Source organism: Primulina eburnea, chromosome 1, assembly GCF_022965805.1.
Source record: "Primulina eburnea isolate SZY01 chromosome 1, ASM2296580v1, whole genome shotgun sequence".
Classification (NCBI taxonomy): Eukaryota; Viridiplantae; Streptophyta; class Magnoliopsida; order Lamiales; family Gesneriaceae; genus Primulina; species Primulina eburnea.
Window position 1 is genome coordinate 15,225,028 of NC_133101.1, and position 60,948 is coordinate 15,285,975.

General features: G+C 37.4%; 4 protein-coding genes and 1 long non-coding RNA gene across 8 annotated transcripts; all 5 read right to left on the minus strand.

Annotated features, from left to right (window-relative positions):
- Positions 1–17,911: 17,911 nt before the first annotated feature.
- LOC140811621 (cyclin-D3-3-like) lies at positions 17,912–19,540 on the minus strand. Of its 2 annotated transcripts, none has more exons than XM_073169627.1 (4): positions 18,856–19,540; positions 18,543–18,750; positions 18,330–18,466; positions 17,912–18,228 (listed from the first exon to the last, which is right to left on the minus strand). In XM_073169627.1, the coding sequence occupies exons 1-4, from the start codon at positions 19,351–19,353 to the stop codon at positions 17,977–17,979; spliced, it is 1,095 nt and encodes a 364-aa protein (XP_073025728.1). In that variant the 5' UTR covers positions 19,354–19,540; the 3' UTR covers positions 17,912–17,976. The 2 variants fall into 2 exon arrangements, with proteins under 2 accessions (XP_073025728.1, XP_073025734.1); XM_073169633.1 differs by having other exon boundaries at positions 18,330–18,463; positions 18,856–19,532.
- A 1,962-nt stretch (positions 19,541–21,502) lies between these two features.
- LOC140828200 (uncharacterized) lies at positions 21,503–24,296 on the minus strand. The gene is made up of 7 exons (XM_073191184.1): positions 24,059–24,296; positions 23,868–23,972; positions 23,608–23,734; positions 23,455–23,526; positions 22,461–22,506; positions 21,943–22,375; positions 21,503–21,842 (listed from the first exon to the last, which is right to left on the minus strand). Exons 1-7 carry the CDS (start codon positions 24,099–24,101, stop codon positions 21,802–21,804), a joined length of 867 nt encoding a protein of 288 aa, XP_073047285.1. The 5' UTR covers positions 24,102–24,296; the 3' UTR covers positions 21,503–21,801.
- Positions 24,297–27,259: 2,963 nt separating this feature from the next.
- On the minus strand, positions 27,260–32,959 carry LOC140828211 (phosphatidylinositol 3,4,5-trisphosphate 3-phosphatase and protein-tyrosine-phosphatase PTEN2A-like). Of its 3 annotated transcripts, none has more exons than XM_073191197.1 (13): positions 32,768–32,959; positions 31,236–31,780; positions 30,834–30,935; positions 30,696–30,752; positions 30,440–30,505; positions 29,720–29,896; positions 29,516–29,602; positions 29,371–29,435; positions 29,123–29,199; positions 28,888–28,934; positions 28,456–28,586; positions 28,241–28,310; positions 27,260–27,990 (listed from the first exon to the last, which is right to left on the minus strand). In XM_073191197.1, exons 2-13 carry the CDS (start codon positions 31,752–31,754, stop codon positions 27,457–27,459), a joined length of 1,932 nt encoding a protein of 643 aa, XP_073047298.1. In that variant the 5' UTR covers positions 31,755–31,780; positions 32,768–32,959; the 3' UTR covers positions 27,260–27,456. The 3 variants fall into 3 exon arrangements, with proteins under 3 accessions (XP_073047298.1, XP_073047313.1, XP_073047306.1); XM_073191212.1 differs by having other exon boundaries at positions 31,236–31,705; positions 32,768–32,954; XM_073191205.1 differs by lacking the exon at positions 32,768–32,959 and adding an exon at positions 32,664–32,682 and having other exon boundaries at positions 31,236–31,705.
- A 777-nt stretch (positions 32,960–33,736) lies between these two features.
- Positions 33,737–40,809, minus strand: LOC140828243 (uncharacterized). The gene is made up of 3 exons (XR_012117147.1): positions 40,087–40,809; positions 34,721–34,846; positions 33,737–34,500 (listed from the first exon to the last, which is right to left on the minus strand). It is a non-coding gene; the product is annotated as an uncharacterized lncRNA (long non-coding RNA).
- Positions 40,810–41,714: 905 nt separating this feature from the next.
- Positions 41,715–54,557, minus strand: LOC140828232 (DNA repair protein REV1). Its single transcript, XM_073191222.1, is given in 26 exon segments — positions 41,715–41,828; positions 42,202–42,298; positions 42,499–42,559; positions 43,153–43,661; positions 43,740–43,814; positions 44,268–44,341; positions 44,415–44,615; positions 45,732–45,824; positions 45,967–46,035; positions 46,489–46,561; positions 46,656–46,739; positions 46,929–47,015; positions 47,109–47,168; positions 47,817–47,909; positions 48,681–48,800; positions 50,133–50,336; positions 50,406–50,456; positions 50,585–50,673; positions 50,787–50,919; positions 51,153–51,296; positions 52,285–52,400; positions 52,403–52,705; positions 53,356–53,432; positions 53,521–53,636; positions 53,842–53,986; positions 54,175–54,557. Coding segments are annotated over 25 exon segments (3,234 nt in total). The 5' UTR covers positions 54,375–54,557; the 3' UTR covers positions 41,715–41,828; positions 42,202–42,241.
- Positions 54,558–60,948: the final 6,391 nt, after the last annotated feature.

Genomic DNA, 60,948 nt, shown 5'->3' on the forward strand with positions numbered 1-60,948 from the left:
TATCCTCTTAAGGCATAGTTTGGTACACTGGATAATGGAGTGATAGATAAATAATCCTCATTATCCTACGTTTGGTACCTTTTTAGAAAGCCTGTGATATTATCATGGGCCCGTGATAAATAATTTTATACAATGATAAAATATCCTTTGTAAGAGGTGTGATAATTTTAATTTAATGATAAAATAAACTAAAAATGACTTAATTTTCCCCAATATAAAAATCCAAAACCCTATCTTCTCTCATTTACTTGTAAGCTTGCATCGATCATATAAAACGGATCATATTTGTTTAATAATATATAAATATATATATATATATATATATATATATATATATATATATATATATATATATATATATATATATGTAATAATACTTGGTGAACTAATTATCATCGACTTACACGAAGGTAAATTAACATATTCAATGTGTACCCAAATAATAAAATTTATTATGATAAGGCTAATTTTGTCATTATAATCTAATATATAAATTTAATCACTCTTATTAAAATCATACCAAACATTAAATAAATTATCCTACATTTTATTTATTCTTAACTTATCCTTATATTATATATCACATGTATATCTTATCATGTAGGGATGTAAATGAGCCGAGCCGAGCCGAGCCGAACAGTAGCTGGCTCGGGCTCGGGCTCGGCTCGTTTAACTATTTTTTCGGCTCGGGCTCGTTACGAGCCTTTGGTTTGAAGCTCGGGCTCGGCTCATTCGGAAGTTATGACGCTCGGGCTCGGCTCGAGCTCGGCTCGTTAATGGCGGTTCGCTAATAGCGACGGGTTTTGAGTAAAAGCGTCGCTAATAGCGACAGGTATTGACAAAAACTGTCGCCGATCTGGATTGTCGACGTTTTTCATAAACCGTCGCCAACAGCGACGGTTACGCATAACGTCGCCGATCTAGATCGGCGACATTATTGTACAACTGTCGCAAATAGCAACGGTTACAGACATCGTCGCCAAAAAGAGACGGTTATCGTACACCGTCGCTATTTTCGCAACGGTAATTGTTTTTTTTAAATGTTATAATTATTTAAATCTGAAATAAAAATATATTGTACTGTATAATCGAAAAAAAATTAACAAAATTTGAGAAATGTAATCATATTATTAATCTGCAAATAATAATACAAGTGTTTCATACAAAATGAATCAGCCATGTAGCGATCCATCTCCTCCTGTGAGGTTGATTTAAAATGAATCAAATTGAATTTTCGTAATGTAACGTTGATGAGAATAACGAAATTTAATAAACTTACGTGGAGCAGGCGGGATCGCGTGTCAACGAAAGATCCATCTGCATGTCGATTTGTGTGAACGTATAGCTCCCATGGCGTTGGATCTCTGCCATGTCGTGCTCGCTAAAATAAATTCAATAATTGTAAAACATTAACATTTATAATTAATGAAATATATATTTTTTCCAAAGTACAATTCAATTAATGTCACGAACATCGTATCTCGAATATTGAACCTCTTCTGTTTCACTTTCAGTTCAAATCAATTTCGTTGTCGTACATAACATTAACATCGACTAGATTTTGAGACGATAAAAGAAATTGAGTTGAGATGTCATGAGGTCCACTTTCGTTGTTTTGAAATGCATCATTCGCATCAATTTGATTATGCTCAGTATTTGGCTCAACATCAGTGACATAAGCTCGCCTACGTAGAGTACTCACATGCATCCAATCTGATTCTGCTCTCTTCGTTGTTGGATAAGTCAAAAACACAATGATCGAGCAAAACTTGCACAGTGAAATCCCCAATAAAATATTATTTTGTATGCTCAAAAATTAATCGCAAGTGCACGATGTCAAGTAATAATATAGTGTACGTGAGTACGAGTATCGTTCCACTGAAGACTGTGTTTTACAATTGTTATTTTCAGTTATTTAACATTTAGCAACGAAAATTGAGTTGGTTGTTTTATTACTACTAAAATCAAATAAGAATGCAAATAAAAAGATTCAAAATCAAGTAATGAGATATAATGTCTAGAATGGTTGAGTAAAATTCAATGAAAAATGGATTTGTTGGGAATCTCGGTTCACCTACCCCTCGTTAATTTATTAATTCGTTCGATTGTGATCTACGCTTCCGACAGGATTTCCTAATCTATTGAACACACTCTCTCGAGCTATGCCAAACTAATTCCACTCAATGAAGTAATTAAATATCTTTAATTATTTATCACGAGCGAATCGCATTTCGATCTATAAAATCCCCTAGTTTTCGACCCTTAGGACTATGACTATCGGCACGTATCCAATTTCATATATCTATGTAAATTGTAGATCCGCGAATTCTACTACTCGATCCTATCACTCGTTATTCTCTCGAACTCACTCGTGAATGAAAACGTCGTTAAAGTTAGCTACGCCTTAATGACACGATAAAACAGTAGTAAAATCAAGAATAACGCACAATCGAAATACAAATTAATTCAAATCACGTTCGGGGTAGGATCCCCTTTAATCCCAACAAATAATAAGTTTAGCTACTAGAATTCATAGTAAAAATAAATGCAACAATGTTTAAAATGAAAGAAACTAGATTAGAAATACTAGGCGAGACGAAATCTGCGAAGAACGGTGCCCGGAAAGCTTCAAATCTTCAATCCAAGCGCAAAGTTCTCTCCAAAAGCTTGTGACGGCTGCCAAATCAAGTCTGAATAATCATGAATTCGTGCCTCTCCCCTACCATATCTTCCCTCTTCAGAATTAAGGAATGGAATCGAGATTGATCTTTTTCCAAAAATAGGTGGCGCTCGGGCGGTAGAAAAGTACCGCTCGAGCGCCACACCTTCTGTAAATCTCCTTGAGGCGTTCGGCATTCGCGCTCGGGCGGTAGAAAACTACCGCTCGAGCGCGGACTCTTCTGTAATTGGGCATTGTATGACATCTCTCGCGCTCAGGCGGTAGAAAACTACCGCCCGAGCGCCGAACTTTCTGTCGAGATGTTTCGGCATTTCTCTCCTCGCGCTCGGGCGGTACAATTTCACCGCCCGAGCGCCAACTCCTCTGCCCTTTTTGTCTTGACTTGGCACTTGGCTCCGATTTTGGTTCTTCCGGTCGTGTTTCCTGCAAATTCATCATGCCCGAGTGAGATAGGATAAAATGCAAATATTTATTCTAAAATGAACAGAATGTGATTGAAACAAACGATGCGCAATGCAAAACACACACAGATTAATGCAATAAAACACGTAAAAACGACACATATCACACAACTTGCGAGGCTTGCGTAGGAAACACAAATGGTTCGTAGTATCCAAACTCTTTTTTCGATTGACATCAACAATTTTGTACTTTTTATTAGGAAACACAAATGGTTTGTAATTTCGTCTAAATATGGTTTGTTCTGACATTTTTTTCGATTGTAAGGACAAATAATATATCCATTTAATAAACACTCAGGATGACTAAGTGCAAATGTTACAAACGACTCTAAACGCGACAATTTATAGACAGTTTGCTAAAACCCTGAACCCTGAACCCTAAACCCTAACCAAAACCGCTGCTATCAGCGACAGTTTGCTTAAACCGTCGCTTATATTAATCGGCGACGGTTTATTCATAACAGTCGCTATAATAGCGACGGTTTGATTTAAACCGTCGCTTAATTTAATATGCGACGGTTTTAACACAGACCGTCGCTGATATTTCCGTTTTTTTTGTAGTGGAAGCAGCCGCGCCCGTGAACCACTTAAACGAGCCGAGCTCGAGCTCGAGCTCACGAGACAGCTAAACGAGCCGAGCTCAATTTTGAGCTCACGAACCTATTATCGAACATGTTCACGAGCTAACGAGCCGAACATCATTAATCTCAAGCTCGGCTCAACAAAATTGTCGAGCCCAAAATAAGGCTCGGGCTCGGCTCGATAAGCTTAACGAACGAGCCCGAACGAGCTTTTTAACGAGCCGAGATCCGAAAAGCTCACGAACAGTTCGGTTCATTTACCTCTCTATTATCATGTGTACCAAACTATGCCTTATTGTATATGGTGTTATATGGTTTGATGGTTGAGATATTGTGGAATGGTTATTTGTTATGGTTATGTTTATTGAAATGGTAATAGTATGTTTATTATTTTTGGTATTATGTTTCATAGTTGGTGATGGTTATGGTGGAGGATGGGTTCTTGTTGTGATGTTTTGATGGATGATGGGATGATGTATTTGGATGTTTAGTTCATTGGTATTGCATATGATTGGAAAAGGATGGATTTTAAGTGTGTTGGTGATGATCTTGTGGCGCAGAAGCAGCACCGCATCGTCGGGGAGCAGTGCTGCTAGGTGTGCAGAGGCAGCGCCGCCAGAGCCGAAGCCCTAGCGCCGCAGCGCCAACAAGGTGGAGCCGTGGCGCTAGGCTTGCGAGAATTGCTACTCTAAAATGCGATTTTGGGTGTGAGAAGGTAGTATAAATATTATTCTAGAGGCTTCTACTTATTTCTAAACTCTTCCTTCTTCTTTTGATCGGTTCATGCCATTTCTTCTCAAATTTTCTCTCCTACATTTCTCAACTTCAAGTTTAATGAATTCAGTAAATTTCTTATATTCTCCTTCTAAGTTTCCAAGCTTCAAGGTAAGAACGCTATCTTTTGAGTTTAGTAGAAATTGAGAAATTGAAGGTAATTGATGGCTTGGTTGAGTTCTTTGATTATTGGGGATGATTAATGGTTGAATTCATGTATTTTTTTTTGTAGAATTCCCTTCAAGATCATCTAAGAAATCATTTGCTTGTTGGGTTGTAAGTAGTGGCTATCCTTTGTGCTCACATGATTTATATATGTACAAAAGCCATGTTATTTGATGTCTAGCTCCTTCTATTGTTATCTTCTTGACATATTTGTTGATATATATTCATTGATCAAAGGATTACCATTAATTTTATTGACAAAGGAGCTAGAAGTTATTGTTGCCTACCAAGTCTTTGTTCAATTGCCTCAATGAAACACCTATGATTCAAGCCAATGATTGATAGTAATTACATGCATATCATTGGCCAATTTCATGATTACGAGTATCTCTCATAGTTTTGATATTTATATCAAAGAGATACTTACCAAGGTCACAGGTCATAGAACTATCAATTCCATGCTGTAATTAATGCCACGAGATGCCATTTATATTGCTTTGATATCTGTTGTTTATTGAAGATGGTATCATTAAGTTTTCATTGTGTGGGGACCCGGACGCTAATCAAGTTCTTAATCATCATTGGGACAATTTAATCAATTTAAAGTAAAAAGGGTCTAAACTTTTTTTTAAAATACAGTATTACACGCGGAACGTAATGGAATACATTTTAACATACTTACCAGTATTAAAGTACAAGTCTTGTACTATAAACAATCATTCAAGACTAAGGTTTAATAACTACATATCAAGTGTTTAAACCCTATCTCAAATCAAAGTCCGTAGTCTCCACTCTAATCACGATCTCTCTTCATCTCCTCGACCCTGAACCTGTCCCACATGTTGTCATGCACACATACAAACACGAAAACAGCCGGATAACTCCGGTGAGAATAAAATCCCAGTATAAATCAATGAAACATGCAATCATATAAACAATGTAAAGGCATGTAGCAAATATCTGTAATATGTATCAAATCTGAAAACATAATCCATATAAAACTGTCAATCAGACTCGTGACTCCACATCTCAGGCTAGACTTAATCCTAGTCTAGGGATCCCAGTTTCCAGACGTTGGTATTCCTATATCGAATTCAACAATAGAAGAAACTCCAATTCTATTCAATCGATATAACCAAGCATCCGGTGTCTTGACCTATCCGTCACAGACTGTGGCACTATCGCCAATTCACTATCTTGTGACAATGTGCAATGTGCCAATGACGATTCCATCACTATCGGCACTTATGTCACAAGATCACTCGTCTAATTCTCATCTAATACATGCTTCCTATAATCAATAGAACAAGCATATCAAATCAAATCAATGAACACAATAATAATAAGTATGTGATTTAGGGAAACTCAAGTATATCCTACTCGAGTCGATCTCCCAATACCACATTGACTTATACCTTTCTTTTATTGCAGTTCTGAAGACGTTCCTGTCTGGAATTCAAAGTCTATCAATCCCTCAATCTGGCAATGACAATATCAATAATATCATATCAATATACTGCTCAAATCAATACCAATCTGATCAATCTGGATTCAACTCAAAATCAACGGCATAACGGAACGATCTCAACATCCCCGTTAATACCACATCAACATATATCAATTACAATCTATAACTCATATCCAATGCAATCTGTAATCAATCCATACTCCAAATCTGTCCAATATCAATCTATATATTCTGAAAAATCATAACAATTCCATAATCAATCTGATTCTCAATCTGACTTCGATTCTACGATGTCTAACATGCCAAGAACATCATATATGAAGTGTATTCGATTCCAACAATATCATAATTTCAAAACATATCAAAACGTAACAAAACTTACGTCCAGTTGTAGCCTGCGTCGATAGGAACACAGTACTGAAGTCGGATTGAAAATCGAACAAGCGGATCGAAATCTAAAGACGTAAGAATTTTCTGAAACTTTCTCGATTCTTTTCTTCGTTTCTTGCTTCTGATTTCTGAAGGATGACAATATATATGTATACATCCATTGCATGCTGAAGAAACGTGTCACTTTTTCATGAAAATCGATTGGCGCTCGGGCGGACATAAATTTTCGTCCGGGCGCGAAACGTTCGGCCCTCTCATAATAAACAATCGTGTTCGGGCGGATATAACTTACCGCCTGGGCGCGAGGTGTTCAGGTTTCTTCCCTTATTCAATGGCGCTCGGGCGGTCACAACTTCCGCCCGGGCGCCAACCCTTCGGCCCAAAATCTTAGCTTTTCATATTCTTTTCCCAAATCTGATCTCGGAATGGCCCGACAATAATCACATCAATTAATAAACAATCACATCAGATTACAATAATCAAAATCTCGGGCATTACATTTCTCCCCCCTAAGATATGATTTCGTCCCCGAAATCCCAGACAATCAAATCATATCGAAAGGAAGTGCATATCAGATAATACTGAATAGAAAACTTACATCATCGAAATAAGTCTGGGAATTCATGTCTCATGTATGATTAAGTCTCCCAAGTAGCTTCCTCAATGCCATGACGAGTCCATTGAACCTTTACAAGAAGAATCGTCTTCATTCTGAGTTGCTTTTCCTTGTGATCGATAATCTGGATCGGTTTTTCAACATAACTTAGACTTTCATCAAGTTCTGCCTCGTCTGGCTAAATAATGTGAGAATCATCAGGAAGATATTTCCGCAGCATAGATACATGCAAGACGTCATGTATCCCCAATAATTAAGACGGTAATGCTAGTCGATATGCATGGTCTCCTATCTTCTCGAGAATCTCATATGAACCAACGTATCGTGGAGACAACTTTCCTTTCTTGACAAATCTGACAACTCTTTGGAAAGGTGAAATATTAAAAAATACTCTATCTCCAGTCTCAAATACCAACGCTCGTCGTCTGATGTTGGCATATTTGGCCTGTCGATCCTGAGCTGCCTTTTTCTTCTGAATCAGCTTCACTTTTTCCGTCATATCTCTGATCATATCAGGTCCAATTTCGGGAACTTCCGAGATATCATCCCAATACAAAGGGGATCGACATTTATTTCCGTACAACGCCTCAAATGGAGCCATCTCAATGCTCGTCTGATAGCTATTATTGTACGAAAACTCGCAAGGAGGCAAGGCATCCTGCCAATTAGTGCTAAAGTCAAGCACTATAGCTCTCAGCATATCCTCTAATGTCTGAATCGTACGTTCTGACTTTCCGTCAGTATGGGGATGATATGCGGTACTCAGATGTAACTTCGTACCGAGAGCCTGCTGCAAACTCTGCCAGAAGTGCGAAGTAAATCGAGGATCACGGTCTGAAACAATCGACTTCGGCACTCCGTGCAATCTGACCACCTCTCTGACATAAATATCGGCCATCTGGTCATATATATACGTCATTTTGTATGGAATAAAACATGCAGATTTTGTCAATCTGTCAATCACAACCCAAATCGCATCACAACCTCTGGAGGAACGTGGTAAGTGCGTCACAAAATCCATGGAAATGTGATCCCATTTCCATTCATGAATGGACAAATTATGTAACAATCCTTCTGGTTTCTTTCTTTCTGCTTTCACCTGTTGGCAATTCAGACACTTAACTACAAATTCAATAACATCAGATTTCATCTGTTTCCACCAGTACTGTGTCTTCAAATCATTATACATTTTTCTGCCACCAATATGAATGCTAAAACGACTGTTGTGTGCTTGTGCTAGTATCTGTTTTCTCAAATCTGAAACATTCGGCACAACAATACGATTATTCACGTAAAAAACACTGTCACAAACCTTATATTCCAATTGATGTCCAGCTCTGACCATGGTAATCTAATTCTGTACATTTTGATCAACTTTATGTGCCTCTTTGATTCGCAATAACAGTTCTGGTTCAACCTGAATAGCACATAATCTCAGAGGCTGACAATCTGTTTCAAAGGCTAATCCAGACAAACATCAATCTTCTATCAAATTTGAAACACCAATCGTCGATAAGGATAAGGAACATACCTTTCGACTCAGTGCATCAGTTGCTGTATTGGATTTCTCCGGATAGTACTTGATTTCACAATCGAAATCCTTTAGTAAATCAAGCCATCTTCGTTGCCTCATATTCATCTCGGATTGCGAAAACAGATACCTCAGGCTTTTATGATCAGAATAGATCTCAAACTTTTCACCGTACAGATAATGTCGTCATATCTTTAAAGCAAAGACAATGGCCGCCAATTCAAAATCATGAATTGGATAACGAGATTCATGGGGCTTCAGCTGTCTCGAAGCATACGAAATAACATGCCCTCGCTGCATCAGTACACAACCCAATCCTCGGTGAGATGCATCACAGTAAACCACAAAATCACCAGTACCTGATGGAATCGTCAAGATCGGGGCACTGGTCAGTCTTCTCTTTAATTCCAGAAAGCTGGTCTCACATTCTTCAGACCATACAAACGGAGCATTTTTCTGAGTCAACTGCGTAATCGGTTTGGCAATGCTCGAGAAATATTTAAAAAATCGATATTAATATCCTGCCAAACCCATAAAGCTGCGTATCTCTGGCACTGATGTCAGTCTCGGCCAACTGATCACGGCCTCGACTTTGCTAGGATCAACAGAAATCCCATCACCAGATATGATGTGACCCAGAAATACAACCTGTCTCAACCAAAACTCACATTTGGACAGTTTGGCATACAATTTCTCAGCCCTCAGAGTTCTCAAAACAATTCTCAGATGTTCAGCATGATCAATCATACTCTTCGAATATATCAAAATTTCATCAATGAATATGATAACGAAATCATCAAGATATCTCTGAAAGACACGGTACATAATCATAATACAGCTGGTGCATTCGTCAAACCAAATGGCATGACAATAAACTCATAATGTCCATACCTGTTCTAAATGTTGTCTTCGAGATATCAGAATCCCTGACTCTCAGCTGATGGTATCCAGATCTCAGATCGATCTTGGAATATACAGATGAACCCTGCAACTGATCAAACAAATCATCAATACGAGGCAAAGGATATTTGTTCTTTACCGTTGCTTTGTTCAGTTGCCGGTAGTCGATACAAAGTCTCATCGAACCGTCTTTCTTCCTCACAAACAGTACTGGAGCACCCCAAGGAGACACACTCGGTCTGATATACCCCTTGGCCAGTAAATCCTCCAACTGTTCTTTTAATTCTTTCAACTCAATCGGTACCATTCTGTATGGAGCCCTTGAAATCGGAACTGTACTAGCATCAACTCAATGCTGAAGTCTATCTCTCGAACCGGAGGCAAACCAGGAATCTCATCTGGAGAGACATCAGCAAACTCACACACCACTGGCAAGTCCGCCAATGATGGACTCGATTTCAGTAAATCAACTGAATAGACAAGGAATCCCTCCGCTCCTTTCTGTAACAATCGAGTCATAGACAATACAGATATAAAAGGAATTCTAGATTGAGAATCCTTACCGTAGAATTTTCACTCATCAGCCATCTCAGGTCTGAATCTCACAATCTTGTGGAAACAATCGACAGTAACTCTGTACTTGGTCAACATATTGATACCGATAATACAGTCAAAATCAGACAACCCAAGCACAATACAATCTAACTCAATTTCATGTCCATCATACTGCAGTATACAAGATTTAACAGACTTCACAGATATTTAACATGTCCCCAACGGAGAAGCGACAAACACTACAACAGATAATGACTCAATAGGCAACGCATGACTCAATGCAAATCGCTCAGATATAAATATATGCGATGCACCAGTGTCTATCAATACATAAGCAGGGTAACCAGAAATAAAAGAGTTACCTGCAACAACATCGTCTGGTGCATCCTGAGCCTGCTCCTCAGTCAGAGCGAACACTCTGTCCTGCTGTCTAGGAGGCTAGCTGACTATCTAGCTTCATCTTGGCCTCGGCTGTGATTTAGATGGTGCTGGCTGGAAAGAGTGAACTGCAGCTGGTGGTCGTCTACCAGTCGGAGCTACTGATCTAGATGATGCAGCACCCTGTGATCTCTGAGTATCTCTCTGGGGACAAACTCGAGCAAAATGTCCCTGCTGTCTGCATATACGGCAACTGCCAAACACTCCTCGGCACTGCTCAGTCGAATGCTTCCCTCCACAAGTGCTACAGTATGGTCCTGTATAACTCTGGTCCTGACCGGTCTGTCTCGAGCCGCCAGAACTGGATGAACTGCTTCCAGATCTCTTGAACTGCTTTCCTCTCGCTTTCAGGAATTCTTTCTTTCAACTCCCATTACTGCTGTCACCCTCAAATCTGGGAGAAGGTGGAGGAATCTGGGGTCTCAGTGCTGGTGGTACAAACGAAGCTCATCTCTGTCTCATCAGACCGACTTCGGCTCCCTTCGCTCTGTTCAAGGCATCAGTAAAATTATTCGGTCTTCCGGTATTCACTAAGGTAAAGATTTTCGGATTCAGGCCATTAATGAACTGATCAGCAACGGCTTCGTCATTCTCGGCCACATGTGGAGCAAATCGTAGTAATGTAGAGAACTTGGCCACATATTCTTCGATGTTCAGTTGACCCTGTCTCAAGTTTGCAAACTCGGCTCCCTTATCCTTCCTGTACGACACTGGAAAGAACCTCTGATAAAATTCAGTTCTAAACAAATTCCAGGTAATAACTATACCTCGATGCTCCAATGCCCGATTTGTTGTAATCCACCAGTTCTTTGCAACGTCATGCAACTGGTGTCCTATCAATTTCACTCTCCGCTCATCAGTGTAATCCAAGGACTCGAACAACATCTCAATATCGTCCAGCCAACTCTCACAATCCACTGCTATCTCAGTACCTTTCAGTGTAGGTGGATGAAATGACTGAAATCTCTTCAACAATGTCTCCATTGGTGTTGCTGTCACATCCATTGGAGGATTCGAAGTACTGCCCTGTTCCGGTACTCTTCGGGGAGGCATATCTGATTATCAAAAGGGTTAGCAACCAAATATACAAATATGTTTCAGTCCTCCTCCGATCATCTTACTGCTGATCCAGAATCGGCTCTGATTCTTTCTCAATAACACATGTTTTCAAATCAATTAAGATAAACAGATAAACATGCATTATAAAGCAGTAAAACATGCTAGCAATCAAAAGTAAGGAAAGAAAACTCAATCTACCCCGCTCACTAGCTCCTATCTCAGTCTAAATGATCTATCGCTCTGATACCACATGTTGTGGGGACCCGGACGCTAATCAAGTTCTTAATCATCATTGGAACAATTTAATCAATTTAAAGTAAACAGGGTCTAAAATTTTTTCTTTTTTAAATATAGTATTACATGCGGAACGTAATGGAATACATTTTAACATACTTATCAGTATTAAAGTACAAGTCTTGTACTATATACAATCATTCAAGACTAAGGTTTAATAACTACATATCAAGTGTTTAAACCCTATCTCAAATCAAATTCCGTAGTCTCCACTCTAATCACGATCTCTCTTCATCTCCTCGACCCTGAACGTGTCCCACATGTTGTCATGCACACATACAAACACGACAACAGCCAGATAACTCCGGTGAGAATAAAATCCCAGTATAAATCAATGAAACATGGAATCATATAAACAATGTAAAGGCATGTAGCAAATATCCGTAATATTTATCAAATCTGAAAACATAATCCATATAAAACTGTCAATCAGACTCGTGACTCCACGTCTCAGACTAGACTCAATCCTAGTCTAGGGATCCCGGTTTCCAAACGTTGGTATTCCTATATCGAATTTAGTAATAGAAGAAACTCCAATTCTATTCAATCGATATAACCAAGCATCTGGTGTCTTGACCTATCCGTCACAGACTGTGGCACTATCGCCAATTCACTATCTTGTGACAATGTGCAATGTGCCAATGACGATTCCATCACTATCGGCACTTATGTCACAAGATCACTCGTCTAATACTCATCTAATACATGCTTCCTATAATCAATAGAACAAGCATATCAAATCAAATCAATGAATACAATAATAATAAGTATGTGATTTAGGGAAACTCAAGTATATCCTACTCGAGTCGATCTCCCAATACCACATTGACTTATACCTTTCTTTTATTGCAGTTCTGAAGACGTTCCTGTCTGGAATTCAAAGTCTATCAATCCCTCAATCTGGCAATGACAATATCAATAATATCATATCAATATACTGCTCAAATCAATACCAATCTGATCAATCTGGATTCAACTCAAAATCAACGGCATAACGGAACGATCTCAACATCCCCGTTAATACCACATCAACATATATCAATTACAATCTATAACTCATATCCAATACAATCTGTAATCAATCCATACTCCAAATCTGTCCAATATCAATCTATATATTCTGAAAAATCATAACAATTCCATAATCAATCTGTTTCTCAATCTGACTTCGATTCTACGATGTCTAACATGCCAAGAACATCATATATGAAGTGTATTCGATTCCAACAATATCATAATTTCAAAACATATCAAAACGTAACAAAACTTACGTCCAGTTGTAGCCTGCGTCGATAGGAACACAGTACTGAAGTCGGATTGAAAATCGAACAAGCGGATCGAAATCTAAAGGCGTAAGAATTTTCTGAAACTTTCTCGATTCTTTTCTTCGTTTCTTGCTTCTGATTTCTGAAGGATGGCAATATATATATATATACATCCATTGCATGCTGAAGAAACGTGTCACTTTTTCATGAAAATCGACTGGCGCTCGGGCGGACATAAATTTCTGCCCGTGCGCGAAACATTCGGCCCTCGCATAATAAACAATCGCGCTCGGGCGGATATAACTTACCGTCCGTGCGCGAGGTGTTCGGGTTTCTTCCCTTATTCAATGGCGCTCGGGCGGTCACAACTTCCGCCCAGCGCCAACCCTTCGGCCCAAAATCTTAGCTTTTCATATTCTTTGCCCAAATCTGATCTCGGAATGGCCCGGCAATAATCATATCAATTAATCAACAATCACATAAGATTACAATAATCAAAATCTCGGGCATTACACTTTGGTTCATTGTGCGATGTTAGACAAATATCTGGAATTCCATAGTTTTTGAAAGTATTTTTACTTAATTATATTCAATTAGAAATAGTTAGATTGTTAAATAAAAATATGATTATTAATTCTAGAAATTAATTAATAATTAAGATAGATAATTTCATCGTGATTTTAGAATAATTACTGTTTGATCGAATCCAATACGTGACAGTAACTGATGTTTGATATAGTAGCGTATTCCCGATCATTTTATTTGAATTTAAATTTCTCCTAAGCTTAATCCAATATTTAATTGAATTGTGTTATTTGCTCTAGAATAGTTTATTTTTTGAAATTAGTCTAACTATTCATAAAAATCACTTATTTTATATAGGATAGATTAAATTAAATAATTTATATCCTAGTAATTGGATAATAGGCTATGTGGAAACGACTTGGTTTCTATCCAACTATATTATTACTTGACCTAGTGCACTTGCTAGTTTTTCCGATCGAAATTGTTGGTCAAGTTTTTGGCACTGCTGATGGGGAATATTTTTTAAATATTAGGATTGATTATTTGTTTGAGACTAGGTTTTTATTTTTGATATTTTTAGTCTCTTCTATTTTAAGATTTAATTCTTTCTTTCACCTGGTGGTTGAATTGTGCACTTTGTTTTTATTTCAAGAGTTTAGCTCATGTTATATGAGCCATGCTCGAGAGAATAAAACCTTGTCCCACTTGATTTGGAGATTGAAAGCACTCTTCGACGTATACATAGAGCCCATAGGCAGAATAACCTAGCTCTTGAGTTTGAATCTGAAGAGGAATTTGACACAGACTATAAGAAATTATACAGAGAGTTCTGAAGATATAGCTGGAGCAGAGGATAACCATACTCTGATGGATCTTCATGGACCAATGGTTGGACGTTATGGGTCCAGCATTGTTCGCCCAACGATGCAAGCAAATACATTTGAGCTTAAGTCATCCATCATCCAGATGATTCAACTCAAGTCAAATTTTGGGGAATTACCTTCCGAGGATCTGAATGCACATATAGAACAATTTTTGTCTATCTGCGATACTATTAAATCCAATGATTTAAGAAATGATGCTTTTTGATTGAGGCTATTTCCGTTTTCACTGCAAGGAGAGGCGATGTAGTGGCTCCATGATTTACTAGTGGATTTTATCACCACATGGGATGGTTAGGTTGAGGTATTCCTGAACAGGTATTTCCCACCAACTAAGATTACATAACTGCGAAATGATATCACATCTTTTAGGCAGAAGGATGGGGAATCACTGAATTCATCACGGGAGAGATTTAAAAATATGTTGAGAATGTGTCTTAGACATGGGTTCTCACTAGAACAAAAATTTGAGATTTTCTTATACAGGGTGGATCCATCAGTGCGACTATGCTTGATGCAGCTTCTAATGGCAGCCTATACAAAAATACGTCAGCAGCAGTGCTTGAAATTCAATAATTAGTAGAGAATTAGAGCTGAGTAAGTGAGCCACATAAGAAATATATTATTTACTGTCTTTTTTATTTTCCTACCTTTTATTATAGCCTGAGTCGTAGTCTTACGTTATAAGCTTGAAAAGACTTATTGATTGAGTCATAATTGTAAAGTCGAGCATATGGGGCATTTAGGAAAAAATGATGAATAAACATGAGGGACCCTTGAAAATAATAAACCACAATGAAATTGCTGGTTTTGCACATGATGAAATCAGCTAGCCTTAACCCAGTTGGCATATCAGTTTGGTTGATGGATAACCCTAGCTGACTAGCCAGACTGACAGCAGACCTCAAAATAAGTCGGCTCAAGAAAAGTGGTAGGCAAGGAGGATTTGAACATTTTAATATCAGAAACTATCCAGAACATTCCCAAACGGTCATATTCTTATATCTAACGGCTATATCACTCTTGAAAGCTATAAATACAACATCTTAAAGATCAAACACAAGCTTTGGAAAGAGATTCAAAGAATGAACAACCGTTATGAAGAAATAATCTAGAATGAGAGTAAGCCCAAGTATGATGATACATTTGAGATATACATACATTGTATCAATTTTCGCACACAATTACTCACACATATACATGAGTGGAACTTCAAAATTTAGATGAATGAGTTTTTAAACAAATATATAATATTATGTTTGTAGTCTCGACATAAAAGACATTAATCATTATTTAGATTATGAGATTGTGACCTACAATCAAGAGTTTCTAAAATTTTCAATTAGCCAAGAGAATTCTTAAATTGAAATAAGTTTGTTCAATGAGTTTTATAAATCAAAGTTTTTAAGTCAGAAAGAATAACTCTCAAGTGTTCAAAAAAATCTTGGAAATATGCAGACTCTTGTTTTCTTGAAAATGTCAGGATTTGAAATAGTTTCAGTAGCCTTATTCTTTGTGATGTACTGCATATTTATAGGGTGCTTCAACGGTCGAAATTTCTTTTCAACGATCATCTTCACTATTTCTCGACAATATAGATATACTCAGTAATTATCATTAAATTCTCACAAAATCTCATTTGACTTTAAGTCCATGATTTTGATAGATTTGACGCATCATATCCAAAATAGAGCGACTTCTTGTCATTTCGTAATTTTGTTAGATACTGTGTAATCTTTTTATATTGAGCTTTCATCTGAACGGCTCAAAACACTCATTTCTTTTTGGAATTCTCAATGCTGACCTTTTTGCACGACGGTTTGAACTCGTGCACTGCGTTCAATAGTCAGACAAGATACTTATCAGAGGATTTCTGGCCGCTGGAGTTCAAAAAATTTCAGCGGTTTGATTTTTAGATAGAACGGCTTGAACTCCTGAAAAGCCTTGAAATAATCCAACGATCTGGAAAACTTGTTCTACAATAAAATGACCGGCTGGATCTTGAAACAGCTTGATGTTATTTATTTTGTCTATCACCAAAACTCAATGATAATATAATTTTTTTTTTAAACTTTTTACGAATATTAATTTCATGTTACTATTGATGGAATTATACCTTTTTTCTTCCTCGTCATCTAGAGTCTTGACTACTTTCAGTACATAAATGTTAGAAATAATATTTCTAATTAAACAGATAGATCTTAATCATTTTTTGTTATATGTTTTTGTTTGTTTTAAAAATAAATCATTACTTAATATATATATATATATATATATATATATATATATATATATATATATATATATATATATATTATTTGATTTTTCACACAGATTAAGATAATTATTAAAAAAATAACATTTACAAATAAATACCTTAATTTATTTTTAAAAATAACCGCATGTTTTTCATTATTTTTTTAATATGTGCATATTAAAACAAAAAACAAAAAAACAAAACAAAAAACACTATTATATTTAGAACTTGGAGTATATATTTATAACATTCGAAAAATGAAATAAAAACTATGCAAGTGGCACAGTGAGAGTATTAATTTATATTTAAAATAAAACGTGATTAATATAAAAGGGAGTATATACATGATGATACAATAATTTTTTTTAAAAATAAAAATAAAAAAACAAATATAAGTGAAATTTAATAACATGAGAATTAAAATAACAAGAATCAAATATAAAATATTGAAAAAACAATTTTCACAGTATATTATTGTATAGAAAATATTTCGTAAAAAATATTATTACTTAAAATAATTATTGTAGTACGAGAGATTTTTGAATAACACTAAAAAAAACATCATGGCACCAAGATCTGTCTCTCGACTTTCGGAATATCGAATATATATATACGAGTAGGTCTCATGTGAGACCATCTCACGGATCTCAATCTGTGAGATGGGTCAATCACGCCCATATTCACAATAAAAAGTAATACTCTTTGCATAAAAAGTAGTATTTTTTCATGGATTATCCAAATAAAGATCCGTCTCACAAAATATGACCTGTGAGACCGTCTCACACAAGTTTTTGTCTATACATACACACATATATATATATATATATATATATATATATATATATATATATACACACACACACACTCTAAAACACCATAAATAGAGCAACAGTTGTGCAGATATTCTTCAATGTTTCTCTCTTCTTCTTTTTTGCCAGCTCTTTCTGCCACCACCAACTCTGTTTGTTTTTTTCCTTCTTTTCTAGTGCAACAAATAGGCAGAGTTTTAATGTAAGCAGATTTAACTTTACTCAACCATTCAGAATATTTGTAAGTTAATAATTATAAAGGTATATATATGGATATATGAATAATGTTCCTTGGAAGAGATAAAAAGAGCAGGGTTCTTTTTTTTTTCAATGAGTGCTGCTCCATACGGCATCTACAAAAATTCTGCTGCTCAATGATCCCAGCTTCATGTGCTGTTCTTGAACCCTGGTTTTCTTGAGAACTGGCTGGCTGGGTGACGAAGAAATGCATGATGAATTTTCCCACTGATCATTTGAGCCATTTGGGAGGCTTGAAACTTGGCTGGATTTGCGCTTTGGGGGGATGTTTTTACTGTGTAATAAGTGTGAGATCAGATTGTAACAATCATCCACTTGTTCCTGTAAAAAGAGGACAGATATTTTTAAAAAAAGAATGTCTCGGTTTTTATGGAATGATTAGCCTGAAAAATGGGAGAAAAAAAATAGTTGTTTATACAAACCTTTCTGGTTTTGAGGATAAGAAGAAGCTGCTTTTCATGGTCAATGGAATCATCACAAGGCTCGAACCGATGAATCACTTGAAGCATAGTGGCAGTAGCTAACACAGATGGCAGATAGTGTACGATTCTTGAATCTGCTGAATCCAAATATTTGGTCATTAAACTGCTAATTAAAGACCAATCATTCTGTCCATTATATGGCTCAAAACTTACCAGATATAACTGAGAGCAGAAGATTTTCACAGCTCCTGAGAAATTCCCAGTGGATATAGTTATAGTCCTTCATCCCAAGCCTCCTCACAATGTGATCGAGAAATGAAAGTGGGGTCACTGGATTCATCCTCCATTTGAGTGATGAAAGAACCAGAAGCTCCATTTTCTGAATGGTTTTGGCATCAAACACACATTCTGAACACTCCACCTAAAGTTGATCAAAAAGATAATTAACAGCAGATTAAAGAATACAAACAAAAATCCACAAAGAATAATAAGATCCAACTGAAAAAACGTTGGTTTAAAATCATACCTGAAGATCTAAGAGAAGGGGGGCATGGTTTTCTTCAACTTTAGCTGCCAAGGAGAGACAAGTAACAACAGCAAGCTGCATCATCCATGGCTTACTGTTTGTCCGTAAATTTGAGCTCCAAATAAACCTGTCGAAATAATTAACAGCAAGAATAGCAGTCGTGGTTGAGAATCCGTGATAAGCATTGACTCTCAGTATCCACTCCACAGATTCTTTTCTTGCTAGTGAAAAGGGACAAATGGTTTCAACACTGCTGTCGGATTTAGACCAAGATTCTTTCTCTTTTCGGAAAAGGGATTCGAGTTCTTCATCTTCCCAGAACATATCTTGTTCCAATACATGGAACAAGTGGGAAAAGAATGGATTTCTGGAATCGGGACTGCTGTTGTTTAAGGTAACTTCACTTTCTTGTTCTTCTCCCTCACATTCAACCCATTTTTCTTCTTCACAATAAAGGAAATCAAAGCAGGAAAATGGTGCATTTTGTTGTATATTCATCCTCTTCTGAGAAGGAGGGCTGTTTCTCCTGCGCTCATTATACTCGAAAGGTGGAGAAAATTAAAGCTAAAACCATCCACTGACTCTCTGAATCTGAGCGGTGACTGGAGGACTCAGTTTTAAAAAACAGAGAGAGAAAGGGTGACAGATTTTGTTTATCAGAGTGGGTGTTACGCTTGTCTTTTCTTTACTATATGGATAGATGGTAATAAAATATTTATTTTTTTAGATATATTTCCTTGGATAATTGCAATTTTTTTTCCTATCAAAGGTAACTGACTAATTGCATCATTAATATTAATACAACAATATCAATCCGATGGTGTCTTGGAAATAAAGCTTCAGTTAATGGTCAAAAGTTCGATTTTTTATTCATATTTTTTGAACATACTTATCACATATATCTTACTCAATCTATTTTATTTGACTAACATGATTTGTTATGTATTCCGTTAGCTTGAAAATTCACTTGTACTACCAAAAAATAAGGACTACAGGTCCCATTAATAAAAAAATATTAATGAAATTTTTAGAGTTTTCCCTTTGTTATTTGGGAAGGGGATTTTACATGTCTTGAACGAGACCTTGTCTCATATTAGGATATGGGGTTAATAGTACAAGAAATATGTGGTGACTTTAAAGTTTTGGTTTGTATTTTTTGTGTTCATTGACTAGACCTAACCACGGGTGCAATTAAGCTGAGTTGAGCTCGAATTCGGCCCTATTCGAGCTTGAAAGCTCGACTCGGAAAAAAAAATTAACTACTCGAGTTCGAGCTCGAGCGACTCGACTCCAGTAGTAATTTTCGAGTGGGAGCTCGACTTGATAATATATCGAATTACTTGAACTCGAGTTTGAAAAAACTCGATTTCAATTTTTTTAAAATTTTAAATATTAAATATATATATATATATATTATATAAATCTGATGGAGTAGCTGAGACTCATAAAATACTCACGCCCAGCTCGATTACGAGCTCGAGCTACTCGAACTCGAACTCGAACTCGACTCGACCAAGTTCGAGTCGAACACGAGTAGCTCGACTCTTTTTCTGCTCGACTCATTTTTATCCCTAGACCCAACTACGATATCTCGAAACTGTATAAATCGAAATAAGAATGGCCTCTTTTAAATTTTCGATTCAAAACTATAATAATGATGTTTCAAAGATGATGAAAGATACATAACCTAAAGATGATGAATACATATATAGATAAAATATATTATTTAAAAAAATTGAATCAATCATTGAATGAAATAAAGATGAATAATCATTCAGTATTTTATATTTCGCACCAAACAGAGTTAAGAATACATATGAGTTCAATTTTCAAACCATAACTAAACCAAAACCATAACTAAAACTACATGACATCAGAATTGAAATTGCATACTTCCAGATATCGAATCTAAAAGAAAATCATTAACTTTTCAAGTACTATTCAATTTTTTTACCAATAACATAATGCATTTTTTTAAGCAATAACATAATGCATAACATAATGCATAGGGACTACTTGATTTCAACCATACACGAATTAGTTTATTAAATTAGACATAATCTGAAAACTTTTCAAGAACCCGATTCGAGTTTGATTTAATATACTCGGCGATATAAATTAAGTATACATTAAAATCAACATTTCACATTGTATTTTCGTGGATGATCAATTCTATTAATGATATGGTGAAGAGGGAACATCTAAATTGTTAGGGGAAAATGATTGGATTAGGTAATGACTAAACTAAAGTCGAAATCCGCTTTAATAATTAATTAATTAACTAAAAACCACCATCAAAAGTTGTTGCATGGGTCAAAAGCGGCCCACAACTCAATAATCAAAATGCGACTACTCCTCAACTTTTCAAAATCGTCAGTCATTTTTCTGCCACTTTAACATAACAGAATAACAAAAGCTTGTATTTCAAGACCTGCATCAGTCCGACCTACGGTATCTTGAACACGAACAATAACGAATGCTTTCACAGTTAAATGAGGAGTACTAGAATACTTACAATTACTCGAAAATGTAAATAACATACTAGACGTATGCGAGAGGAGAGACGTCAGTTGCATTTTTTCGGGTTTATATCGAATGGTTGGATACGAATTTCTTTTATAGAGAGATCAAAATATATCAAAATCGATTAAATAAATATTTCACTCAAATTAATAAACATCTTATCTTATTACATGGATTGGATTAATGGTCAAAAGCCCATTCTAGGCGACCACGGCCAAAACAATAAAATATCAAATGCTAGAATTTAGCATTCTATAATTACAAAATATACACTTTTGAAATAGCTGGTAAAGAATCTTAAAACTACTCATTTTCTATATTTATTTACAATATTGGAAACAGCCACACGGCAAAAAAAGGAACTCAAATAGTGGCAGAGAGGTGGATGCCCGTTGCAGCTGGTATGGAGCAAAGCTTGTTGTCTTAGTATTGCCGAGGATGATAAGGAGATGGTGGATATAAACCTGTTGCACAGGATAGATTGTATTAACTTTTTTAGAAAATTTAGCCATTTGGCTCCATAAAATAAAAGCTATAAATTAGGTAAAAATAGGTAACTTTTACCTGGAGGATAGTAGTGTGGGTCGTTGGATGGCGGAGGATACACTGAATGCTGAGGATACACTGAAGGAGATGGACCTGGTGGATAAGTTGGAGGATATGTAGGTGGTTGATGATACGAGGGTGGGGGATATACTGCTGGACTAGGAGGGTATGATGGAGACGGAGCTGAAGGTGGGGGATATAATGCTGGATTAGGAGGATATGATGGAGGAGCCGAAGGTGGGGGATATACTGCTTGATTTGGAGGGTATGATGGAGGAGCTGAAGGTGGGGGATATACTGCTGGATTAGGAGGGTATGACAGAGAATGAGCCGGAGCTGGGATACTCGTTGGCGGATATGAAGAGACTGGAGGTGCTGAGTAGAGAGAGACTTGCGGACCTGGCGTTACCGAATATGGTGAAACTGATGGGAGATGACTGGTAACTGGCTTCTGAAAACACAAGACGTGTTCATAACTCATAAGCTTAGATAATTATTGGGACTCGTATGAAAGAAAAGGACTATTCTTGACTTACATAGGCATCAGCATAGTGGAGTATTAATCGAACTTCTCCAGCATGCCTATAGATGAAAAACACATATATAAGCTGTCTATATATGTATTTGGACAGGTCGAATATGTGGACAAACGCAGCGAACTTAAGTTCACACGAACAAAATAGAGTAGCATGTGCCATAGCAAAGGCATAGAGAAGTTTTCTTAACAAAGCAAAAGGCATAGTGCATTTAAACAAACTCATGCATGATTTCCCAGAAAAGATATACTCATCACAGGATCACTCAGAGCTCGCAAAATAGATGAATGTCAAAACAAAGTATACTAGCATCCAATCTACACCAATCTTTGGTTTCATGAATTAAGAATGTAAATCATTTCACAGTTTTTAGAGATTTTATGAGACTCAATCAGAAGCATGCAAGCTCTCTACGCTCACAGTGAATCTGGGGCTACCCCAGCAAAGGAGTAAAAGGGTGTCCCTCAAAGAAAAAAATTTATTTATAATTCTTTCAAATTTTGCTAATTTTGCCTCCTCCCAAGTTCCAAATGAATCGAGGAAACCCAACTAAACTCGTCACGCCCCCTCAACACAATCCATGATTCACCGCTGCTTCCAACCAACATTTTAGAAAAACTTTCGGGAAGCACATTGAAACAACTACGTGCATGTCAGCTAACTCACAATGCTGCTAACGCAGTCGCCAGCATACAAGCTCTATATGTACACATTGACAATCAGGGGCAGACCCAGCAAAAGGGGTAAAGGGGCCCCTCCGACAAAATATTTATTTATAATTTTACCAAAAACACCAATTTGCCTCCCCCAAATGAATTAAACCTCTCCGCTGAACTCGTTGGGTCGCCCTCGAACACAATTCTTGATATAGCTGATAAGTGAAAACACTCAGCATTCTAGTTTCAAAAAGTACAAGCAAACAACTACATTAATTTAAGCTCACTCATTGTGCTGGTAACGCAATTCGTAATGTAGTTTCATCCTCAGATTTTACCTTCCCTTTTTGTCCTGAAGAGCCCATGAGCTATCGTCGTAACCAGTGGATAGAACTCTCTGTAGTTGAACTCTAGATACACCAAACTCAAAGGTCAAAAATAATGAAACAACATCTTTAAAAAAGAGCCATCAAAGAGATAAAAATCATTACTTTCCGCTGCCTATGAAATCGTCGTAAGTCAGAGTATTTCTGTTCCACACATTAACACTGAATTCCCTCAACCCTTCTATTAAGGAAAGCACGAATTTCTCTTGAAAAGTAGGATTCTTCCCTCCATCTGCGCAAATTTCACAAAAAAAAAAAAAAAAAAAAAAGATTCAAACAAAGATGGCAAAACTCCTGAATAGAACCGAGATTACAGTCAGCAACTCAAGATACACAAAATTTCACGTGAATATATAGAGACAAACCTTTACAAGTACGCGTACGAAACTTGGAGCTACCATATTCAATACAAACGTAGGGATCTTGCCTGGTGATCCATTCAGTATTTTTCAATTTGTTACAACCAACAACTGAAATCCAATCCAAAACGTGATAATAAACAAATCAAACATGAAATATATAAACATAAAAAGCAAAATCTGGACATATATCGTACCTGTAATCTCTAGCGGTTGACCTTGAATGCCAAAAGTCGACATTGAGCAATCGATTAAAGGGAAGCAACCTCGGGCTTGGCCTTAACTCAATCGCTTCACCGCAGTAACGATGCAACTTGCAATTAAAACTCCAAATCGACGAATTGGATTAAATTAGAGTTGACAAAGGAAATTCGGATACGGGTTTTGGGATCGAAGGGTATTTATAGTGTGCGAAGTGTCCTCACAGTGCCCCGCGCCGCGTCAGGTAATTAACGCGTGAGTTCTTACGTTCCAAGAAATTTCCATGCAACCTTGGCTTCGAAATCATATTTAAAATTAAAGAGAGGATGTTTGTGTGAGACCATTTCACGAATCTTTACATGTGACTCTACGATATTCACAATAAAAAATAATAATATTAGCATAAAAAATAATAATTTTTCATGAATAATCTAAATAAAAGATCTGTCTCACAAAATACGATCCATGATCGTCTCATACAAGTTTTTGTCAAAATTAAATTTTTTTTCAATCATATTTTAAAAAATTACATAAGATAATTATTAATAATACAACAAATGGTCATATTGTATGGGTTTATTCTCTATTCAATCCCTCAATATATTTATATGTCGATTTAGTCCCTAAAGTATTAAAATCGACTCGATATAGTACTCGACAATCAACAATTCACGGTTCGAACACTTCAACTAATTATAACCTAGGCAAATAATCACTTAGGGACTAAATCGACATATAAGAACAATTAATATAATATATTACAATTAGCTAAAAAATCACAAATAATCATTAAATTCATTCCGTCGGCTTAGAGTCTCATCTCATTCTAAACGTGCAGGGTCACGCCCCCGAATAAAGGATAAGATATTGAACATTTTTTCTTAGGCAAAAACTTGTGTGAGACGGTTTCACGGGTCGTATTTGTGAGACGGATCTCTTATTTGGATCATCCATGAAAAAATATTACTTTTTATGCTAATTGTATTACTTTTTATTGTGAATGTGGGTAAGATTGACCCTCTCACATGAGACCCACTCTTTTTCTTAATTGAAAAAATAGTCAATCCACTGATATTTTTTGTGATATATAATTAATTAATTGGATATAAGTATTTAAATTCGAGAAATTTATTATTTTTTCCTAACATATTGAATGATATGCACTTGCAGGCAAAAAAATTTATGTGAGATGGTCGTACATGTCATATTTTGTGAGACGGATCTCTTATTTGGGTAATTCATAAAAAAAATTACTTTTTATGCTAAGAGTGTTGTTTTTTATTGGAAATATCGGCAGAGTTGATTCGTCTCACGGATAAATATTCGTGAGATCGTCTTATAAGAGATCTTTACGACCAGCTTGGAAAATACTTTTGGACAAATTTATGTTACCACACGAGTTGTTAGAACATGTCAAACGGGCGAAGAGGACGCGGTCAGCTTGCAGAACCCAAACTTAATTTTTTTTAATATAATATTAAAAAATATTTTAAAATGGAAAAATAAATTCTGAAAAATGAGCTGAATTTTTTTTTGAAGATTCTGAAATCCAAGCGTATTTTTATAAATTTACCTCATTATACCTGAGACATTCGAATTTTCTTCCACGTTAATCCAAAAACTCAAGATTTATTCCTATTTTTTTCATTTTCAATCCAAATTTGAAAAATAGATTCGTGAAAAAATGATGATCTCGATATTCCTTCACCAAATTCTTCTCAATTTAACGTCGAGCAAATGTTGAGCTTTATGTTAACCTAACTGAATTATCCCAAAATCACATCCAAGTCCCTCCTACTTTTGAAACAACATCTTCTAAACCAATAAGGAAATGGAAGAACATTGTTGTGGATGTTGGGGTTGAGGCATCACAAGGAAACATTAGATGAAGGTCGAAGATGAAAATCTCGTAAAGGTATGGTGCAAAACTTCCACCAATTTGGCACTTGACAATTGTCAAAGCAATACTAATTTTCAAATATTGGTTTGGAATGAATACAACTATGAGTTGTCAAATTGATGAAAAGTACGTTCAAGGGACAACATTACAATGGTGTTGCTATACGAGTGTTCGCGTTCCAAATAAATTGAGTGAACTAGAAGCACACAACTAAAGTGGATCGTCAATTGATATGAAAGTATTCATTCCAGATTTTTTTAAATCGCAATTTATCAATTTCCTATTTAGATTTTTTTTGTTTATTATTCTCAAGCTAAAATGATATTGGAGCAAGATTATAAGATTTCATAGTCCAATGAGAAAGTTAGGATAATACTGAGGAATCAACCAAAATGGAGACATGGACGTTCGAATAATTCAAAAGAGCTTCGATGAATGCTAGGAAGGAACTGAAGAATGTTGATGGTGAAATCTCCAACTTCTTTTTCCACAATATCCGATATACGAACCGCCGAGAAGGAGACGACGTGCAGGAAGTGAGCAAAATCATGGGAACAATGGGAAGAAAGACCTTCAAAAAGGTCATGAGATGAGAAGAATCGAAATATGTAAACATGGTGGATATGCTCAAAATAATGTGTGAAGAGTGGCACAAAGAGGTGATGTGAGGATTGCTCTAGAAAAAGAGCACTAAAAAAATTGCCCAAAATATGTAAAAGAAGCATGATAAATGCGCATATTATTGTAACAAATTAAAATTTTAAAACTTATGATAAATAAAAAAATACAATAATTAAAATCTATTAAATAATAATAATAAAAATATTTCAACATCTTCCTTCAACACCATCTCACAATTACAAAAACATGAGATAAATTTATCAATACTATGGTCAACATGGGATGAAGTCTTCATCCACACCATTGTATACGCTCCTACACTCGAATTAGGGATGGCAATGGATCGTAGCGGGTTTATCATCCCAATCCCTGAATTCCATCCCCACCTCCATATCCGTCCCGATCCCCGTTTTTTCGGGTTCGGGGACGAAATTTCAGTGATCAACTCCTCATCCTCGTCCCATCTCCGTTTCAAAAATATTAATATGACAAGACGATGACGGATTCAAAAAATTTCTCAAACCAAAACTTATTATTATTTATTATTATTAGTATGTTTAATAATATTTCAGTATGTTGGTTTAGAGGGTACGAAGATTTCAAATAAATTTCTTTTTAGTAGTGTCCCCAATCTGAATGAGGCCGAATTAGCTCTCATACCTTAAGGTTATACAGAGATTTACAGCAAATCTTTCATAACTAAATATTTAAAAGTATACTAAAATATTATGTACATACGACAAATTCAGAATGATCCAACCGCAAAAGCATTCCCAAACAAACCATTAAACCTTTAAAAAGGAATGAAATGAAATGAACACCACAGGGTTGTGAACTTTATGAGCATTCACAAGCATATATGTACATAACAAACTACTCACTTTCAGAATCATCGTCATCTCCAAATGAAAATATCGAAGCATCCGCAGCCATTGCTTTGAACTCACTCACCCCCTCCACTGGCTTTGATGCTTCGTTTGTCGACGAATTTACTCCAATAGCCTCTCTGCTTGGCTCAGATCGAGTTGAACCTGAAGTTCCTAACGAGACTTGTTCTGTTTTGTGAGTCAAATTTGCTATTTGATTCGAGCCATCTTTGCTGTTCGGTGAAGCATCTTTGGCAGTCAAAGTTGAACTAACTTGGGGAGGCTTACCAGACTGATTGGATTGTGAAGATGCGGATACTTCATCTTCGTTGTCGGAGAACACGTCGTCCTCTTTATTCGAGTTATTTGCAGCTGCAGGCTCCTCAACAGGGATGGGACTAGGTTTTGTGTTTGTACTTGCACTGGAAGTTTGGATAGATTCATCAGTAGTGGTTTCGGCTGGGGTTCTTGTTGAAACGTCAGCAGCATCATAATCTACGAGTACAACTTCGACTTGGAAGCCCGGGGATGGCAGTTTTCTCTGCACACGAATGGATAATAGTATTATTGTTATGTACAACAGACTGAGCGAGCCCTCGGATGAAAGAAGGAATAGAAATAGAAGGTTCTATGCCACAAAATGCCACTGTCGCCATTCACAGTCAAGACAACCAGTAACAATTCTTATCATCGTGCTGTTTAACCAGCTGATAAGAATACTCTTGAAATTGCAATAACCTCTAGCGTGGGTCCACAGTCGAAATAATCTAGTAGCAAAGCATGAATTTTACCTTGTCAAAACCATCAAGATCACTTGTGTTCAGAACTTTCCGGTTCTCGATCATTGTGGTGTTTAACCAGCTGATAATCAGGAAAACTATAAATGTTACAAAACGAAGACAATAATATCACCTCTCCTTTCTTAACCAGGTTCTGGTAAGGGAAAAAAAAAAGAGAAACATCATCACAACAGGGAAAAAAATCAGATGACATTAATTTATTATACCAATAAAAGTCTCCTTGGCGATCATGAAAATGGATTTTGAAATCGCCAGCCAACTCTGTCAGACCAGGCTCCCCAGGAAGGGCAAACACCATTATCCCTTTCTTAGGTGCACTAAACCAATAATCTTCAGGCTGCAAAAAACAGCACATGAAAAATAAACAAGTTCAGGAAACCAAAGATTCAACCACATTGTAACAAGTCATTCCTCTGATTTTCTGAAGGTTCAAAATGACTAGTTCATAAAATCATTCATAATTTCTAATGATGACAACTGAAAGCTAATTAATGGATTAATGAAACCTGTTCTCGTAAAATAACTCATAGGCTTATGAAGCATAAGCAATTGTTAATGTGCTATCTGCGAAAGAATTGAATGATAAAGACACGAACATGTGCCAAAATCTGACACAGATTGCAAGAAGGATGACTAACCGATGAATCCTTGGTTCTAGGATGTGTTTTTGTTGTGAATAGCACACCTGCAGAGTGGAGGACATCAGGTTAGAGACAAACAATTGAAATATGGTAAAAAATGGTGTCATGAGGCAACGTTAACTAAAGTGGTAAAAGATATATGCTGATACCAATACTCAAAAACTAAGAGAAGTAGTTGCTTTACAGCATAACTAGCATGCACAAGATCAAATATGACAGAGATAGGGGTTACCGTTATGATCAGAAACTGTAATTGAAGGCCTGATCCAGTATGGGCATCTATGCAGCCGGAATCCTCTGAGCATGCACCTGCATTAATGCAATTCATGATGATTTCGACCATCTAGTCACGGAGGACAGACACATCCTTGCTTTTCCATATACCATTTTATCACAGCATCCATGATGATGCAACATTGATCATGGGAGCAGTAACATCGACATGAATACTAAATTCATTGATTCCTAAATGGTACATACCTACGACCGGGCTGATTTTCTCCATTGAAATAAACTAAGATTCGTTCAAAATACTTGACATATCTCTACAAGAAAGACGATTATGAATCTTAAACAAAAATATACGAAAGAAAATTAACAATAATTGAGACAGCTGACAGCTCACAATCTGACTAGGCAGAACAAGCCCTTTCCCATCAATACATCTTTTCTGGTTGTAGTAATCAATTGATTCCTCCGCTGTGGGAAAGAACTGAAAAATAGCAAATGACAACATAAAGATGCTCATAAAACAGTATACAACCACAAATCATTACTGTTAATATGAGAACAGCTTATGAAGCATTCAAAGAACCATGATAAAACTAACCTTCAGGTACAGAAGAAGACTAGAAATCATCAATCCTGTCCTTGCCATTCCTGCTTTACAATGCACAACGACGACATTTTCAATATCTTCCTTCAACCATGAATATGCGCTTTGACAAAATAACAGAATGAGCTGGATAGGAGGGCAATTGTGATCATCAAACGGAAAGCTAGCCACCTGTAGAAATTGTAAAAAAGGATAATGTAATAATGACAGAGTAAAACCAATTTCCAGCTTCGCTATATGCAAACTTTGCTTCTTTCCAAAACAAGACATAATAAAATGCCAAAGTAAACAAACAATATTTCTACTATTATTGATAGAGCTGAAAATTTAGCCACGCCTCCATTACTAAGAAATGGGAGTTGCAGCAAGATTTATCTTGGTTTTGCATTACAATGTGGAACCTAAATACAGGCTACACAACAGTAAACTTGAGAAAAAGAGGGGGAAGAGGAAGATAAAAAACGCAAAAGGTTGTTAAAAGGGGGAAAACTGAACATCTGAAAGAAAAGACATCTCACAGCTTCAAAGGACAAGACATCAACCACAGTAACAACTTTAAATGGCACAAGCATATTAAAGGCGAGTATAGCACCTGCTGCTAACAAGAATAACAGGGCAAAATTAAAGAAGGAAAATAGGCACACTTAAAAGATTCATAATTATAATATTAGATTGGCTAATCGATAGAATAAGATATGATAAACAATAACAAACCTTTCCCTCAAACAATGATGCATCATACAATCTTTCAGAACAAAGGTTGTATACTTTGTATTTCCCCTGCACAATTTGAATATAGTAATCAAGCAATAGCAGTGGCCCTGAAATGAAATGACGAAAAACTTGTGGGCAAAGACCCATACACCATAATCATTCAAGGGTTGGGTGATGACAACAAAATTCCTGCCATATATTGATCATAATTATAGTAACTAACGGACACTAAAAGACAACATAATAATTTCATCACCTTGTGATAAGTTTCAAAGAACCTGATTACTTCCTCCATGTGGTTCCTGTATAATCCCTAAACATGATCCTTATTCAGTTCAAATTAGAAGAATTAGCAATTATTTGTGTGCCATGTTTGAGAAATAGGATTTGGTACCTCCACATAACCGAAAAATCCAGAGCTCATATCACCAGCGGGGAAGCCCATGGCAATGATGTTCTCTGTGATGTAGGTCATATCTAAATCAAATCCCCCTTCCTATAAAAATAATTGTCGTCAGAGAAACACGCCAGTTTACAGGAGCATTGTACAACCAGAAATACATAATGATAAACAGAAATTAACTTCCACCAACAAAGGAAAAAATCATATCAAATAACACATCACTGCCAGCAATGGAAGCATAAAGATAATTTTAATGTTTCATAATTTTTTAAACAAACGAAAATGGACTTCGACCCACAAACAGAACAATTAAAATCTAAAATGCATTCTGCCTAAACAAGGAAATAATTGAACCATCTACATTTATGATTATTCCGTAAAAGTGTAAGCCACCTGGTATCTTCTTTTATTTTGGGATACAACATGGCGAGCTTTGACCTGCACCGCCTTAACTGCACTTTTAGATGAGTCGACAAAACCTTTTGTAATGGTACCAATAAAGCTGGACTGGTTGGTTGGTGAAGTTAAATCAGAATTTTCATCTGATTGAGGAGATTTTGGAGACATGCGCAATCCAAACCCACTAGTGAAACGTGAAAAGGTTGACTGCCCCGAATTTCCAGAGGGTGATTCATCCTTGGAACCCACAAACGGCTGGGGAATTTTTAGATTTTTTGCCCAAGTGGAGATGCCAGAAGCAGAAAACTTCGAAGGTGAGTCACGTTGAGAATTATCAGGCGCAGATTCCACGGGATTAGACATCGGTACATCTGTAGTCTTAATATTTTGAGGATTTGACGAATCAGAAGATTCCAAACTCATTCCAACAGCTGAAATGTTAACACTTAAAGAATCACAGGAACCTGGCAGCAAAAACGAAATTATGCTCCTTACAAATAAGGGAGGGTGCATTGGCTATTGCTTGAGTACATTTCACACTGAAAACATGAAGAAACAGAAACTTAGTGAGGTTATATACATGTAGAATATACAACAGAGTGCCAATAGCTTCCACATATGAGACAAGGCAACTAAGTATGAGGTTGGAAAACATTATTGCAACCCTGAAGCAAACTCAAGTAACTCCCTCCAAGCTGATCAACAACAGAAGAATGAATCACCGGCAACTTAAAAAATGTAAACTCAATCGTAGCTGTATGAAAACTCCAAAACTACCCTATTTTGTTTTGATACGGGCAAACAGCAATGGAATAGAGATTCCCTACAGTTTGATAGGAAGGATTCAGGGTTTATCATATATGCAAATGACAAAGTTCTCCATTACTCGAAATCTAGAAAAACAATCTCATAGAACAAATTTACAAAATTCACCCACCCACTTAACTGACATCCCCTTGCCCTAAATAAACATCTAAATAGATGGATGGATAGGTGGATAAAAACCTGTTAATGGGTAAATTTGGCTCTAACATACAAATCTAACATTCCACTCATATCCCAATAGAATTTGTACAAACACCATAGCAAAAAAAATATCTAAAAAATTCTACCTAGACATAATACATAACATGTGACCAACGTGCTAATCATCCTCATGATTCTTGACCGAAAAGGTTACCAATAACTTCCGCACTTCATCACACTCAGTATATTGGCAATGGAGAACAATCAAATCACGATATATACACAAAATCATCATCATAAACAAAAACTGAATATCAAGACGAAACTACGGCCTATATATGATACAAAATAATAGTATTAATCCAATCAATTGAAAAGGAAATTCATTTGCAGCAAATATCCCCAATTTCTGAAACTGTTGTTGATTGATTCCCCCGCCGATCCAAAATTACTCACACATTTGTAACAGAAAATGAAATCAATTACAGCTCAGAGTCCTGAAAATTTGAAATACGAACCCAAAGCACTCTTAATTTACGAGCAGAGATATAGATAGATACCCGAAATCCAAGTCAACGGCGGCGAAAGGCCTCGAGTAGCGGTGGCTGCTCACTGCTGGAGTTCCCGCATACAGAATCGCCCTATTTTTTAATTAAATTTCTTTCGAAAATATACAAAAAAATACCTTCAATTATCAAAAATCTGTCTGATCTATATGATAAGGACAAAAAAGATCCCATCCTTCTGTTACGGTTTTGTAATAAATCGGACGCTGAACCTATTAAGAACGGTCAGTGGCTCACATTTCTAAATGGGCCCATATACAGGCCCAAAAATATCGTATGCCCAATTTCTAAATGAATTGTTGAAACAAACCTGGTCAGCGATGTGCTGTGACGAGGTGAAGAGCTTAAATACGTAAACGTTTGATTAATGGTTAAGAATATGATTCTTTTTATTATTTTTTTGGCTGAGTTTGTCACACTAAGCTTATTTAGTTTTTTTTACGTGAGTAACGTGGTATACAGGTCATCGCGTTAGTCCGAAGTTTAACCAGCGTACACAAAAAAAAAGTAGTTGCGAGTTTCATATCATCAAAATACTATGACAAGGCTCTCATATTAGATCTATCGACCTAGTTCAATTTGCAAACATCACTTAAATCAACTTTCGATCATTGAATCTAGCATTAGATCATTAACCCTTATGCTGACATGGTTCTAAAAGATTGATGAAACTTGTTATCATGACTCAAACTTCCAATTTATAAGTTTAAGTGAGTTTAATAGTATTAAACATGAATTTTGTTTAATAATTTAATTATATCAAGTCAAGATTAAAAAACACATAAACACACCATTTTTAAGAATACATGCATAAATCTTAGAATTTTTTTTGCCATCAAGACAACCAATAAATAATATTTTGGTATATTTATGGTTTTTTTGTTTTATAATTTTATATTATCAAATTTCTGAAATTAAAAATCGAAATTTTATCTAAATAGCTTACCAAAAAGTAATATTTTTTCATGGATGACCCAAACAAGATATCTGTCTCACAAAATTGAGACCGTCTCACACAAGTTTTTGTCATATTAAATAGCCTCTCCAACTCCAGTTAGCTAGCGAAACGGGGATGGACATATTTGGACAAATAGAGTTTCTAATAAGATACAGAATCAGCCACTCTATATGTACTCACAATAGATACAAATAATCACTACTAACACAAACTTATGGCTCGTGTTTCCAGTCTAACCAGATTTCAATCTCTGTAATTCTTAACCTTGGTTTGCTTTCTTGAGCATCGTCGAGAGCAAGTTCTCGAGTCGGTTTTAGTGATGGATCAGCCACATTCTTTCTCTCCCATTAATGGCACATTGCCACAAGACACAAAGCAACAAATGGCCAAATTACGTCATCAGGTGTAAAGAATCAGGATGGCCTGATTATATGGTGAATTTAACCCGGTTCACCACAGATGAATAATTGGGAAGTTTGTGAAAACCATTTATTTGCTGCAAGAACCAGTTGAGAGTCATCCAAGAAATAAATCCTAGTTGTATTGTTCTAAAATGTTCTGGACTTGGATTGTTGATTCTGCTGCAAAATTCTGTACCCCGAGATTTTGTTTTCCAGGGAACAAGTTTCTTTGCGAGGTGTGCTTCAGAGCAACTGAGGCGCCACGCTCTGAAGTGCCATGCTACCACAGTCCTTGCAACAAATGTTGTCTTGTTCAGAACCATTTGTTTTGCCCAATCTTTCACATCAGTTGAAGCTTGTGAGTGTACCTGAGTTTCAACAAGTGGAATCAAGAGTCAGTTTTCCAAGTTGATGGATCCGAGTGAAGGAGTGAGGGAATCGGAGTGGAGAAGCTATGGAGTTATCATTAAACAGCTTCTATGAGCTTGAGCTGGAATCTGGATTATGCCAACCAGAAACTCTGGAGCATAGGCCCCTATTGTTTGCAGCAATGGAGATGAAGAACGTATAAAGAGGGAAGAAATCAACCATTGATATGCAATAATGCTCGACATGCCTGGATTCCGAGAAGCCCAATTCTGTTATTATGTGTTTTGGAAGCATGGTCAGTTAGAAACTTGATCCATTACATGAAACTGCAAAAAGAATCGAGGCCTCTGTCACGAGCCGCGAAGACGACGTGGGCCGAGAAGGGGCTGTGGACAACAATGTGGAGAAAGAGCCCATGAATGAGGAGGACGAGCCCAAGAGGTATCAACGATTCACACATGGGAAATTTAGGGTTCAAAGTTAAGGAGCAACAAGATTTTTTCCCTAGTTAGCAAAGATAATTATTTCCTTGTTTTACTATTTCCTTGTTTTTGAGATTTCAGCATATCTTTTAAATTTGGTAGGATTTTCTTTCAGTTGTGGGGGATTGCATCATTAGTATATGTAGGGATTTGGGAGAAAGAAATGCTTATCAAAAAAATATTATCAATAAAAGTTTATTTTTCAAGATCGGGTGGTTCTCTTGTTCTCTCGAGCCCCAACTCTTCAACTAATCATAGGTCGTCAAGGGCGTAAATCAAAAAGACAGGAATTCTACTCCGAACGAAAAGATTTCACTGTCCAACGACCCATAACACGATCCCAAACGCAGGCACGTAACATATTGGTATCAGAGCCAGCCGTTATGGGGGATATCAGCAAGCTGGAACAACAATTTGCGGCATTCATGAAAATGTATCAGGAGGATAAACGTGCAACCGAACAGCGGCAGCAGGAGATGGCCGCACAATTGCAGGAGCTTTCACTGAACTTGACAAACACACGTTCTGAAAATTCAGGAGGGCACCACGGGGAAAGTAGCTACAGGGACTCGCGCATTCCACGCCGTGAGGACTCGAAGCGCGTCGACGAAGGAGAAGGCCGTAGGTATATTCCAAAATACTCAAAACTAGATTTTCCTAGTTACAATGGCCAGGGAGACCCGTTGGGATGGATCCATCGGTGCGAACATTTTTTTTCGACATCAACATACACCGGAAGAGGAAAAGGTGGAGTTAGCATCCTTCCACCTAGAAGAAGAAGCGCAAGTATGGTTCCTCAAATTGGAAAGAGATAGACCAAACTTACAGTGGGAAGAGTTCAAGAACCAATGCAATCTCCGATTTGGCCCGACTATCCGCAGCAATAAATTGGGAGAATTATCTAAGTTACGCCAAACAGGAACCGTAGGGGAATATCAGCGCCGATTCGAACAACTGCCTGCCCATGCCTGTGCTCTCACCAGCGAACAAGAAGTAGAAATATTCATCAGCGGGTTAAGGGAACAAATTGCAATTGAGGTGGAAATCCAGCAGCCCAAGGATTTAGCAAGCGCAATGAGCCTTGCTCGCCTATTCGAGCGAAAAGAAGGGACTCAAGCACCGCGCAAACCGGGGCTTAATCCAAGTCCACCGCCGTTTGTTAAGAAATTGAATCGAGCGGAGATGGAGGAGCGCCGATCACGGGGGCTCTGTTTTAACTGTGATGAAATGTATGTCCCCGGTCATCGATGCAAAAAATTATTTTGGTTAGAATTAACCGATGAAGAACAAAGTGAATCAGAGGAAGCACACGACTTGGGGCTGACCATACACGCTATTTCGGGGTCCTCAGAAGCGCAAACAATGAAAATTAAAGGGGCTATTAATGGTGTTCCGGTCTTGGTACTCATAGATTCGGGCAGCACACACTGCTTCTTGGACACCAACTTGGCCGAAAAATTGAAATTGCCAATAGAAAATCCAGCAGCCCTTTGGGTGACAGTGGCCAGTGGAAAAAAATTATCATGCGCTGGAGTTTGTCGTAACATAAACATCCAACTGGAGCGACATTCCTTCTGTGTGGAATTTTTCATTTTCTCATTGGGTGAATTTGGAGCCGTCTTGGGCGTGAATTGGCTCAAAACACTGGGCCCTATCACATGGAACTTCAAGGATATGTCGATGAGATTCTTGCAAGGGGGCACAACAATTGCATTATACGGGGTACAAAAAGGCGGCACTACAACTAGCCTGCATTTATCTACGTTGTGTAACAATAAAGAAGACTCCCAGGGACAGTTATCAAATCTTTTGGAAGAATTTTTTGATATCTTTGCCGAACCAGGGGGACTTCCGCCTTCTCGCAGCGCCAATCACAAAATCATATTGGAACATGGTGCCAATCCCGTCGTGGTACGCCCATATCGATATCCTCATGCACAAAAAGACGAAATTGAGCGACAATGCGCTGATATGCTCGCGAAGGGTCTCATTCGGCCCAGCAACTCGCCATTTTCATCCCCAGTACTTCTAGTCAAGAAAAGTGACGACACTTGGAGGTTTTGTGTCGACTATCGGGCTCTTAATGCAAAAACTATCAAGGATAAATTCCCGATCCCGGTCATAGACGAGCTTTTGGAGGAGCTTCATGGTGCGAAATATTTTTCAAAGCTGGATTTACGGGCCGGATACCACCAGATTCTTATGGATCCTAGTTGCGTTCACATGACAGCCTTCCGCACCCACCACGGCCACTTTGAGTTTGTCGTAATGCCCTTTGGCCTTACCAACGCCCCTTCTACCTTCCAATCCATCATGAATTCGGTCTTTGGGCGATATTTGAGGCACTTTATTTTGGTTTTCTTTGATGATATCTTGATCTACAGCCCAACGTGGGACGACCACTTGTGTCATATTCGCACAGTTTTTTCGATATTACGGCAACAACAATTTGTCTTGAAACGATCTAAGTGTGTCTTTGCCAAAAAAGAGGTGGCCTATCTAGGGCACGTCGTCAATCAAACGGGTGTTAAGGTTGATGAGGACAAGATTAAGGCAATCACACAATGGCCAGCCCCAAACACAGTTAAGGGGTTGCGAGGATTTTTGGGGCTCACCGGTTATTATCGCAAATTCGTCAAGGATTATGGCTCCATCGCAGCTCCCCTTACGCAGCTATTAAAAAAGAACTCCTTCAAGTGGAGCGACGAAGCTTCTCGTGCGTTTGCCCTATTAAAAACTGTTATGACGACAACCCCTGTTCTTGCCTTGCCGGATTTTTCAGCACACTTTGTGGTCGAGTGCGACGCTTCTGATACTGGGATTGGTGCAGTTTTGCATCAAAATGGGCGTCCCCTTGCTTTCTTTAGCCAACCCTTACCACAACGACACAAAAAGCTTTCTGCATATGAAAAAGAGTTGATTGGGTTAGCTAAAGCGGTGCGCCATTGGCGACCTTATTTTTGGGGCAACACTTTTGTGGTTCGCACCGATCATTATAGCCTTAAATATTTACTGGAACAACGGATTACGACTTCACCACAGCAGCATTGGGTTAGCAAGCTTCTGGGTTTTGATTTTCATGTGGAATACAAAGCCGGCAGCACCAACGTGGTGGCGGATGCGCTGTCTAGACGTGATGATGCGGAGGGCAGTTTACAAGCTATCTCCCTGCCGCAATCCGCCATTTTCAGCATCATTCGGGAGGAACATAGGGACATGGCCGAGCTTCAACCCCTTATCCAAAAAATCCAGCAAGGTGAAGCTATAGGGCCTTGGGAATTCCGGGATGGTCTTATATGGTATCGCCAGCGTATTTATTTGCCGAAGATCTCGCCCTCCATTGCCAGTATCATTTCGGGTACCCATAATGCCTACCATGAGGGCTTCCAGAAAACTGTTCACCGCATTTCCCGTGATTTCTTTTGGACAGGAATGAAACGCCAAGTCCAAGAGTATGTGGCTACGTGTCTCATATGTCAACGTAATAAGGTGGAACTTTTAAAACCTGCAGGGTTACTCCAACCCCTACCGATACCTCAGCATATATGGGCCGATATTTCCATGGATTTTGTTGAAGGGCTTCCGGTGTCACAAGGCAAAAGTGTGCTGTTGGTCGTCGTCGATCGCCTCTCTAAATATGCTCATTTTTTGGCCCTCTCCCATCCGTATACTGCCGTGCACGTCGCTCGCATTTTCTTTGATCACGTATTTAAATTGCATGGGCTACCAGAGACAATTGTTACTGATCGGGATGTCACTTTTACAAGCTCTTTTTGGAAGGAACTTTTTCGCCTGAGTGGTTCACAATTATGCTTTACGTCGGCATATCACCCACAATCCGATGGTCAAACCGAGGCTGTTAATCGCATCGTGGAAATGTATTTGCGCTGCTTTACAGGGGATTATCCGAAGAAATGGGTAGGTTGGCTGTCATGGTCTGAGTATTGCTACAACACCAGTTTTCACTCTTCTCTTCGCACTACACCCTTTGAAGCCGTATATGGGCGCCCCCCACCACGCCTGTTGTCATACTGCCCCGGTCTCTCACGCATTGATTCTGTGGATAAAGAGTTGCAAACTCGTGATCAAGTTCTTGGGGAATTAAAAAACAGACTCTTGCAAGCACAAAACTCCATGAAGACGCAATATGATGCTACTCATCGGGAACTCCAGTTCGACGTGGGGGACAAGGTACTGCTCAAACTACAACCATATCGTCAGAAATCCGTAGCTTATCGCAAAAATCAGAAACTCGGCCCCCGTTACTATGGTCCATTTTCGGTAGTTAGTCGCATTGGCTCCGTCGCATACAAACTTCAACTCCCAGAATCATCCAAGATCCATCCAGTTTTCCATGTTTCATCACTCAAGAAGTTCAAGGGCAATCAGGAGGCAGACCCCGTACTTCCGCATTTTCCCCTAGAAGAGGAGAACAGACAACCGCAGGCCATCCTTGATACACGCATACGCAATGGCGGCCACGAGTTTTTAGTTCATTGGCAAGGGCTGGCACCATCTGAGGCTTCTTGGGAAGCGGTTTCAGCCTTCACAGCCCAATTCCCTTCTTTCAAGTTTGAGGACAAACTTGCATCTCAAGGGGACGGCAATGTCACGAGCCGCGAAGACGACGTGGGCCGAGAAGGGGCTGTGGACAACAATGTGGAGAAAGAGCCCATGAATGAGGAGGACGAGCCCAAGAGGTATCAACGATTCACACATGGGAAATTTAGGGTTCAAAGTTGAGGAGCAACAAGATTTTTTCCCTAGTTAGCAAAGATAATTATTTCCTTGTTTTACTATTTCCTTGTTTTTGAGATTTCAGCATATCTTTTAAATTTGGTAGGATTTTCTTTCAGTTGTGGGGGATTGCATCATTAGTATATGTAGGGATTTGGGAGAAAGAAATGCTTATCAAAAAAATATTATCAATAAAAGTTTATTTTTCAAGATCGGGTGGTTCTCTTGTTCTCTCGAGCCCCAACTCTTCAACTAATCATAGGTCGTCAAGGGCGTAAATCAAAAAGACAGGAATTCTACTCCGAACGAAAAGATTTCACTGTCCAACGACCCATAACACGATCCCAAACGCAGGCACGTAACAGCCTCAAGCCGAGATTTCGTTCCGGAAACGAGAAAATGTGAAAGAAGACGAAAATGAAGATGGCATGCCAAAAGGATTTTAAGAAAGAAAGGCAAAGGGATAACAACAGGAGCATGGGCACCCCAAATGGTGAATTTGGATCCTCCAGCCGTAGGCTTTTGCAAGGAAATGGCAAGAAAGGCAGTTGGAGAAGGAGGATCATATCACAAAGATTTTGTGCTTCAATTGCGGAATTGAGCACCTCAGGCACATGCAAACAAAATTTAAAATCTTGGATAAAGCAACTATATCTGAATAAAACCAACTCCAGTTGATGGATGAACCATCAGAAAATTTTTGGGTGGATTATTTATTATTCTTTGCATAAAAGTATCTTCAGTTGTATTTGTGAAAAGATTTTATGATAGAAAATAAAAGGAAATTACAGAGCAGTGATGATTTTTCTGTTCTCAATTTTCATCACAGGGAGAAAGGAATGAAGGGCAACCAGGACGAGCATGAAAACAAACAGCCGGAGAGTTCGATACATTATCTACCAAATGCTAGATATGCATTCAAATTTTCAAAAATATCTAAAAATGCTCCCTATTCAAAATAAATAAAATTAACTTTGTCCGAGTTAAAAAACAAATTTTCGGTAAATTGCAAAATATTAATGCTACACAAAAGTCCTTCAATCAAGATTGGAATTTAAAACTTGACATCATAAGGTAACAATATAACGATCATACCTGGCGTGCCATTTTTCCATAATCAGCATTCTCACTATATCCTCAGTTCACAGTTGATACACAGATTTTCCTAGCAAATATACATCACAAATATGGGTTATTATTATTTTTACCATATGAATCTTATCATTTTAACAACACATTCCAGTATATGAATTTTACAGTCAATGAAATCGTAAGACTACATCATTCATCCGCAAAGGACAAGCATATATGTTTTTCTCTATTATAGGATTCATTCATCCGCAAAGGACAAGCATATATTTTTTTCTCTTTTATAGGTTATTTAGTTTATTTTCTAGTGGATTTATTCTAAACAATTTCTTCGATTAAATGTTATAAATGGTTAATCTTCCTTTTTGTGGAAATTCAATAATTAGAGAAGATTAAAAGATAGTTGAACCGACATCCTAACAATTGTCAGATAATTATTTAATTTAAATTATTTATTTATCATAATTTTTATTTTATTATAAATATAATTTAGTTTATTAATTTATTCACTTATCATTTTTAATTAATTACAAAATAGTTCTTTGGGTAAATTTTTCACATATCAATCTCTGTTAGACGATATTCGAACTTGTTACACTATATTAAAACTTGACTCATATATTTGTGGTAATATCGAAGAGGTTGAAGAGATTTAATTGTATTAAATTTTTGTTTTGGAAAAGCTCATTCAAAGTAAATAACTATTGACACTACACCTACTTTCAGCAATAGAATGTTGTTTCAATAGGAACAACACAATAAATTAACTGAGTTGCTTCATGCACTGTTCATGCCTTTTATGAGCACACAAGCGCACAATGCTAAACAACCTACATACATAGACATATCCAACATGAGGAAACCTAGCATAAATGAGATATTGAAGAAAACTTCAAGAGTATTACCCTCTCGCCGACAACCGTACATAATCTTTGTTCCATTTTACTGCCAGCTTCACAAATCTGTTTCAATTTCACCTTCTCCTCAGGAAACAAATTATAGCGGCTCCATGCGACAACCTGAGCAAAAAAATCTTCGAACTTTAAAATCTATACAAGTCTAACATCCTGTTAAATATCTAATAATATAGAACATCTTAGACAGTCCTACCTGAGTGAGAAAGCTCTACAAACTTTATATCTTAACGAGTCTGATTTCCTGTTAGATATCTAAGAGCATACTCTAGATCATTTTTAAACAATCTTAGCAGTGTTCTTTAACTTAGTGAATCTACATAGTAATAGCTCATTCATACACCTTGTTCAGACAATCTTGCAGTTCATAACCAGAGGACAGAAACTGTCATTAAATTAGTTAGCTAAATGAGAATCTGCTATAAAGAAAAGTTCACACCTAGGTATAGGTCGGTCAGTTCAGTTTTTTGCTCGCTACCTGATTCCAATGGTTCTTGCACGTCACTATCTGAACGTGACTAATTCTTCATTGATGGGATATTCAGAGTTCCACCATAGCATTCACTCATACATGCCTGTGTTACAAAACATCGCAAAACACATTATAAGTACATTTAAAGTTTAAGAACAAGAAAAGTTTATGAAGGCTCGGAGAAAATGATAGCAGGTGAAAATCTGAAATAATCCACTACTGCCATCGAATTTGCTTTTTTCTTCATTTTGTCTTACATATGTGGGGAATCTTGGTGGAGAAAAAGCAAAGAGCAAATGGAACCTGCAAATGAGGGAGAATGCTGTTGTAGACTTGCCCAAAAAGTTTCGACCTCTCTGTTAACCTGCAAAACAAGGACAATGAGCAATTAGTGACTAATTCACAGAAATGCAAATGCAGAAAGAAGCCACATGGACTAAATCAACATGTTCCAAATTAGGGGTACACGGAAAATTAAAAAATGGAAGAGCCTTCATGTTTTCATAGTGGCAGGTGAAAAAATTATAACAGCTAATATGATGCAATTATATAATATCAGATAAATAAAAAGTACTACCTGGGAAAATGTGAATTCCATTGAAATTAAAACTCTTTTAACCTTAGATTAAAAAGGTATTTGACCGATACTACACAAGCTGCAAAACTAAGTTGTGGCATATCATTACTCAACCAAAAGCAAAATCTTGTATAACAAAATTTTTGTTTGAAGGTCAAGTCACAAAATTCCAATATTTATATCATGGATGAAAACGACCTGACTCTGCTCGAGCCTAACCTAAAGTTCAAATTTCTACTTTGTATGAACTCATAATAAGAACTTCAAGTATTGATCAACCTAGAACTCATATATACTCTTTATAAACTACTAAATCCACTTATTAGAACTCAGTGCACACGCACAGCACTCATGACAACATACAATAAATCTATACATACCTTCTCAAAAGGCATAAACAAAAATGAATCTCTTCCAGATCTGTTTCAATCTTGAGATCAAAATATTGCTTGAAAAGCGCATACATGCAACTAGCGGTAATATCCAGTTCAGCATCGCTCACTTCTGAGGATACGTTAATCTCAGACATTATGTGCTGCAGTAAAGAGGACAAACGACCACAGGATCTAGATTGATACATCTTCGCAAAAAGGTTCAACATACAACTGCTGCTGGTTTTTAACTTGTCAACCCATTGTGGAGCATTTCCGATCCAAAGGTTAATATCTGACTCCAAATCCCCAAAGTCAGTCCAGTTATTGATTAAGTTACTGGAAGAACCTTTAACAGATTCCGGTCTGTGGGCAGGAAGATGCTCAAGTATGTCTTTTCTCAACTCTTCAGGAAGTTGTTGCAAAGCGGAGCAATCTACTTGACTAAGAGACGTGGGCATTAGAGTTTTAGGAGAAACTGAAGAGGATACAGAAACGGGGGTTGCTTCATCACCACACTGCTTTTCAACAGAAAACAAGATATATGATCAAACAACCTAATAAAGAACAAGGAACACAAGCATCAACGTCATTACCTGAATTTTCTCGTCTTTCACCAATAGATTGAACGAAAGCTCAGGGATAATTCTTTTTCCTTTCAAGTCCTCTTCCTGAAGAAAATTATGATGGAAAGACACAAAAGTTATTGCAGAAAAAATGTATCTTAATAACAGTAGTGTAGAGAAACAAGTGTATGGATATAAAACACAACAAATTCGTATCAAATATTTATCACAATTTGTAATAAAAAAATATTTATCATAATTTTAGTTATGTCCAAAATTGGTTCCAGATATTATCCTTAACTTCATTTTAATCTTATGAATGGTATATGCACTGTCATAAAACATGCAGCAAGGTAACCATATAAGCATTTCAATAATTACGCATATGTAAGAATGGTTCACATTATGAAGTGGATCATACTTTGGATGCAAAGTATTGATGAAAAACCAAAACTAAACACAAAGGCTTTCTTCACAGTTTGGTTCATGTTGAAAGGGAACACGGAACCTATCCAGGTCAGATCATCCGACAAAAAGGACCAATTATGCAGCCAATACCTCATTGCCAACATCGGTAGTATTTGATTTGACTGGATGTGCATGACAAGATTCCTTTTCATAGAATTTTATGCCTAAAAGAAAAGAAAATTTCAATAAAAAACTTACAAACACAAAACCCACTGTTAGAATATATAAAATCTTTACCTTTACGGCTGAATGAAGCATCACATGGAATGCTTGTATTAACAATTTTGCCTTTATTTTCTGATACGAAACCGAATAGCTTTCCACCATACATATCATTAATTTCTGAAACAACTTCAGGTGGAAGAGACTTTATAACTGTCATATCCAGGTCGTGAAGAGGAGGAAGGGTTGCAATTTCAGAGCTGGACAAGCCAGTGCCTGTTTCAACAGAGGACCGTGTTATCATATTAGAGTGTAGTTGACCCTGGTAATCAAGAATCCATATGATTCACAAAATCATTAAAATGTAATCAAGAAAAGATAAATATAAATTAGCGTTGTATAAAATAAGCTTTCTTCTGCATAGCTTTTCATGCTATATAGTTAAAATTTATTATGAGTATTAGCGGTTCCTAGTCCAGACACAGGTTATAAATAAGAGTTACACGGGAATACTACAATGGAACAGCGTTAGCCATTAGGCAGCATGGAATAAATTATTAACGAGATGAAAAACATGGCGTCATGCACAGAAAGTCAACATTAAGAAAATCAGGCTAAATTAATGGAATTAAATAATAAAGTGAGGCATGAGGTGGAAAAAATGCTGTTTTATGCCTGGTTGCATGTTAAAACCCCTCCTACAGTTACTAGAGGGATGGAAATAGGATAACTAGAAAAGGAACTAGAAGGAAAGAATAATGAATCTTCAATCAAGATATAAAACCGTTATTTTTTAATCAACACATGAAAGAAAGATGAGGCTGGAAACTCTAGGAAAACATGGGGAAGCCTCGTTATTAGGGTAGTAGATGACTCAAAAGACATTAAAATTTATTCCAACCACATAAATTTGGGTGAAAGAACTGACCTTTTTTTGTTTTGTTTTTCGGAAAAAATTTTAATCCCCCAAAATCGAAACAAACATGCATATTCATTCTCTTTCCTCAAATTTTATTTTTCCTCCTTTCACAACTCAGGATATAATCATTAATTTTAGAAAGTAGCGACTGGTCTTTTTTACTTTTTTAGAATATAATTTTCTTATCCTGTATTCAAACCAAAATCTTTGAAACATTAAAATAACATTATATCACAATGTGATATGCCATGATTTGAGATCTAGTAGAAAAAGTATTCCCAAAGCATATGCAAACATACAAACATATTTCCGTTAATCTTGTGAATAGTTTTGTCATGCCTAAGTTTGATCTTAGAGAAAGTAATCACCAAGCACTAAAAAGGGAAACCACCGATGATAAATTTTAGAAATCAATTTTATAATTGATGCTCTACTTAGGACAATAAAAAAATCATCACGAAATCTTTGGTCACCTGCATCACCATGGATGGAAAGATCACCACTTTGGACTCTCTCCTTTTTCGAGGAGGAGGCAAGCCAAGAAAGAATTGAATTTCTCTTTTGAACTTCAACACCAAGTAAAGAACCAGTTATTAAATAAAACAATTAAACAACACAGACAAAGAAAAATGGAAAACTGCAGCAATACTTGACAAACTCGTGTTCTTACAAACTTATACAGTTCCAAGAATTGATAGAGGAACATACCTTGTTTGCTCTCATCTGAACCTTCCAGTTTTGAGACCTGCAAGCCCATGCCTCGAATATCCCTAACGTCTGCATAGACATCGTCGTGTTATCTAAAAATTGAAAGCAATTTGAATGAAGCTAAAGGAGGGGACAGGTGAAATAACCAACAAATTTAGAAAACAGCATGTAAAGTCATGGTGATGATTACAAGGGAAAGAGCATCAACCAGTGGACGTTAAAAACAAAGAAAATTACTAGTTTTCAATTTAGTGCCAGAACAACACGTAATGCACACAAACATTCAAACTGAAAAAAATAAGAAAAGCAGAGAGGCTACAGTTAGGCAACAAGGGGAGACTGCTTGTTTGAGAAGATTTAATAAGTTTTTTTGTTCAAGCATATACATGAAACCAACAAGCCACAAGGACGAATTCTCAAAACACTGAAGACCCATAAAGAAGCTACACAATAAGTAAACGAAGGATCCAGAAACAACAAATTATTGGGGGGCCAATAAAATAAACAACTGCAATTGACTACCTATATGGAAATACCCAAAGAGCTTAGTGGCCAACCTCTGAAGCACGCCCACATCATCAGTTGCAACCGGAATCTATCATGAAAGCTCTTAGCTATAAGAACATGTGCAAGGCTTTCTTATGACAAATACACCGAAAGAACAAAGGTTGACGCGAGTACAATATTACCGATATAGAATGGCTAAGATTCTCACAGTCTCCACAGCCCATATACTTCACTGGCTCCGCAAAATCAGCTCTTCTCTTCTTTATCTGAATCGACACCATTGTTTTTTTAAAATTTTAATCGACACCATATCTTAATGTATCAAGGTTGTGATTCAATGGATAGATTTGTTTTACATCTCTTACGTCTATCCAGGTACGGGGAAGTACAATAACAACATGCACACTTCTAAAGCCTCAAAATGATTTCTTTACTGATAAAAAATAAGGAAAAACCTTGAGAGTAAAAGACCGCCCTTGCACTCCACATCCCTGCAATCGCAGTGAAACCTCCTTGCACAGATTCGTGAGAAAATGCTGAGTCTGAAACCAGGAAAAAAATTAACATCAAAAAATAAGAAAGGTTTGTAAGACTCAAAAATGATAAGAAGGTTAGTAAGACAATGGACCACTAACATCCTTCATATTCCTGAACCTCACACCCCAGTTAACTTCAGCGCCAATGGACTTGCTTTCCTGCAAAAGGGCAAACCACATATACAGGACCCAACCACAAATTCAAGACAGATCAGGAAAACTAATAATGAAATCGAGGTAATGCGATTTTAGAGAGAGAACTTACAAAATCCATCTAAATGCTGATATTAAATGACCGGACAGTACGCAGTCACGTAAACTATGGAAAGTATATATATATGACGCTATGCAACATCCACCAAGAGTCCAAGACATGAAAATATTTGGCACGTTCTTTAAGGAATAGGGTAAGAAGTGGCATTAATATGACTGCTAACCCGCATAGAGCAAAACATGCAGAATAAAGGTGTTAAAGGCTGAACAGTACTGATTCATAAGGAATACGACCTTCCATGCAACTGGGAAATATTATCTGCAGTTCTGTGTATGTTTCATGTAACTATCGGAACAAATATTATATTTTTTTGTCCCACACATTTGGAATGGTATAAAAAATTCTGAAACCATGTATAAGCACTAGCAATACCTGTTCCCTGATATTAACTACAACCGGCATATGGAAAGACGTTAAGAAGTAAGAATGTAAGTTTAGACAGATACAATTGATCAAACATCTGAAGAACACTACTCAACTCCATAAGAAGATGGAGCTTGAAATGCCACAAGAAAGTACTCTAGTCTACCAACCTGAATAACTCCAACCACTCTATTGTCTATCCCTCTACTGTAGTTCCACAGCATCTCTCCAGTTTTCATTCCAAAATCTTTTTGAAGAGACTCCTGAAAACATCAGAAAATAGAAAGTTGTAAAAACAAAAAAATGTCCAATCCCAAATGTGATAACGAGAAATCCCCAGTCATTAATTTTTTATATTAATTCCAACCGCAGTAGATTCATTCAGTTGCATTACACTGTTAACGGACTTGGCTTGGACCAAGTTTCATGTGGTTTAGCCAATGGTCGGACCACAGATATTTAATAGCGACAGTTGGAGATTAGACGAACACATTCTAATAAAATATTTACAGAAAACTAAAAACCTAAAGGTATTAAATTTATGATCATTTGACCTCTTTGGTGAGGAAATTAATTTGCACGCAATTTAAAAAGCGATGGGAAAAATAAATTTACGCTGTAATTTCACGTAATGAAAAGTCATTATTCATTAATACATGCCAAATCCCACATGAATGTTCCAATGAGAAGGAAGGGATACAACCACTAGTCACTAATTTATTGCAAAATTTGGTTTTATTTTTGGGAGTGATAAGAGGAGTTTTTGGAAAATAAAATATATGTTCGGTTTTGTATTAAGGAAATGAAGTATTAATTTTTTTATTCAGGAGAATGAGAAACAGTTTCTGCAAAATGAAAACAAATATTGATTACAATTTATTCTACCAACACCATGCTTTAATAATACAAGGTGACCAACTAGTAAATTTGGCAAATGTAAGGAATGCAAGAAAACAGAAGTCAATATATATATTTGAGATTCAAAAGGCATCAAACAAAGAAAGACATCCAATCCACTTAGAGTAAATGACCACCTTGGAGATTAACCTAAGCTCCCCACAAGTTTCGACTTGTATTTTCTTTAACTTTTCCTCCAAAACATGACCAATTCCAGGAAGGGCCTTGACTGGAAGTCTGTATAAATAATCATCAACCTGAAATATGAGCAGGGTTATGATAACCTTTACTAGTCTAAACTTAAGAGCACACAAATAACGAGTTCCTGTAAACAGCTCAACTTAAACAGGCCAAAACGTAAGAACACTTTTTGATGATATATCAATATTAAAAACTAGAAATGACTACATCTTAATAACATAAAATCAAATTCTCAACTGCTTGTATCACATACAGATAATATGCACACCATGGCCGTGATCTTAGAAAAAAGGAAAAAGCAGAACATGCCATTTTATCATTCACCAACATAGAATTGTGAGCCAGATGCATTTCTTTGGGCTAATGTAAGTTTCACCATCAGATAAAAAATTTGATGCATTCCTTGACCCATCAAGTTATTTTACTTTTAAAAAGCTGAGCAGTTTTGGATTTGCTTGCTAGTTGTCACCCACTAAAGTGTCCAAATAAATTGGACTGCACTTGCCCGTTCTATTTTTTCGTTTTTAACTAACCTTCGTTTTTTCAAGATAGCAAGTCAATGGTATTCTTGTATTGACAATAAAAAAGGCACCTCGAACTGCATGCAAGGATTTCCAATTAAGTCTCGTGATACATAAACATAAGCAAACACAAAACGATAAAAAATTTACAAAGTTAAAAAAAGAAGCTTTATACCAATTAAACAATCGAACACTTTTTAGTGCCAGCATTTGTCAAAAGAAAAGAATGAAACTATAAAGAAACGAAAAAAATAGCATCACTTGAAATCAGTTACTTTGGGGCATCATTCAACTGCTCTTTTTCCAAACTTGCGCACCGAGTGAAAAGAGTTCTCACTACTGAATCCAGAAGAAAATAATATGGGTGGGTTTGCAGAAATGAAGCATAATATTTACAAGTGATGTAACTGAATTTACTTTAATTTTATACTTTATTCAAAAACCATATGATGAAGGAAAAATATCTTGTTTACAGACAATACCACTTGTCACGATTGACCTAAATTATTTTACATAAAAAAGAGAAAAACTCAAAATCTTTAATGTAAAATCTCAGAAAAACCAATACATGTTTTCTGCATGGTTGACTTAGTATTTCACATGATAAGGTGTTATTGTTAAATAATTGCTGCAAAAATTATGATTGGACTAATTTCCATTCAAGTTGCACAGACCAGATTATAGCTATCAGCTGAAAGAATAGGACACGCCTCCAGATAAATATAAAATACAGGTAAGTGAATGAGGAAGGTTGCTAGTGAAAGTCTGCATATACCACCAGCCAAAAGATAAAAACATACTAGTAACCCAAGGGGACGCTTTTTGAAGCAAGTATAATAAACAGAACATTTTAGAGCTGGTATTTACCTTTTCAGGAGGAAGGTAATACTGGCCATTAGGTTTTGCGGATTTAGTGGCAAGGCGGGCCAAAAGCATATTGCTTGAGATTCCCGCACTTACAGTGCAACCCGTGGTGTCAAATATCTCCTTTCTAATTCCTGAAGATAAGCATAGAGGATCCTTAACTTCTGACTCAGAAATATCTAGAAAAGCTTCATCACAACTGACAGCCTGCGTTAAAAACTCATTTAAGATACGAAAGGTCTGAAAACATCCTTAAAAATGTTTTCAAGGCCCCACCTGCACTTTGTTGCAGTGCTTGTGCAAAATGTCATAAAATTGATCTGCCACCTGTAAAGGGAGACATGTAACACCAAAAAGCCATGTAATGAACAATCATAAAGATACGAGAGTTAGGTGGATATAGTAGCAATAGAAACATTAGATTTACAAAATCCACATAAAAAACTAATAAATACCTTCTCATAAGCTCCAAAATCATATGGAACTATAAATAGCTGAGGGCATCGAACTTTGGCATCTTTAACAAACATACCGGCCTTTACTCCTACAGACATGCAATGTATCAACCACCAATATAATGTATGTTGTATATATATATATATGTGTGTGTGTGTGTGGGAGAAGTTGAAAAGGAGCGGTTGCAGATGACAAGCAAACCATGATCTCGAGCAGGATAATTGGCAGATGAAATTTCAGCAGTACCACGGGGATTATCCGAATGGCAAACTGCAACAGGTTTGTTCTGCAATTCAGGATGGTTCCTGATGACCACTGATACAAAGAAGCAGTCCTGGATAAATATAAATTTTGCAAGTTTATTTTTCAAGCATTGAAGGATAAGGCAATTATGAAATAATAATCATCAGTTATCGCCCAAGACCATCCAAAAGAAGACATATACTACAACAATTTTCATTTAAATTAATTGGGTAAGAGTTGGTAGATACATATGTATGCAAATTGGAAGGAAAATATAAGAGAAGGAAATTATACAGAATCTCAACTTCCCTGGATCATACTTACCAAGTCCACGTGTACTATGACAGTCTTCTGAGTCTTTGCAGCAGAATCATGAATAGAATTTTTGTGTGTAAACCCACTAGAAGAGCTAGGAAAGCGGTTACGGTACCGGTTTCTCCAAGTGCCGATAAAATGCAGTCTAGAACTCTGAGAGGGAAAATATAATTAGACACTTGACAATCAATATTATTTCAAGAACAAAAGCTAAAATAGAGACCCTTTAACATAAGCATGTATCATTAATCTGAATAAACAAACAGTTCAAAAGTTAAAACAGAATCACCAAGGAAACAAACTGAAGCAAATAACAAGAAACAAGATAGAGAATCTCAAATAAAAAAAGGAGAAAATCTTCCCACACGCAGAGAAAACAATGCCTGATTACGATACTCCAATCAGCCACAAAACAAGTCTGCTATAGTACGGTAGATGAAATGCATCAGGGATCGGAATACCAACACCGTATATTTAAATATCCTGATTGAGGGAAACGAATTATTTCCCTCAATAGACCAATAACTTTGCTCAACTAATTTTTCAAAGCAAAAGAAGCGACGGATGAGACATGAAAAGAAGTAAGTAAACCCGATGAATCACGAAAAAGTTCAATACAATCATTTCAAGGGACTTCAAAAAACACAAACAGACAGACTAAAAACCAAATATTTCAAGTTCAACGTAAAAAAATGAAGCTAAAGCATAAATAACTGAAAATTACCTCATGTTTTGAAAGATCTCACCAGGTTCAAAGTTACACAGGGCTTAAATAAAAAGAAACACTAAACATCCAATAAATTTATTCACAGAAGTACATTCCAGAGCATTTCAACTGCTTTAAAATTATTTAAAACAACTTTTCAATTGATACTCCCGGTCCCCAGGCTAAACTTGTAAAACCATTTATTGGATTATTTATATTCGTAAACTTTGAAACACCAACTGTGAGGTTTAGAGAAGAGTTCATTTTTTCTGTCAATATTGTTAGAAAGTCATGCTTAACTAGTTAATCTTATTATTTAGAACGTTCAGATTTCACAAACATCTCTGAAGCTTGTGCAGATTTTTCAATAGAGTGTGAAAGAAATAACAAAAGGTAATCTGAAAATAATTATTTCCAAGAATTACAAGTACTTACTTTAAAATAATTATCCACAAAATTGGGATCTGTCAGAGTTGAATGACGCTGATTAGGAGGCAAATTAGTCCTTAGGCTTGAAACTTCATCAGAAACCTCGCAAGTGCTAGACATGGCCTAATTTCACAGTGACTTTCTATACTGCATGTTGGCTTTTTGGTTGTCAAGTTATCGATGTTCCCTTTCCAAGGGTCATCAAGTTGCACACTGCTCTGGTCTCCTTGCTCTAAAGACTTGTGCTCCTCAGATAAACTAGAATCGATCTTGTTCCATGATGGTTTACCATTTTCAATCATTTCTTGATCGTCAAGAAATGAAGATTCAATATCAGATACTCGACTGTTTTTCACAGTGAAAAAGGTAGATAACTTTGGTTGGTAATCACTCTCAGTTATGACCTGCTCCAGCTGATAAGGAATCCCTATGAGAACAATAAAACAAGGGACGTTATGGGTTCCACATTTCATAGATTGTTCGATTGAAAAATGCACCAAGTGAAAACTTCAGATATAGCTTCATAAAAACATTTTTCATGAAGTGCTCCCTTCATTCCATGAGGAAAGTCTAGAAACAAAATTGCCCCCATGGTCAATAATTGCTTGAGAAGCATTCTCAATAGTGTTGCTTCATTCTTAACATTTATGAAGCATCCACGACACGTCATGCCAATTCTTTTATTTTGAGGACCAAAGGATGTGATATCACATATACCACGCTGGCATGTTACAAAAAAAGATTTACTGCAGCCACTGAAAAATTAATTACAAGATAAGTATACTACATTCAAGGTAACTTGTATAATTGATTAAGCTGAAATGTGAATCTTCTAGATGTTAAATGTGCTTAGAAGTAGCTAAAAAATAAGCAAACCAGTAGAAAAGTTAACAACATTTCACCAACTCTTCTATCCTGGCAATATTTACGGTTGTTCTTCAATGTCTTGAGTCTCTTGACCAACGAATTGATCCCGGGTTTCTTTTGATTACAAAGAATCAAAGATGAATCAAAATTATGTTACATCTATAATTAACACAGAAACCTAGCTGAAGTATCCTTTCAAATAAAACTTACAACTCAAAAGTTCATTGGCAGCAACAGAATCCAACACCCATTTAGGTTTCACTACTGGAAGCCCGCCACTGAATGCCCTATATCATTGATAAATTTGTCTTCCTTAAGCATAAAAAACATCAATCTTCACTTTTGATATGCGAATTAACAAACTGCATAATGAACCTCAAGTTCTTGATTTTACTGTTGGGGAGATTACTGCAGATAATATGAGTAACATGACGCCTAGAAAAATAATTTTCAAAATGCCCTCCATACTTCAGCATGTATCCACGAAGCTCCTATGAAAAAGATAACATGTATGTTACTTCATTGTGTTTCATATACACAAGTCCAAACATTATTTTTTTTAAAGCTGGACGGATAAAGCACATATCCCAAATGCAACATAGATGTCATTAAGGGGGATAAAAATTTACTGAAGATCAAATTTTGAGTAGTTCGGGAATCTTTAGGGTGAAAATGAAAGCGTGGAAAGGATCACACCTGACTAGAAGGGACAGTATATCCATCAACAAAAATTGAGACCCCAGAAAAGATAGACCTCCCAGAACTGAAATCACTACGAGAAGAGCTTGAAGCCGCAGCATCAAACTGTTCATGCAGTTTCTGATTCTTCACAGCCATGTAACTACACCAAGGTTGCACCAAAAATTTATCTCAAAAAAAAAAAAAACCACCCAGAAACAATATAAACTTTTTCACCGCATGAAAAAAGTTTACAAATAATACTTTAAGCATCCTGATCTGGAAACACTTCACAAACATCTGTGTGTTCAGCTTCTCGGTTGAAATTCATAACCAAAACAAAAGTTTTACCTGCCGAAATCTGAGAAGGGGGAGTTTCCGAAAGCGGAGAGTGAGGAAGAGTGAGAATTTGCTCCCCAAGCCATGCCTAGGGTCTTTTGGGCAGCCTTCTTCCTGTTCTTCGCGTTCCTGTCATTGCTGCTACGAGAAGAATTATTTGATGGGATCGAATTGAAACTCCGCTTCGATTTCGAGCCTGAATTGGAACTCATACTACCTTGTGATTTAGCAATTTATGGAAGTAATTAAAAAAATCGAGACTTTTTTCCACAGAAGGAAATTTAGATATTCATAGGCATTGCGTCCGTGGTCGTGTTGAGGAAGCTAGAGGACGACTTTTTATACCTTCAAATCGAAGGTTTTAGATTCAAATGATATCATGCCCGCCCGGGCCAACAAAGTATGTTTGCAATGTTTTTATAAGTGGAAGATCTGTTTTTTGCAAGAAAGTACATTTTCGACTGAGCTGTCAAATGTTGTCCTAGCGTCTAAATTGTTTTCGAGAAAATAGCGGATGTGTGTTGACTTCTGCGACTTGAATAAAGCATGCCCAAGGACTGCTATCCCATGTTCAGGATAGATCAACTAGTAGATTCCACAGCAGGCTACGAACTGTTAAGCTTCATGGACGCTTATCATGGATACCATCAAATTCCACTAGCGAGGAAAGACCAGAACAAAGTGAGTTTTGCCTCATCAACGGGAACATATTGCTATGTTCTTATTACATTCGGCCTTAAAAATGTTGGGGCTACCTATCAAAGGCTCATGGATCATGTGTTCAAAGAGCAGATTGGGAAAAATATTAAGGTATATGTGGACGACATCCTCGTCAAAACAAGGGTAGCCGAGCACTTTGGACGACATCCTCATCAAAACAAGGGTAGTCGAGCACTTTATAGCCGACCTAGAGCAAACTTTCCAGACACTTCGCAGTTACAGGCTAAAGCTTAACCAAAGCAAATGCACACTAGGGGTCCATATCGAAAAATTCATGGATTACATGGTTACAATGAGGGGAATTGAAACCAACCTTAAACCAACCCTCAGAAAATTCAGGCCATACCCACTATGGGCTCCCCCGCAATCTCCAAGAAGTACAAAGATTGGTGGGGAGGATAGCTGCCGTAGCTCGATTCATAGCTAGGTCGGCTGATAGGAGGTTCTGTTTCTTTAAAGTGCTCTGAAAGAAGAAAATTTTGAGTGGAATGAACAGAGTGGAGAGGCCTTCCAGGAATTGAAATCATATTTGAAAGAGTTGTTTGTTCTCAACAAACCAGTTCGAGGTGAAGAGCTGCTGGTCTATTTGTCCTGGTCAGAAGAGAAGGGACAACCCATCAGCCGGTCTATTTTGTCAGTCATGCCCTGAGAATGCCCGAGCTAAATTACAGAACTCAAGAGAAACTAGCTCTGGCTCTGATTGTTACAATAAGAAAATTAAGGCTCACATCCCATAACAGTCCTCACCAACAATATCCTAGGCAGAATTGTCACACACCCAAATGCCTCGGGAAGATTGATCAAGTGTGTGACAGAGCTCCGTGAAATGCTTGGGGAAGTAGAAGCTAAATACGTTCTCAGATAAATACACGAGAGGTGCTACGGAAACCACCTGGGTTGTATGGCCCTTGCCCATAAAACGTTACTGGTTGGATTCTTCTAGTAGACCTTGAAAAAAGATGTCTTCATCCTGGTCAAAGCTTGTTATAGCTATAAGAAACACGCAAACCTACAAAAGAGGCTACCAAAACTAATGAAGGCGATCGTCGTATCATGTCCATTTGATAAATGGGGCATGGACATTGTCTCCCAATGGATTCAGGTCAAAGGAGGTTTCTGTTATTCACAATTGATTACTTTTATAAATGGTTGGAGACCGAACCGTTAGAGAGGATTACAGAGAATGAATTCTTGAAATTCTTGTGGAAAAATATCATATGCGGATTCGGAATATCTCGAAGATTCATTTCTGACGATAGAAGATAGTTTTTCGGATCGAAAGTTAGGGCCTGGTGTGATGAGATGAAGATTCAACAACTATTTATCTTTGTAGCCTACGCCCAGGGCAATGGACAAGTCGAGGTCACCAACAAGTCAATAGTACAAGCATTGAAGGCTCAGCTAGGGGAAGCTCAAGGTAGTTGGGCAGATGAACTCCAGAGCGTACTCTGGTCCTACTGAACCACAATCGAACACTACTATGAAAGAAACACCCTACATTATGGTGTATGGAACGGAGGCAGTGTTGCCCGCTGAGATCGGTCAAGAAAATGCTCGGATTATGGGGTATGGATCGGATAATGATAACCTCCGGATCATGGATTTGGATATGGTGGAAGAAAAGAGAAAAAGAGCCAAATTACGGATGAACGCTTATCGCAAAAGGATGATACGAACTTACAACAAAAAGGCATATCTACGGATTTTAAAGAACTAGATTTAATGATGAGAAAGATCCAGCACCACGGGGAAAGAGGAAAGCTTGATCCTAAGTATAAAGGACCCTTTAAAATATTAGGAAAGGCCGGGGTCGCGGCCTATTATCTGGAAGATGCAGAAGGAAAAAAGGGTAAAAAAACCTTGGAATGCTCAACATGTGAAGAAATATTATACTTAAAGGCCAACCATATGCATTTTACTCTCTTGATATATATATTTCTGTTGTTAACTTCTAAAGTTCCAGTATGTCAAGTAGTTTTATTCTTAGACTATTATAATGAAATTAATGATATTTATAAACCTATGAACAAAGTCCACGAATGTGACGGATATCCAAAAGCCCGACTCTAGCTCGGCACTATGTAAGACCACGAATGTGGCACACATCCAAAAGCCCAACCCTAGCTCAACACTATGTAAGACTACAAATATAGCATTCATAATGACAAAGTCCTACGGATGTGGCACACATCCAAAAGCCCGACCCTAACTCGACACTATGTAAAACCACATATGTGGCATTTATAATGACAAAGTCCACGAATGTGACACACATCCAAAAGCTCGACCCCAGTTTGGCATGATATAAGACCACATATATGACACTCATAAAAGACCACAAATGAAACACTCATAAAAGCAAAGCACCCGAGTAAGGCATAAAAATTGGTTTCAAGATAAAAGAGCTTAGATGGCCAACCTGTTCGAGTTCTATGTTTGCTACTTAGCCAAAAACTCGTTCCAAGTTTGAAAGGCTCAGACAGCCATCTTGTTTGAGTTTTTATATTATTACTTAGACAAAAATTGGTTTCAAGTTTTAAGGATTTGGACAACTATCTAGTTTGGGTTCTTACCTTATTATTCAGCCAAATTCAGATCTCATGTTTAAGGGCTCAGACAACCATCTAGTTTGGATTCTTATCTTATTACTCATGGCTTCAAGTTGGGTTTTTATATCATTACTTAGTCAAATTTTGGTTGCGAGTTAAAAGGGCTCAGACAGCCATACTATTCGGGTTTTATATAATTATTTAGTAAAATTTTGGTTGCGAGTTAAAAGGCCCCAGACAACCATCATGTCCGGGTGTTTATATAATTGCTTAGTCCAATTTTGGTTACAAGGTAAAAGGGCTCTGACAACCATTATGTTCGGGTTTTTATATCTTGACTTAGCTACAAACTATGAATATCAAATATGGAACACAAGGAAATTGTCATAAACTGTAATGTCATTACAAATCAAAAAGTGTCGAACACAGCTTACAAAAAAAATTATTATAGTAAACACGGATACCTCACCCTCCTCGGGCATATCATCCAATACCTTCTTTGAGTCCAGGAAGGAAGTTGGGTGCTCAGCCTCGAAGTAACCATTGGCCCGGAATTGGACCAAGCATCCTTTGAACCCTTCCTCGAAGTACACCGTGGCTTTCCCTGCGTAGTCTCTTTTGAAATCAGGGGACTAGATGAACTCCTCAATTTTTCGAGCTCATGTAGCCTCGTATTTCTCCTCAAGCTTTCGGGCCTCCTCTACCAGGTTCCGAATCCTCAGTTCGGCCACCTTGAGACTGTCTTGAGTACTCCTCTAGCTCACACCAGATGGCATGAAGCTCATCATTGTGCTCAGACTTCAAGGCCCGCATTCGCTGAGCCAGTTCCCTGTGCTGGGCCAAGATGTCGTCCATGCTCCTGGCTGTAGCCCGAGCATCAGTTCGGACTTTATGGGCCTGGATGGTATATTCCCAAACCTAACCAACAGTCTTAAAAAAATGAAAAAACAAGTTAGCATTGAAAGACCCAAAGCGTACAGCGTAAGCAGTAAAGGATAAAAAGTACATGCATAAGCCCGAGGACTAGGGATTCCTCGACCAAGGAGTCCGAGGCAGAGCACAGAATCCCTAGGTCCATCAAATAAACCAGGTTTTGGACGATCCCCAAGGCCCCGCGCCCATCAGGCTTGGCAAGAAGGACACTTCCGGGCTACGGGGGCTCCAAACTCCTCTAGGATAACCAGCTCAGCATGAGAGAAAGCCTCATCCATTTTGCCCTTGCCCTTGAGGAGGGCGGATAGCTCGGGCACTTAGCTCGGGCACTGATTGGCTAGGGTTTGGGATCCCGACCCCGACCCCAAGCCCTCCTTGTTGGATCTCTTTTTGGAAGGCTTGGGGGGAGTGAGCTTGGCACCAACGTCCCCGGAAGAAGGCTCAGACTTCTTCCTCTTCAACTTAGCAATTCTCGCCTTCACGATGCAGTCGTCTGCGTATAAAACAAGGTAAGTTGTCACGGCCCAGCCCACTTGTGATATTGTCTGCTTTGGCCCGAGACCTCACGGCTTTAAAAGGCTTCACAAGGGGTTGATACTCGCTCATTTAAATACCCATCATCTCTCCCGTTGTTTGGCGATATGGGATTTCGCCTAAGGGCCTTCTCACCCTTCTTTTCGGGACTAAAGGTCCTCGCTGAAGTTTGTCCCACCATCCCAAACTCACGCAGAGTCGCTCTGATACCAAATGTAGGCGAAATCCCAACCATATTTAACCTAATATATTTTCTCAAACATAGGTAATGATTGTAATTAAAACTAAAATAAATCATAGGAGTTTTAGTTTTCTGGGTATTGTATAATCTATATAGGACTTTTGCGAGAATCTTAACCTAAGTTTAGTTTTTTCTGTTTGGTGTGCAGCGTGCTGTCCTATTCTTTTACTATTTTTCATGTGAATAGTAGCAACACAAATGTTTATTTGACTGTTCACATAAACAACAGTTCTGCAGTCAAGAATAAGCATAATTCTAACAATCCATTCCAATTACAGACTATCATGGTTGCAAGTTGAACTACTCATCACAACAACTGAAATTTTCCGAGGGAATCAAACATATCCGACTATCTGCTGTCTATCTCTTTATTTTTGTTACAACATCGTGCAAGACTTTCTTCAGGACATTTTTATGTTCCATCTTGAACAATCCAACTTAGATTTCGATGTTCAACTTAACATTAGTGTTAGAAATTAAGGAATATATATTCTAGAATTAGATTTGATATAATTCAGTTTATAATTTATTTTGCATATATCAAAAGATTTCCTACCATAATTATCCAAATATTTTCTCATATATAAAGAAGATGATTGCTCTTTAATATAGAGAAATCAATTAGAGTTTTAATCCCTGAGTTTAGGAGAGATTAGTAAGAATTTCAACTCTTGTGTATAGAAGAGATTAAAAAGAATGCAAAGCTTTAGGAGAAATTTTCAAGTGGACCTCGCGCTCGAGCGATAGATTTCTACCGCTCGAGCACGAGCCCCCACTTCCCCCTTCCCTTTCTTTTATATTTCTTCCCCTTCCCCTTCCCCTTCCCCTTCCCTTTATCCTCATCCAATTCTCAACAACAAAATATCATCTCTTTATCTCTCCAAATTTTTCTCTCCATCAATCCCTTGCAATTCACACTTCAACACTCGACTCATCTTCACCAACATGGCTCCCAAGAAAGTGAAAGGTAATCCTAGCTCTTCCTCTTCTTCTTTCGATAGAACTTGATTTGTGAGTGAGGCGGCTCGGGCTCGGTATGACCATGCCAAGATTCATAGAAACCCGATAACTGAGCGGGGATTTCGTAGACAATTTGAAGATCGATATGTAGGGCCTCTTGTCACGCCCCGAGCCCGGGCCCGCGTCTGCGTGACTGCACAATGGGCCCCTATACCAACTACTTCTTATTCGTCCTCGCTTTACGAAAATGATTAACCCAAGTTGATATAGAAGTCCATTGTAGCCCTTTATAAACTCATTTTAAATTTTTAATTTTTCAGATGTGGGACAAGGGTATCACAATCACCCCTCCTTCAGAACACGACGTCCTCGTCGTGGCCTGACCACTCGATCCCCCAGCACCGAGAATCTAGAGGTGGCTCCTACAGGTTCAAGAGGTGGCTCCCGTCATGTAGCACTTTTGCCCCGCAGGTTCAAGAGGTGGCTCCTATGCACGTAGCACTTTGCCCCGCATAGCACTTATTTCTCGGTATTCCATGCCGGTGACCGGCTCTGATACCATTCTGTCACGCCCCGAGCCCGGGCCCGCGTCTGCGTGACTGCACAATGGGCCCCTATACCAACTATTTCGTATTCGTCCTCGCTTTACGAAAATGATTAACCCAAGTTGATATAGAAGTCCATTGTAGCTCTTTATAAACTCATTTTAAATTTTTAATTTTTCAGATGTGGGACAAGGGTATCACACCTCTTGTGGGGTTGGAGAGGCGGAGATGGGAAAAATTCGGAGCTCAACCTAGAGCAGCGGTGGTATCGGTAGTGCGAGAATTTTATGCAAATGCGGGTGAG

What these genes read in the sequence shown, in the direction of transcription:
- LOC140828211 (XM_073191197.1), bottom strand. Translation starts at nt 31,754, where the DNA reads ATGCACCCTCCCTTATTTGTAAGGAGCATAATTTCGTTTTTGCTGCCA. An exon ending in TTGTTCTGCCTAGTCAGATT is followed by an intron (nt 29,436 to 29,515) that starts GTGAGCTGTCAG and finishes TCTTTCTTGTAG; the next exon opens with AGATATGTCAAGTATTTTGA. An exon ending in TACAGTTTCTGATCATAACG is followed by an intron (nt 28,935 to 29,122) that starts GTAACCCCTATC and finishes TCCACTCTGCAG; the next exon opens with GTGTGCTATTCACAACAAAA.
- LOC140811621 (XM_073169627.1), bottom strand. Translation starts at nt 19,353, where the DNA reads ATGAATATACAACAAAATGCACCATTTTCCTGCTTTGATTTCCTTTAT. An exon ending in CCCTTCTCTTAGATCTTCAG is followed by an intron (nt 18,751 to 18,855) that starts GTATGATTTTAA and finishes GATCAACTTTAG; the next exon opens with GTGGAGTGTTCAGAATGTGT. An exon ending in TTATCCTCAAAACCAGAAAG is followed by an intron (nt 18,229 to 18,329) that starts GTTTGTATAAAC and finishes CTCTTTTTACAG; the next exon opens with GAACAAGTGGATGATTGTTA.
- LOC140828200 (XM_073191184.1), bottom strand. Translation starts at nt 24,101, where the DNA reads ATGTCGACTTTTGGCATTCAAGGTCAACCGCTAGAGATTACAG. An exon ending in TCGTACGCGTACTTGTAAAG is followed by an intron (nt 23,735 to 23,867) that starts GTTTGTCTCTAT and finishes AAATTTGCGCAG; the next exon opens with ATGGAGGGAAGAATCCTACT. An exon ending in CCCACACTACTATCCTCCAG is followed by an intron (nt 21,843 to 21,942) that starts GTAAAAGTTACC and finishes CCTGTGCAACAG; the next exon opens with GTTTATATCCACCATCTCCT.